At 44.1% G+C, this 72,089-nt stretch overlaps 1 protein-coding gene across 1 annotated transcript; it reads left to right on the top strand.

Annotated features, from left to right (window-relative positions):
- Positions 1–25,536: 25,536 nt before the first annotated feature.
- LOC136842297 (apolipoprotein A-IV-like) lies at positions 25,537–26,157 on the top strand. Its single transcript, XM_067109556.1, has one exon. The coding sequence runs from the start codon at positions 25,537–25,539 to the stop codon at positions 26,155–26,157; it is 621 nt and encodes a 206-aa protein (XP_066965657.1).
- Positions 26,158–72,089: the final 45,932 nt, after the last annotated feature.

Raw genomic sequence — 72,089 nt, 5'->3', positions numbered from 1 at the left:
TCCGTCAGTAGCCTGGCTGTTGTCCTTCCGGAGGGGTGGGATAGGTTGTGGATGACGTCGGAGACCAGCTGACATCTGGAGGCGGGCACCAGGGGGTGGGGGGTGTCTGGTGCTAATGTCGCTCAGTAATGTTGATCCTCCTGAGCTGAAGGGCATGTCCTTCCACTTCAGCGACGTGATGGCTGTACGGTAGCCAGGGGGCTCGGGGTCAGCAGCCTGTTCACGGGCGAGGTCCTCGTAGTCGATCCCGAGCTGTACTGAGTCGATCTCGATCCTCGAGAGGCATCAGCTACTGGGTTCTGCTTGCTGGGGAGGTATTTGATGGTGCAGGTGAATTCCGCAATGGCCACGAGGTGCCGCTGTTGCCTAGAGGACCATGTGCCCCCCAACTTCATGAAGGCGTGGACCAGCGGCCGGTGGTTGGTCCAGATTGTGAAGGGCGTTCCCTCCAGGAGGAACTTGAAGTGCCGTACCGCCTGGTATACTGCGAAGAGTTCCCGATCGAAGGTGCTGTAGCGGGACTCGGTGGGGCTTAGCCTCCTGCTGAAGAAGGTGAAGGGCTGAGGGGTCCCCCGATGACTTGCTCCAGGACAGCTCAGCAGGCGACGTCGCTGACGTCCGTCGTTAGCTGGAGGGGAGCGTTGGGGTTCTGGTGGGCCAAAGATGTTGCTTTGGCGAGGGCGGCCTTCATCAGGAGGAAGGCTTTCTGCTGGCTGGGGCCCCACACTAAGGATTTTGGATGTCCCTTGAGGACCTCTGTCAGGGGGGCCATGGTGTGAGCAATCCCTGGGATGAATCTTCTGTAGTAGTTGACCATCCCGAGGAATTCTTGTACGCCCCTGATGGAGGTAGGGGTGGGGAACTTTTCGACGGCTTCGACCTTCGACGACATCGGGCGGACACCCTCGGGGGATATCTCGTGGCCCAGGAATTCCACCATCTTGATGCCGAAGGTACATTTGTCGAACCTGACGACAAGGCCACTTTCCTGCAGGCGCTGCAGGACCTTCCGGATGTGTCGCAGGTGTTCCTCCCGGGATCTGGAAAAGATTAGGATATTGTTGATGTAGCAGATGCAGAAGTCCAGGTCCCCCAGGATGCTGTCCATCAACCTCTGGAAGTTCGCGTCCACGTTCCTCAGGCCGAAGGTGGGGAAGGCGAAGACGTAGGACGCGAAGGGCGTGACAATGGCGGTTTTGGGGATGTCCTCCGGCGCTACTGGTACCTGAAAATATGACTTTAAAGATCCATTTTTGAGAATATTTTGGCCCCGTGGAAAGAGGCTGTCAGGTCCTGCATGTTTGGCAGGGGGTAGTGGTCAGGCTCTGTTGCAAGGTTCAGCCACCTGTAGTCGCCGCAGGGCCTCCAGGTGCTGTCCGCTTTCTGCACCATGTGAAGGGGGAAGGCCCACAGGCTGGGAGCCTTCCTACATATGCCCATCCTCTCCATTTCACCAAAGGCCTTTTTGGCCTCCTGAGGGCGCTGTGTGGGAAGCCGTCGGAACTTTGCGTGCGTCGGGGTGCCCTTCGTTTTGATGTAATGGTATATCTCGTGTTTGGCAGGAGCCCAGGCATCTGGCGGAGTTTGGGCTTGAAGACCTCTGGGAACTCCTTCAGGAGGGAACCGTACTGGTGGGGCATGACAGAACAGATGGCGGGCTCCTTGGGGCCTGGCGACAAGGGCAGGGGCTGGAAGGAGTCGGTGTCCAGCAGGTGTTTGTGGCTGACGTCGACTGCCAGTCCGAAGTGGGCGAGGAAGTCCACCCCTAGGAGTGGGGTCTTGACGTTGGTGATGATGAGTTGCCAGCTGTACCTCAGGCCAAGGATGGAGATCAACAGGAGCTTGGTGCCGTAGGAGAGGATGGGGGACCCGTTTGCGGCCGTCAGGGAGGCAGCTGGGTCTGGCTGGCATCTGCGGTCCTCTCCTGAAGGCGGAAACACTGAACGCATGGCTTCAGTGTCGACCAACATCATCCTGCCAGAGATGGTGTCGCAGATGTATAACACTACTGTTGACACCAGGGCTTCGTTCCAGTCCTTCCCAAGGGCGTCAGCAAAGGGTCCACGTGGTTTGGAGACAAAGGCCGCCCACCAAAGGCGTGCTCGTGGGTCGTAGATCAGTGGAGTGATGAAGGGGCGCCCTTGAGATGATATAGGGCTGCAGTATTGGCGTTCTGCTTGCTCTAGGGTTGCACTTCACCATTTTGTAGTGATACTGGCCACGTGGTTGGGTTACAAAGCAAGGGGCGGTGGTCCACTTGGTGGTGGGGGGCGGGGAGACGTCTTAACTTGTGACCTCCTCTAGTCAGGCTTGACCCCAGGTCGCTGGTCCTGTACCAAGAAAGAGTGCCAAGCCAGTTACTACCCTAGGTAAGGATTATATGCTAGGGAGTGTCCTTAATTACCCTCTGGAATTTCCCATCTTCCCCCATCCCTCGACTACTGCACTTACATAGGTCAAAATAGACAGAGGCCTATCTACTGGCCAAGCAAAACAGAAAGGAGGGTGTTTTATTAGCTTATTTTGGCCCTATTCTTTTACAGCTCCCCCTGCAAGATGATATACGCACCTTCAATCGGGTGCGAATGTCGATAAAAGCAAAAATGACCGAAGAAAATGCTCGATTTTACTCTAGATTCTGCTTTGTCATGACTGTTAATTTACTTTACTTGTCAATTCTGGTGCATTATTCATAACTGACATAATGAAAGGTTACTCTAGGTGCACAGTACAATTTAGATCATACAATAAGAAAAGTTCCCTTACTTGGAAAAACTAGTTACTGCTGAAATACTTCATAAATGATGATTCTGCATGAGCTTTACTAGCTTTACTTTACTGAGGGTAATAAGGCACTCGACATAATATAGATGATACAATAAACAAAGAACAATTCAAAGGCACAAAAAGATCAAATAGAAAATAAAAGACAGGATGTAAAAGGAAAAAGGTAAAATAACCGACTGCTCACTGTTATGCAGGAAATAAATGCATGCTGTTAATTATGCCTCGACGAGGCGGTATAAATGATAATACAGCGTTGGTTTTAAATGATATCCCCTTCACTAGAAAATGTAATGACAATACTCAATTCATATTTTCAATTGACGGACAATTATTGTCTACAAACTCAATGCGTATCTAATAGCTCAAGAAATCACTAACTTGACAGGTGACAGGAATTTGACAGCTGGGTAAGCGAGCGAGGCAAAGAGATTATTCGCGGGTTTTAATTTGCTAAACTTAAACAGCACTAAATTTTTTACTTCCACGGCCCACAACTCGGGCACAGGCTATAAATAGATACTCGCTCAATGTATGAATGGGAAACAAACAAATGAAAGGGGACTGGACAGGAATAGACTTCTCAAAAAAAAAAAAAAAAAAGAAAACTAAACAGAATGACACAAGTGAAGGGCGTGACTGCTTACTGAAGGTCAGGACACGCCTCTGGAATTACAAAGGTGACGTTAAAACTTGCAAGGGCAGGAGTCTTATGACTCGAGATTTGTTAATCAACTAGATAAAAGAAAAATGAAATAAAAGAGTAAATGACATGCGCAGAAGAGCCAATGATAATAGAGTGAGGTATTTATTGTTTATGCATAAATTTATCGTCCGTTGCCTATAGACGACGGCTAGGACTATCCCTCAGCCCAAGGGCTGGGAAAGGGAACCCAAAGGGTGCAACCCCTTCAGGAAGAGCTGACATGCATGCCCTGTGCTAAGGTACGGGCACAAGGGCGTGGCACTCTGTATCTCTTCCTGCTTCATAGGAAAATGATTAATGCATTTCAAGGGGAATGATATCCCATATTTTAACTGCCTCTTGTGGTGGTAATTAAAGAAAAGCTGAAAGGAACGATCAACAGAGAAGGATGAGGGATAGGAGTTCCAGAGGAAAGGAAGAAGATACTGGAGGGCCTTGAAATCCTCTTCTGGATGAAAGGTGCCAAGACTTTCGAAAGATGAGGTGGCACCATGCCAAGTTGGCATCCGTGCCCGAAGAGCTCTGGAGCTCTTTGTGGACTACCTGGAATCGCCCACACCCGTGGTAATTCCACCGCAAACCTCTCCTCCTTGGACCTTTGTCCTCGGCCGGGGAATCGGAGGGCCCGAGGCCGAAGGGCAGCAAGGGGTGCTATCTGGGTCAGCTGCTGTGACAGCTGACACAGGAATTTTGTTCACCAGCTCAGATATTAATCGTTGCAGCTCACAGAGTTCATCAGCCTAGTGAGGCGGGGCAGAATCATGACATGCGGGGGTATCTGTGGCGGGTGACGAGAGAGAGAGGAAATGGTCGGAGGGGGTGTGGTGGGCTCGTAGGCAGTGGTGACCAGCTCAGGACCGGGTTGCGAATTCATGCCTTTGGGTGAACCTCCGCTGGGGTCAGGTGAACCCGTCTCTCTTGCTACTGACACTGGCAGCGGAACCAGGCCGGGCGAAGAGACGGGATTTGGAGTTGGATCCCTTGGAGGGGGATCAGGGGCATGCTCTGGCACTGGCACTGGTAGTGATGTGGTAGTGGTCTCGTCTGTCTGTCTGGACGGAGAATGGCACTGCTCAGTGTGCCCAAGTGGCACTGGCAGAGGAGTTGATTGGAGAGATTCTCCTGAAGAGAGATCTGGCTGGGGCCTCGGCACTGGCACTGAGGCAGTACCGGGCACTGGACTTGGATCTGGAGGATTATTTGGGGAATTTGGGCCCCGGAATTGTCGTGACTTGGAGGGGGATGTAAAGTCCTGGCCCAGGAGGATGTCATAGCCTCCTGGAATGTACTTTGCTACAGTGAGATTTAGAGCTCTGGCTTTGTGGGGTCTAGCGACCCTTAGTTGGACCGTAGGGAGGATCATCTTGTAGCGATTCACTCCCTCGATCGTTACTAAATTCCTTCTATTTATAACTGCCCCATACGGAACTCTGTCTTCCTGTATGAGGGAAATCTGAGTGCCCGAGTCATCGAACGCCGTGACTCGACGCAATGGGTACTTACTTCTGGGAGGGGCTACATAGATGGGACCTTCGGCAGGAGGGCCCAGGGACTTGGGATTAGTCACCGCTAAGGCGACGGTGTTAGGATTTGTTTGGTTATGGGGGCATTTCACCCAGGATGAAATATGCCCATATACATTACAGGTGGTGCAGTAATTCCTGCTGTAATCCTTTTGCACTACCCCTGGGGAGGGCACAGGCGTGGTATGTGATAAGGGGTGGGGAGAGTGCTTGGCATTTACGGTGGGCTTATTCCGGCACTGTTTGGTGGAATGCCCTATCCTATTACAGTACCCACATACTGGGGGGTTTCGAGGATTGCTCATTCTTCTGCTGAGGGGCACCTGAGAGGCATGAGGGAGGATGAATCTTCTTCAGGGAGCTTTCCTGGGGGTGATGGGTATCCCAGGAATCAGCCTTCTCTAAAATGTGCGTGGCGAGGGCCGGAGGGGCGTAGAGCAGGAAGTGCTCTATCTTCATTTGTTCAATGGCCTCGTTGAGGGTCGTAATCCCCATGGACTCGAACCATTTGGCATGGGCATGCTTGGACTGGTAGGCCCAGTCTGCCCAGGTCTGGTTTACTTCCTTAACTTGCCCTTGCCAGCGCCTCCTCTAACGTTCAGGGTGATTTCGTATGCCTTGAGATAGTCTGGTGGATGACGTCCCAATTTTCTTGCTCCTCCGGCGGTAGGGCTTTGTAAGCAATGCGGGCCTTCCCTCCAAGGAACTTGCCCAACACCAGGGAGAGTTTGGCGGCACTCGGGGGCAGGCCCTTAGGACTGTCTCAGCAGTGTCGAGCCATACCTCGGGCTTTGCCTCCGTCCATTTTGGCATGCAGGCGAGTGCCTGGCTAAAGGCACTCATCCTCTGGGTGGCGGGTGAAGGCGAAGGGCCACATTGTTGCAGCAGCTCAAGTTCATGGGCACGCTGCTTGTCCTTCTCTTCCCTTTCCGCGGCCTCTCTTTTCTCCTGAGCAAGTCTCTCTGTTTCCCTTTCTTTCCTCTCTGCTTCTTCTCTTTTCTCTTGAGCGAGTCTCTCGGCCTCGTTTCCTTTTCTCTCTGCTTCTTCTCTTTTCTCTTGAGCCAGTTTCTCTGCTTCTTCTCTTTTCTCTTGAGCAAGTCTCTTGGCCTCCCTTTCTTTTCTGGCTGCCTCCTCTTTTCTCTCTTGGGCCTCCCTTTCTGTCTCCCTTTCTTTCTTTATCTCATCCATCCTCTCCTGTACCCAGTCTTTTAGTACTCCCCCGGAAAGGCTGAGTTCCTTCCCGGAGGTCATGAAGAATTTGAAATCTTCGCTCTGCTGAGTTCTTGCCATTACTGGGGACGAGGATTGGCAGATGATTGCTCTCCCAAGGTACTGACAAAGTGGGTTGATTGGGAACGAGGATTGGCAAATGATTGGTCTCCCAAGGTACCGACAAAGCGGGTTGGGGATGAGGATTGGCAAATGATTGGTCTCCCAAGGTATCGACAAATCGGGTTGATTGGGGACGATGATTGGCAAATGATTGGTCTCCCAAGGTACCGACAAAGCAGGTTGATTTCGGACGAGGATTGGCAAATGATTGTGTAAAGAACAATGAAATAGGGAAGCATAAGAATAGAATCTTAAAAAGAGAGAAGTGGACAAAGATAAATTATACAGTGATCGATCAAGTAAGAATAGAGAGAGAGAGAGAGAGAGAGAGAGAGAGAGAGAGAGAGAGAGAGAGAGAGAGAGAGAGAGAGAAACAATTAAGCCTTGGTTGTTATGCATTACCGAGGCTAGACATATCAAGCAAGCTAAAGGCAGGAAACTGTCTTTACATGAACCAAAAACAATTAGCGAGTGTATTGGGCCCAGGGCCACAAAACCGATCATAAAATCTTGAACCTGTGCCCTTGCGACTGAGCTGATCGAGCATAACCTATGACCTCGTAGGGAGTCAACGTTCCAGCCATATCTATAATTCCGCCTTCAATAGGAGGCGTTTACATGAATTTCCGTGAAAAGGGGCTGGACAAAGAGAAGTATTTCACCATTTCTCCAATTAGACATTCTAGGGAGGAGCCATTAACTACTCCTACAGAGGTCATTTCCAATCAAATCTTCTAAGGAGAGATTTTGACAACACCCACAACTGTCCTTCCCAATCAAGCTGTTCGAGGGGAGGCCTTACAGATAATATCTTCCAATGAAGTAACTTCAAGGGAGGAGATGGGAAGATAGCAAAGAGAAGCAGGGGTTCCAGAGAAGAACGAAGCTAGAGAAGAGAGGATTGAGTCGCTAGTCACCAATACGAGAAGACGCAGTACTTCCCCCCAGCTTCCGTGGTCCCAACCAGACTCTGACACCAGGCTACTTAACCAGACAGAAACTAAACTTCGACTAGCAACAGTGGTTTTCAAGAGAGTAAGACTGTAACCGTAATTGTACTTGTGTATGTAATTAACTTTCATCATTAAAGTAAGAAGCTACCCATTTCGTCTCCACTACGCCTTTCTGAGAGATGTAATTATATTTAATATAAATCCCTTCTAACTAATAGACTCGTGAGCTACTGACTTCGAGAAGAGACGCTGTGGATGAAAACGTCGCCGACTTAGAAGAAAGACGCAGGTAAGAGGGGAACAATAATAAGTCACATGAGTTATGAAAAGAAACTTGTGCGCAACATGGTAAGTATTCGATATGGAGCATTCTCAAATTTTTCACACAACCTGGCTGTGTTGAGGAATTAATTTTGGATGAAGATTTCTTAGAGAAGTCCGTGTCCTTGCTTGAAGTCGTCATCAGTGCAGCATGGCTAGAGGGTCCAGGGGAGGGGAAGTCAGGAGGGCGATCAGGATATTTGTTATTGCTACTTTTTGTCAATTTATTTTTCGAGAAATCATCAACATTTGGAGAAATTTCAATCTCCAAGGTGGGTGCAGAGGTCGTCATCTGTGCCAGAACAGCACCATCAGAGGGTCCAGGGGTACTCGAATCCTTATAAATGCCAAACATAAAGATTTGAGAGGGGTAAAAAAAAAATAATGAACCTGAAAACCTTAAAAAGATATCATCAGCCTTTCGTGGGGATTATTCTTTCACCAATGGCACAAGTGAAAACTGACTCCCAAATGTCTGCGTCCCTACCCTACCCCACAGGGGATGGCACAACACAATTATAGCGGCCCAAGTGTAAGCCAAACCTGCTTGCTAGGACCTAAGGTATTACGAGAATACTATCATCCCCACTCTAATCGTGTTATGGGCAAACCGGATAGAATGACGAGAGTTCTATCCCCAGAACCGGACCCCCTTGGAATCTGTGGTCCAGCCCTAAAGAATAGTTCTGCCTGATATCTCTCAGGTCTGAACATTATCGGGTAGCTGATGGTCCTACCACAGTTCCCACTATTTAGCTTCGGATATAAACACAATCCCAGTTATGACATCTTTTCCTGTTTATCAGGTCCAATAAATTTTAGCAAATGTGGAAAATTCCACAAAAATTAATTCAAAGAAATATATAATGGTCTATGGGACTCGGGCTCAAACCTGGGAACAGACTCCTGGGGTTCAAGAGCTCCCTCACAACGTCAAGGTGGTCCCAAATCGAGGGGGGAATGCTTGTTATTGCTTCTCTTTACAGCAATAATATCAGTAACTTCGTTTCATGATCAGGCAGAAAAGTCTGCAATATTATCCTCTGGTATTTGACAACCCGGAAATGCAAACACGCTTCGATCAACCTTCATTTACAAGGAGGGATCGACGCTGAGAATTTTAAAATTCTTGACTTATTCTTATATGGTTCACGTTATTCAAATTCATGGACCTTCATAGCGATAAGTGGTTTTTATCGCTAATTCTGAACTCTTCATTACTTCTTACATTTTATTTATCCCTTCAGAATGTAATACTATAAACTGAGTATAATTTACAGTAAAATTGAGAATCATAAGAAAATAAATACTAAGCTCACATGCTGACTGTTTTCTTCTTCTAGATATCAGTGCACAAACTAATATATATATATATATATATATATATATATATATATATATATATATATATATATATATATATATATATATATATATATATATATATATATATATATATATATATATATACAGTGAACCCCCCGTATTCGCAGGGGATGCGTCCCACACACCCCCGCGAATAGGTCAAATCCGCGAATGCTTAAAACCCCTCTAAAAACACTTAGAACTGCCCATTTTGATAGCTTAAACCAAGAAAAACCCTGTAAAAATGCTTATACCTGAGTATTGTAATAATTTTATCACAAAAAGTGCATTTATTCATGAAAATTATATGAAAATACAGTAATTAGTGAATATTTTTCAGTGAAAAATACCGTGAATGGGCGAATTTTCCGCGACTGATGGCTAGATATGTTCACAGAGAAACCCAAAAATGCGTGAGTCAACGGACCATGAGAACGCGAATACAGAGGGTTTATATATATATATATATATATATATATATATATATATATATATATATATATATATATATATATATATATATATATATATATATATATATAATATATGTAAGGTGAACCACGGATTCACACAACATTGGCTGTTCACAGTTTCATTTTTATACCGAAATTTATTTCACTCGTCCAAAATAAGGAATAACTTATGTACGTGCATGCCTTCTTCACTTCATACCTGACAAGATCGGGAAAGTATTAAGTCTCAGCAAAGCATCCATCTGTTCTTATTGGAACAATCGGAAAGATTAAGGTTCATGATTCTTAGTGTTAATCAAAGCAACATGATGCCTATTCCCTGTTTTGTGACAAACACAGATGAGCTGACGAGCGAGCAATATCTTCAGACAAGGATCTTTATGGATGAAGAAAATGCCCGATTCATTGCCAGTAGCTCCTTCGAGAGCGAAATCTGCATCCTTTCTAAAAAGAGCCGAGCCAGATTTGGAGGCTGAATCAAACCTCATGCTTCACTTTATGACAATGTTCACTTTTCTTCCAACATTCAAAGTTTTGAAGTGAGTAAACTCACAACAGCAAAATTACTACTGGATCAAAATATTTGATTTTTCAATCATCCAGTCTTCGCATAAAACGAAGGAAAAAATAACAGTAAACATGAATTTTGTTAAAATTTTTGCATGATTTTATTTTATTTGTTTTATGAAAAAGTATTATCTTGTTCTGAGAAGAAGTATTATCTGAAATATATTTTCAACTTATTACCGGCTCTTAAATGCCACTTGCAATAAACAGTGGCTCACGAGTCTCCAAGTAAAATGATCAAGTTGTCGACAAAGGCAGTAATAAGCATTTGACGGATATGAAATGAACTGTGAAATATAGCAATGTATGTGATTTGGGCCATATAGACCAGAGCTGGTCCCTAGACGTTATCCAGCGCCATCATGGTAATGAAACAATGAACGAATTCTCATTAAAAACGACATATATTAAAACCTCACTTTTCATTCACGCACTTGTATATTTAAAAATTAATTAAAAACAAATTATTTACATGCTAAGCATACCAATTTCTATCCAAAAGGCCACAATGACTCAAGTAAAACATCTTCATCCACAATCTCCGCAAGAAATTTCTGGCGAAGCATTTAAGAATGTGCTTAACCGATAGTAACCTCTTACAGTGAGTGAGGCTGGTACGCATGACCTTCAAAAGGATTAAAACCACTCCAACTTTTCGGTCGCTATGAAAATTATGGTCCAAGAGCTAATATTATCACTAGTGTTTATATATATATATATATATATATATATATATATATATATATATATATATATATATATATATATATATATATATATATAAAATGTAAATGGATGTGTGTGTGTGTGTTCCACATACACTCTGAAACGCACTGAGCAATTTCAACCAAACTTGGTAAACATATGACTTACTATCTCGAAAAGAACACTGTGGGGGTACGACATCACTAGCACCAAAAACACCGAAGGGGGTGGGGGATGAAGGGCTTTCCTGAAACAGGGCTGGTTCTGCCAGTGAAATGGGGCTGATTATGCCCGTAGACTCAGTAACTTAACGAATTTATCATACCTAATTTCAGTATGCATAAGACTAACTAACTGGAAAAGAAGACTGTGGGGGGTAAGACATCAATGGCACCAAAGGGGGTGGGTGTTGGGAAGGGGGTGACAAAGAGAGAATGAGAGGGAGAGGAAATGAGAGAGAGAGTAGAGGGGGTGTTAGGGAGAAGAAAGAAGGAAAAAAAAGAGAGAGAGAGAGAGAGAGAGAGAGAGAGAGAGAGAGAGAGAGAGAGAGAGAGAGAGAGTGTTAAGGAGGAGAAAGAGGGAAAAAGTGTGTGTGTGAGAGAGAGAGAGTAGAAGGGATGTTAGGGAGGAGAGAGAGAGAGAGAGAGAGAGAGAGAGAGAGAGAGAGAGAGAGAGAGAGAGTTTATCACTTGATATTCAGGGTTTTCCCGGGCAGTTGTCAACTAGTTTCTTATAATTGGCACTTAGTGACTTATAAATTAACTTATTTTTTCTAGCCATTGTTTAAACTGATTTCTTTCGCTTCCCTCTCCACTACCTCATTACCACTAATTCTAGCGAGGGGGAACACAACGAATAAAGTTTTGCACTGCCTGATATGTTAGAGCCACATATTAGCTTACAGAACAAAAGGGTGGAAACTACTAAAAATGACAGAGAAACTAGGGCACTCTATCTACCTATCTATCTATCTATCTATCTATCTATATATATATATAATATATATTGTTAAGGATATACATTCCTCCCTCCTATTTAGCTGCTATCTAGCTAACTTATAGAGAGAATTATAATTTCAATTAGCTTATAGTCGGCGCCAATATGGCGGAACTCAGTTGTTTTTCACTCATAGGGACAGAGAACGCATGCTTCCACGGCCTACAGGAAATGCCCAAGCAGGGTAGACAATGGGTCTCCCTCTTAAAACCCCCCTGCTACCAGAACATACCTAGATTTCCCCCCCCCTTAAAGATCATACGATGCTAGAAAAATACCCAAACCCCTGTCTCCCCCCATCGCCTGAGATGGGGTAGCAATTAGTGTTCAGAAAGCCCAATAGGTGTATCGAGATTAGGGGATGCGGTAGGATTTTATTCTGTAAGGCCTTAGTCCTAAGGTCTCCTTTTCTCTATGATTTTGCTGGCGTATGACTCCTTGCAGGTACGCTGGCCAGAACCAAGATACCCCCCACAACGCCATGTTGGGAAAAACAGAAGACACTCCTTGGTCTGATCTCTTCTGCACCAGACGTGCTATATTTCTCTGCTCCGCTGGTGTGGCGATCATCGACGGACAGTCAATCCGATTGTGAGTAGTCAAATAGCCAGCCCTGTCCCTTGTACTTAACTCCTTAATTTCCATTTCTTTTAAACTTTTAACCTCTTCCTCCACGAAACAATCTTCCCTTTGTCAGAATCTTGCCTGTATCCCCTGCCTTGCCATTTACGCACTTTGAACTCGAGTAAAGATCCCGAAATAACAATCACTTATCCCTCCACCAGTGCAATCTAAGGGCTATTTAAGTTAAGGTGTAACAGCGTAAGTTAACTTTGGGCGCATATAATTACGTGTTCATTGTTAACGCACATGCTGCTCGTATCCTCAGCTCATATTTACGTGCTTCCATTAGAAGCACCTTCTAGGCTACGTTATGTGTTGTATTTAAGAACGTGTTGGGTAATCTTCTGTAGGAAGACTCCATTTCCCTTAGGTTGAGCAGGGCTAACTCAGAACCTCTTTTTCCAGGGGAGACACGTGGCACGATCGCAATTCCATGCTCCAGTACCTCACCTGCCTCCCAAATTCAATTAATTCCTGGTCGTAGTTTGGAGAAGTTTCCGTTGTGGCCAACTGTTCCTATGAAGTATTCCTCCATCCTGGAACACCATCATTTGCATTACTATTTCACGTAATCAGGGCAGACTGAATGAGATTATTATCATTGAACTGATTATTGCAGATTGGCCCCATTTTTATCCACTTGCTTGTTGCCAATTCATTTCATTATTGTTACTGTGTCCTATTTTGAATCTGCCCCTCAGAGATTATGGTGTATTGTGTCTAATTGTTGCTTTGCTAATGTTGATTTCTAAGTTTCTATGAATAAATCCCTGTAAATTGGCAAAAGAATTCTAAATTCCAATATGGCGACCTTCCACCTTAAATTATAACTCCAGGAAAATTCTGAGGTAAGTCTTCAATTAAATTCCCTTTTGTTTACAAACTGGACTCCCTTGGTTTCGTGGCAGCATCAATTATAATTTTGTGTTTAAATTCTTATCAACCCAAGTCCAGTCTGTAACAATATATATATATATATATATATATATATATATATATATATATATATATATATATATATATATATATATATATATATATATATATATATATATATATATATATATATATATATATATATATATATATATATATATATATATATATATATATATATATATATATATATATATATATATATATATATATATATATATATATATATATATATATATATATATATATATATATATATATATATATATATATATTGATTACTTATAGATGCATGGTGGTCAGTCAGATGTTAATCACCGTTTCTAAACTATGCAAACAGTTCGAATCCTGCTGGGGAGGAAGCATTTATCAATTATAATTCACACATATTCTTTAATTTACAAAGTACAATTTATCAAGTACCAGCTTTCGAAGACAGTCTTCTTCTTCAGGTACCGATGTACCGAAGAGATAACAGCTACACTCGGGTATGTATGTGCTCCTCCCAACATCTATTACTTTTCTTTTTCTAATCCTTGATCTTCAGCTCCCCCTGCCCTTCCCTGCAGTCTTCTTCATCTCCATGGTTGTATGCTTAATCCTTTGTTGTTTATCCCCTTATTGTCCATCTGTTTGTTATGGTTTTTTTTTTTTAAACTCTGGTGTTTAGTTTTAGAAGTGATCTTATCCTCAAAGTTATTCCCTGCATTGCTTTCCATCGTTTTTTCATAGCAGTTGATGAGGGCGTTCTCTACGATCACCCTTGATGTTTTATTCTTGTTGTTGTATATGAAATCTGTTTTTTCCCAATAGATCTTGTGGTCATATTTCCAGCAGTGATTGGCCAGCGCCGAAGCTTGGTTGTGGTCGTGAATGTGTAAAGTCATCTGTAAAGTCATTCGTAAAGTCTCATCTGTAAAGTCATTTGTAAAGTCTCTGCTGAGCAAGTTTTCTGTGGAGACGTCCCATTTTCTTTGCCTCTACAATTAGTCACGCCTAACGCGCCAGGTCACGTAAATTTAATCATTTAAACTATGTATATATTTGTTTACCTGTTATCAATTGTGTATCGTATGTTTCTTCTTTCACAGGCATCAAGATTGTATCCAATTTCACTTCTGTCTATTTTCACATTGTAAAGTGTACTCGATCGCTGTATTTATTGTTATTTATTATCGACCTCAGGTCGCTGAGGCTCCCATTGTATTCCGCGGCTCGACGCCAGTCTGCTGCTATATAAACCGCCTGGATCATGAATAAATTAGCAGTTCTCTTTTACCTGCTCGTTTTTTGCACCTCTTAAAGTGGTGACCCTGGAGTTTTTCCCGAAGCCGTTAGCGGACCCATAAGGTGATTCAGTCTTGGCTTCAGGAACTTACTCATGCCCTTAGCGGACTAATTACAGCGCAGAATCAGCGTTTGGGCGCGTGCTGACACTCGTCGGCAAAATTGTAAAGCCATGTTGTACAGTCTCTGCTGATCATGTTGTTTGTAAAGTCCTCGCTAAGCAAGTTTTCTTTGATGACGGCCCATTTTCTTTGTACCTACGATTCGTCACGCAATCGGGCCAGGTCACATAAAAATTCAATTGTTTAAACTGTGTATGCAATCATTTATCTGCTTATCAACTGTGTACCGTGTATTTCTTCTTTTGCAGGTGTCAAGATCATACTCAACTCGTCATTAGTGGACTCACATGGCGCGCTTCCAAGTGCGTTTTGACGCGAGTACCCTGCTCCAGTTAAGAGGGCAAAGAGCAAGCATGGACGCAGACATCCCTTCCCTCGTTCAGTTAATCACCGCTAACCTCACGGATTCAGATGTCTACCTCCCTCCCATATCACCCGTGCCCGGCCCCACGCCAAGACTCTCACGCTCCTCCACACCCCTGCCCGAGCCCCGCACTCTCCCCTGCCCGGCGCCCTGCCTGGCAGGACAATCACGGGTCGCCCTGTCCATAAAACTGCCACCGTTCACGCAGGGGAATCCATCGGTATGGCTGTACAGGATCGAGAGCCAGTTCAGGCTGGTGGAACTCAACGACGAGGTGCTGCAGGCAGACACAGTACTCAGTGCCCTGCTGGAGGAAATTTACAGAAAGCTCATCCCGTGGGTGTCCGCCGGACGCCCCCTCACCTACCACCTCCTGAAGAAGTCCCTACTCGAGGCATGCTCCCTGCCGGTTGCCGAGTGGGCCGCCTGCGCCCTCGACCTCGCCGTCAGCCCGCGGCAGGATCAGAGCGTCATGGAGTCATGGGGCATAATTCAAGACCTCCTCACCCTCCCATACACCGACGGCACTGGAAAACAGAACGAAATAAGCCTGTCGTGGGAGGTCCTCCTTCGTCAGTTCCTCCCGGCGGTCCGGACACAAATCCCTGAGCCCTACGCCATGCCCCTCAATGACCTGCCTGCCGCCCTGTTCATCCACCCGTTCAAAAAACGGGGGAGGCGGCGGCCAGCAGGACAGGCCGCCATGGCAGCAGAAGAAGCCAGGGGCCCAGAACCAGTAGGCTTCTACGTCCGCGACACCGTCTCCGGCAGGATGATGCTGGTCGACACGGGGGCCATTAGATCAATCTTCCCGGCATCCAGAGAGGACCTCAAGCAGGAACCGGACCCGGCTGCCTTCCTGACGGCCGCCAACGGGTCCCCCATCCTCTCCTACAGCACCAGGCCCCTGTCGATCTCCATCCTTGGCCGGAGATATTCCTGGGACTTCGTTGTCACAGACGTAAGGGCCCTGCTCCTGGGTGCGGATTTCCTTGCCCACTTCGGGCTGGCAGTCGACGTCGGTCGGAAGTGCCTCCTCGACACCGACTCCTGCCAGTCCCTCCCGTTGGCAACAGGACCCAAGGCGCCCACCATCTGCTCCGCCACCCTCCACCAGTACTCACAGCTGCTGACGGAGTTCCCAGACGTTTTCAGGTCCGAGCTCCGCCAAGTCCCCGGGGCCTCAGCCAAACATGGCATCTACCATCACATAAAGACAAAGGGGCCCCCTGCACATGCGAGGTTCCGGAGGCTTCTCCCGCGGTGCCTTCAGGAGGCCAAGAACGCATTCGCCAAAATGGAGCAGATGGGAATCTGCAAGAAGGCCTCCAGCCTGTGGGCTTCCCCCCTCCACATGGTGCAGAAAATGGATGGCTCCTGGAGACCCTGCGGCAACTATAGGAGACTTAACCTCGCGACGGAACCTGACCATTACCCCCTGCCGAACATGCAGGACCTCACGGCTTCCTTCCACAGGGCCAAAATATTCACTAAGTTGGATCTCTTGAAATCCTATTTTCAGGTACCAGTCGCACCAGAGGACATACCAAAGACCACCATCATCACGCCTTTCGGGTCCTACGTGTTCGCCTTCTCCACCTTTGGCCTGAGGAACGCCGGGGCGACTTTCCAGCGGCTCATGGACAGCATCTTGGGGGACCTGAAGTTCTGCGTCTGCTATGTAAATGATATCCTTATATTTTCCAGGTCCCATAGTGAGCAAAAGAAACACATCCGGGCAGTCCTGCAACGTCTACAGGAGAACGGCCTCATCGTATGTTTCGACAAGTGCACCTTCAGCGTCCAAAAAGCCGGCTTCCTGGGCCATGAGGTATCCCCGGAGGGTGTCTGCCCGCTCACATCCAAAGTCACAGCTGTCACCAGGTTCCCCATCCCCACCTCTGTCAAGGCCGTCCAGGAGTTCCTCGGGGTGGTGAACTACTACAGGAGGTTCATCCCCGGGGTCGCGCACATCACGGCTCCCCTGATGGAAACTCTGAAAGGCCAACCAAAGTCCTTGTTGTGGGGACCCAGCCAGCAACAGGCCTTCTCCCTGATGAAGGCCGCCCTCGCCAAGGCAACCGCCTTGGCCCACCAGGATCCCAACGCCCCCCTCCAGCTGACAACAGACGCCAGCAACGTCGCCTGTGGTGCTGTCTTGGAGCAGGTCATCGGCGGCGGCCCCCAGCCCATCGCCTTCTTCAGCAAGAAGTTCGACACCGCAGAGACCCGCTACAGCACCTTTGACAGGGAACCCTGCGCAGTGTACCATGCAGTCTGTCACTTCAAGTTCCTCCTGCAGGGCACGCCCTTCACAATCTACACGGACCACCAGCCGCTAGTACATGCCTTCACCAAGCAGGGGGACGCACGGTCTTCCAGGCAGCAACGGCATCTCTCGGCCATTGCCGAGTTCACCTGCTCCATCAAGTACCTCCCCAGCAGGAAGAACCCTGTGGCAGACGCCCTCTACAGAGTCGAGCTAAACGCGGTGCAGCTCGGGATCAACTACGAAGACCTCACCAGGGAACAGGCCGCCGACCCAGAGACCCCAGCCTACCGCACCGCCATCACGTCTCTGAAGTGGCGGGACATGCCCCTTGCTCCCGGGGGCCCAAGTCTCCTCTGCGACATCAGTACCAGCCAGCCCCGCCCCCTGGTACCAGCCTCCCGCCGCCGCCAGGTATTCGACGTCATCCACGGCCTCTCACACCCCTCCGGCAGGATGACAGCCAAACTACTGTCAGGGAAATTTGTCTGACACGGAGTGCAGAAGCACGCGAGGACCTGGGCGAGGCAGCACCTGTAGTGTCAAACCAACAAGGTGGGACGTCACACCGAGTCCGGGGTAGGCGAGTTCCCGCAGCCAGAGCGACGCTTCGGCCACATTCACATCGACGTCATCGGGCCCCTTCCCCCATCAGGCAGGTCCAGATATCTCCTGACGGTGGTAGACCGCTCAATGCGGTGGCCCGAAGCCACGCCAATGCAAGAAGCCACCGCCAGCACATGTGCCGAGGCCCTACTCTCCAGTTGGGTCAGCCGCTTCGGCGTCCCAGACCACATCACAACCGACAGGGGTTCCGCCTTCCTGTCCAAATTGTGGTCTGCCCTGGCTCGGCTGCTGGGGACAACGCATCACACCACCACGGCCTACAACCCAGTGGCCAATGGCTTGGTTGAGCGGTTTCACAGGTCCCTGAAGGCGTCCCTTATGGCCCGCTGCAATGCCGAGGACTGGAAGCACCAGCTGCCATGGGTCCTCCTTGGGTTGAGAACCGCCCCCAGGGCCGATGGCGCCCAGTCTGCGGCTGAGAAATCCTACGGCGAGTCCCTCGTGGTCCCGGGCAAGCTTGTGACAGAGGATCGCCACAACCATCAGTCCAGAGGCTTCGCGACATAGTTGGCAAGTTCGCCCCCTGCAGGCGGACATACACAGACAGGTCGCCCACCCTCACACCGCTCGGGCTGGTCTCCACCACCCATGTCTTCGTCAGGGATGACGCCGTCCATCCGCCACTGACCAGGCCCTACAGGGGACCCTTCCGCATGCTGGAGCGGAACAATAAGGCGTTCCTGCTTGCACTTCATGAGAGGAATGATTGGGCGTCAATAGACCAGGTCAAGCCCGCCCTCCTGGAGTAGGACACAGACATCACCGCATCGCACCCTCCACCTGGTCAGCCTTCGCCGCAGCCGGGCCCTCGTAAGGGGCGAGCACGTGGCCGCCCCCAAAAAAGCCCACCCACACCCGCAGTCAGGCACACCCATACAAAGGGCGTTCCCCCGCTGTCCTCACGCAGCTATGGCACCCTTCAGCGCCCCAGCAGATACGCCGACTAATCAGACATCACCCACATCTTTGGGGGGGGGGAAGTATTTGTAAAGTTATTTGTAAAGTCATATGTAAAGTCTCATCTGTAAAGTCATTTGTAAAGTCTCTGCTGAGCAAGTTTTCTGTGGAGACGTCCCATTTTCTTTGCCTCTACAATTAGTCACGCATAACGTGCCAGGTCACGTAAATTCAATTATTTAAACTATGTATATATTTGTTTACCTGTTATCAATTGTGTATCGTATGTTTCTTCTTTCACAGGCATCAAGATTGTATTCAATTTCACTTCTGTCTATTTTCACATTGTAAAGTGTACTCGATCGCTGTATTTATTGTTATTTATTATCGACCTCAGGTCGCTGAGGCTCCCATTGTATTCCGCGGCTCGATGCCAGTCTGCCGCTATATAAACCACCTGGATCATGAAGTGTGCGATGGTGGCTCCTGAGGATTTTGTTCCCGAAGAGGAGTGGGAGACTCGTGTGTAGTCCCCGGTTTTTCTAGACGAGGGTGCTCTTCTGTGGCAGCTGAGAAGCTGTGGTCGGCATGTAAGTATTCGATAGTCGTCCTCTTGGTTCTTGGACTCTCTCTCTCTGTGTGCGTCTCGAGAGTGGATCTTTTGAGATTCCTGTGGTTATTAATACATGACGAGGTTATTATGGTCTTTAATATGACGAGGTTATTATGGTCTTTAATATGACGAGGTTATTATGGTCTTTAATATGACGAGATTATTATGGTCTTTAATAATGACGAGGTTATTATGGTCTTTAATGATGACGAGGTTATTATGGTCTTTAATATGACTAGGTTATTATGGTCTTTAATTTGACGAGGTTATTATGGTCTTTAATATGACGAGGTTATTATGGTCTTTAATTTGACGAGGTTATAATGGTCTTTAATATGACGAGGTTATTATGGTCTTTAATATGACGAGGTTATTATGGTCTTTAATTTGACGAGGTTATTATGGTCTTTAATATGACTAGGTTATTATGATCTTTAATTTGACGAGGTTATTATGGTCTTCAATATGGCTGGGTTATTATGGTCTTTAATTTGACGAGGTTATTATGGTCTTTAATACGACTAGGTTATTATGGTCTTTAATTTGACGAGGTTATTATGGTCTTTAATGTGACGAGGTTATTATGGTCTTTAATATGACGAGGTTATCATGGTCTTTAATATAACGAGATTATTTCTGTATATGAGAACGAATCTTTTATGGTTCTTATAGTCATAATGGCTGTCATGTCGAGAAATGTATTGTTATTATTGTTATATGTTGGAGTGAGTATGACCCCTGGTTATTTATGATTGTTATTGTTGATGAAGCAAGTGCGCCTCATTATTATTATGCAATATTATGGTTGTCTATTATTATTTTCTGTTTTACTGCTGCTGTGAATTTTTGTTATTTAAAGGTTATCGAGCCATTTCTGTTGTGCTATTTAAAGTTATTGATTATTTTTGATGTTTTGCTGTGCTGTCTGAAATTTTGTCTCATATGTACATTTTTTTGTATTACAGTAATGGTAATAAATTAGTTTTAAGGTAATTTGAGTATGTTCTTTGGCCCCTTCTCCTTGAGATTGTCCCAGTCCTTCAGACCTCTCCTAGAACCCAATACTTAAGAAATAGGGGTTCGTTACACCATTAACATTCCAATTGCATCAAAGAGAAAGCATTAGTTCTGCAGACCAATTAAGAAATTTCATTAAAATGTTTTCCATAGCAGATTTAAAACAACGAATTGATATTCCTATTATTTTGACAATACTCCACCCAGCAATATTGTCAAATAACCTATTAAACGACCTTATTTCCTATCTTTCGGCTCCTACCTGTCTTAATGATCTTTCAGTTTGTTGTTGCTCTAGAGTATCAAGCTTTGCCTCAATCGTGTTTTTCAGTATTTTTCATAAGAGCCATTCCATTTTCACGAAAGTTCGTCATAATCTGAAACAACGCTGTTAAACGGCATAACCTATAAATGGAAAGAGGAAAAGCATGTCAGTGGACTCCAGTAACTATTAACCAATTTAAATTAGCAGTGACTTAGAAAACAGAAGACTTTGAAGCTCCATACTTCAGAAGGACAAAGATATGAAGAGCTTAAAATTGTTTATTCTCAAAGTACAGTATTTTCACACATTAACTCGGGTCACATAAATACGAATGCATGCCAGAAAATGTGCAGTTACGAGGGACATGGCCAACTGCGACTAAATTGGAAGGGCCGGGTTACTAAGATCTGCACTCTCCCAAAGAATTTAGAGCATCCTTTCTCAAACAGAGTAAGACTCCAAATAAAGATTAACGCAGTAGACAAGAAGCTGCTCTGAGAAAAATGTACCTTTTGTGAGCACAACAATACTCTTATGAGGAAGACCTCCCTACACCGGTGATTAGAGCACACCAAAAATGTAAGGACTATCAAAAATATCTTGTAAACAAAACAATGTTCCATCTGTCACATCTAAGACAAATTTGCATTAATAACTCCTAACAACACTGGTATAACTGAAAACAAGCTTCAGTTAAAGGCAGATAAGGAAAATTGCTGAAGAGCACAATCCTCAGCACATCCATCACTGGTGAAAAAGCAAAGAAAGGCATGAAGTGCATGGAGCCAAGGAACGCCAGTGAAACAGGAAATATTCAAAGGTGATAACAAACCCGAAGGACACTAATGAAATAGGCTAAGAGGCAAAGGAATGAACAGACCCACAGGAAATCATAGAAGTAGACTAAAAAGCAGAGTTAACAGATCCAAAGGCCCCAGAGAAATATGGAAAAAGGCAAAGGAGAGGAATGACCCAATGGACATCAGTAAAATAGGGTTAAAAGGCAAAGGAGTGAACCTGAAGGACATAAGTGAAACTGGGAAAAACACAAAGGCCTGAACAAACCCGAAGTACATCAATGAAATGTGGAAAAAGACAAAGGAGACAACGCATCAGAAGAACATCAGTGAATCAGTCAAAGAGGCAAAGGAGTGAACAAACCCAGAAACGAGTGAAATAGGTTTGTAAAGTCACCAAATCGGCGCCAGGATAGTGTTTCGGCGGCGCCATTAATTAAGTCTCCGCTGAGCTTGTTTTCTTTGGTGACTTCCCGTTTTCTTCAAGCTCAATTAGTCACGCCTAAAACGTGCCAGGTCACGCATTTTAATCATTTTTACTTTATGGTATTTATACGAATGTCACACATTGTGTATCACATGTTTCTTCATTCACAGGCATCAAGACTGTATCTATATTGTAGCTCTGTATGTTTTGTATTGTAATTTGTACTCGTTCACTGCATATTATTGTTTATTGTTTCGACCTCAGGTCACAGTCAATTCCATTGTCTCTCACGGCCCGGCGTCAGTCGGCCGCAATATAAGCTGCCTGGATCTGTAATAAAGTAGCAGTAACTTTTACCTGCTCGTTTCTTTGACACCTTACAGTGGTGACCCCCGGAGTATCCCGGAGCCATTAGCGGACTCACACGGCGACTCAGTCTTGGCTCCAGGATTTCTCCAAAACACTCTTAGCGGCCTAAACACGGCGCTGTAACCAGCGTTTGAGCGTGCTGACTCTCGTCGGCGTACCCCACCAGCGTCACTAGCGGAACCACACGGCGCACGAAAGTGCGTACTGACGCGAAAATACCCCACTCCAGTAAGGGGTCAAAGGAGCGAGCATGGACGCGGATATCCCCTCCTTCATGCAGTTAAACGCGGACCCCGCGGACTCCGAGGTTTACCTACCTCCCATCACAGCCGCGCCCGCCCCGCATCGAGGCCCTCCCGCAATTCCACACCAGCGCCCGAACACACGACGGCGGGCAACACAATCGCGGGCCGCCCTCACCGTAAAGCTGCCCCGTTTCGCGCAGGGGAACCCATCGATGTGGCTGCGCAGGGTGGAGAGCCACTTCAGAATCGCGGACCTCACGGACGAAATCCTACAGGCCGACACAGTGCTCAACGCCCTTCCGGAGGGGACGTACAAAAACTCATCTCGCGAGTACCAAACACACACCCTCACATACAGCACCACAAAAAGTTCCTCCTCGAAGCTTGCTCCTGCCCATCGCCGAGCGGGCCGCCCGTGCTATCGACCTTGCCAATAATCCACGCCACGACCTCAATCCAAGAGACGCTTGGGCATGGTCGTAGATCTCCTGTCAATACCAGACTTGGGCGGCACAAACAAGCGGCAGGAGATAAGCTTCATACGGGAAATCTACCTTCGCCAACTCCTCCCGGAAGTACGCAACCAGATCGCTCACCCCTACACCATGCCTGTCGAGGACCTCATAGAGGCGGCACAACACCTCACAGACTCCGTCAAGGCTTTACAGCGGCTAAAACCGGCCACACAGCCGGTCAGCTCCGTCCAGCCTGAAGAGGACGTAGAGCAGCCCGTCAACGCCATCGCCAACAGACGTCCACCGAACCACAGCAGACGGAGGTCCCCGGGCTTCTGTCGCTACCACAAGTGGTTCGGAAAGGACGCCCGAAACTGCCTGCCGCCCTGCTCGTTCAACCGTTCAAAAAACGGGGGTGGCGGCGGCCAGCAGGACAGGCCGCCATGGCAGCCGAAGAACCCAGGGCCTCAAAAACAGTAGGTTTTTACGTCCGCGACACCATACGAATGTCACACATTGTGTATCACATGTTTCTTCATTCACAGGCATCAAGACTGTATCTATATTGTAGCTCTGTATGTTTTGTATTGTAATTTGTACTCGTTCACTGCATATTATTGTTTATTGTTTCGACCTCAGGTCACAGTCAATTCCATTGTCTCTCACGGGTTACTCCTGGGACGTCAGTCGGCCGCAATATAAGCTGCCTGGATCTGTAATAAAGTAGCAGTAACTTTTACCTGCTCGTTTCTTTGACACCTTACAGGTTAAAAGGCAAATAAGCGAACAGACCTAAAAACACTGGTGAATAGGTTAAAAGGCAAAGGCGTAAACAGACCCACAGGCCGCCAGTGAAACAGGATGAAAGGAAAATGACCGAACTGAACAAAAGGACACCAGTAATAGCCAATACAAGGCAAAGGAGTAAACAGACCCAAATGACACAAGCGAAACTAGCTAAAAGGCAAATGAGTGAGCAGTAACAGCCTTCACACAAACCATGAGGCACTAAAGAATTAATATTTCAACTAAAGAAAATCGTTACAGTACCTGAATAATATTGAAATATTTATATTAAGATACAAAAAGAGACAAATGCTACACGCATTAACAGAGTAGTGTACACAAATAACCGAACCTAATAAAATAAACAGAAAAGCTTTACGGAAATAGATCCGTAGAATGTTTAAAGACCTCAAAACATTCCTTTATATACTACCAGATAGACAGAAATGCGTGTGTGTGAGTAACTATGAGGGTTACTAAGAAAAGTGAGTTTGATTAGAAGTGAGAAAAATACATAAGGAGAAAAACGATGAAAAATGGCCTAGATCAAAGAAGAGAATTTTACTGGGTATTTGGGAGCGCGCGAGCGTGAGATTCAAAACTATCCTCAGCGTCAGCAAAGAGCGTTTGTGGTTCTAGACGATGGGGTGACGGAATAAATCCAGTGTGTAGTAGGAATAGAAGGTAATAATTTTAGAGATGAAAAACCAGTCTGGAGGTGAAGTTGCAAGATAGATGAGAAAATAGACATGATGTTGGCTATAGCAGTAAAAAGGAATATAATATTATGAAACAAAAGCGGTCATTTAACAAAAAAAAAAAAAAATTGAAAAAAACGTGAACAAAGACTTGAAAGAAATAGGTTGTTCTATATGGAAGAATATTAAAGGAACAGGTTGTTCTGCATGGAAGTAATTAAAGGAACAGGTTTGTTCTACACGGAAGTAAATTAAAGGAACAGGTTGTTCTACATGGAAGTAATTAAAGGAAAAGGTTGCTCTACATGGAAGTATATTAAAGGAACAGGTTGTTCTGCATGGAAGTAATTAAAGGAACAGGTTGTTCTACATCGAAGTAATTAAAGGAACAGGTTGTTCTACATGGAAGTAAATTAAAGGAACAAGTTGTTCTACATGGAAGTAAATTAAAGGAACAGGTTGTTCTGCATGGAAGTAATTAAAGGAACAGGTTGTTCTACATCGAAGTAATTAAAGGAACAGGTTGTTCTACATGGAAATAAATTAAAGGAACAGGTTGTCCTGCATGGAAGTAATTAAAGGAAAAGATTGTTCTACATGGAAGTAAATTAAAGGAACAAGTTGTTCTACATGGAAGTAAATTAAAGGAATAGGTTGTTCTACATGGAAGTAAATTAAAGGAACAAGTTGTTCTACATGGAAGTAAATTAAAGGAACAGGTTGTTCTACATGAAAGTAAATTAAAGGAACAGATTGTTCTACATGGAAAAAAATTAAAGGAATAAGTTGTTCTAAATAGAAGTAAATTAAGGGAACAAGTTGTTCTACATGGAAGTAAATTAAAGGAACAGGCTGTTCTACATAGAAGTAAAATAAGAAAAATAAGTTGTTCTATATAGAAGTAAATTAAAGGAACAGGTTGTTCTGCATGGAAGTAAATTAAAGGAACAGGTTGTTCTACATGGAAGTAAATTAAGAGAAACAGGTTGTACTACATGGAATTAAATTAAAGAATGCATGGAAGTAAATTAAAGAAACAGGCTGCTCTACATGGAAGTAAGTTAAAGGTACAGGATGTTCTACATGGAAGTAAATTAAAGGAACAGGTTGTTTTACATGGAAGTAATTTAAAGGTACAGGATGTTCTAAATGGAAGTAAATTAAGGGAACAGATTGTTCTACATGGAAGTAAATTAAATGAACAGGTTGTTCTGCATGGAAATAAACTAAAGGAACAGGTTGTTCTACATGGAAGTAAATTAAAGGAACAGGATGTTCTACATGGAAGTAAATTAAAGGAACAGTTTGTTCTGCATGGAAGTAAATTAAAGGAACGGATTGTTCTACATGGTAGTAAATTAAAGGAACAGGTTGTTTTACATGGAAGTAAATTAAAGGAACAGGTTGTTCTACATGGAAGTAAATTAAAGGAACAGGATGTTCTACATGGAAGTAAATTAAAAGAACAGCTTCTTCCGCATGGAAGTAAATTAAAGGAACGGATTGTTCTACATGGAAGTAAATTAAAGGAACAGGTTGTTCTACATGGAAGTAAATTAAAGGAACAGGTTGTTCTACATGGAAGTAAATTAAAGGAACAGGTTGTTCTACGTGAAAGTAAATTAAAGGAATAAGTTGTTCTAAACAGAAGTAAATTAAGGGAATAAGATATTCTACACAGAAGTAAATTAAAGGAACAGGCTGTTCTACATGGAAGAAAATAAGAAAAATAGGTTGTTCTACATGGAAGTAAATTAAAGGAATAGGTTGTTCTACATGGCAGTAAATTAAAGGAACAGGTTGTTCTGCTGAACAAACCTAAAGGAACAGTTTGTCCTGCATGGAAGTAAATTAAAGGAACGGATTGTTCTACATGGATCTCTGCAAGGCTCAGGTTGTTCTGCTTGGTAAATTAAAGGAACAGATTGTTCTACATGGCTCAGTAAATTAAAGAGAACAGGTTGTTCTACATGAAAGTCAATTAAAGGAACAGATTGTTCTACATGGAAGTAAATTAAAGGAATAAGTTGTTCAAATAGAAGTAAATTAAGCCCTACATGGGTAAATTAAAGGAACAGGCTGTTCTACATGGAAGTAAAATAAGAAAAATAGGTTGTTCTACATGGAAGTAAATTAAAGGAACAGGTTGTTCTACATAGAAGTAAATTAAAGCCCAGGTTGTTTTACATGGAGAGTAAATTAAAGTCGCGAATATGTTATTCTGCAAGGAAGCAAATTAAAATAACAGCCCTCACCAAATTAAAGCCGCCTCCCATCATTGTTCTACCTGGACCGTAAATTAAAGCCTCACAGGTTGTTCTACATTGAATTAAATTAAAGGAATAGGTTGTTCCACATGGAGCGTCCCACCAAGTAACAGGTTAATCAGGCGCGTCCCTCAATTAAAGGAATAGGTTTGTAAAGTCACCAATTCGGCGCCAGGATGGTGTTTCGGCGGCGCCATTAATTAAGTCTCCGCTGAGCTTGTTTTCTTTGGTGACTTCCCGTTTTCTTCAAGCTAAATTAGTCACGCCTAAAACGTGCCAGGTCACGCATTTTAATCATTTTTACTTTATGGTATTTATACGAATGTCACACATTGTGTATCACATGTTTCTTCATTCACAGGCATCAAGACTGTATCTATATTGTGTCTCTGTATGTTTCGTATTGTAATTCGTACTCGTTCACTGCATATTATTGTTTATTGTTTCGACCTCAGGTCACAGTCAATTCCATTGTCTCTCACGGCCCGGCGTCAGTCGGCCGCAATATAAGCCGCCTGGATCTGTAATAAATCAGCAGTAACCTTTACCTGCTCGTTTCTTTGACACCTTACAGTGGTGACCCCGGAGTATCCCGGAGCCATTAAGCGGACTCACACGGCGACTCAGTCTTGGCTCCAGGATTTCTCCAAAAAACGCTCTTAAACACGGCTGTAACCAGCGTTTGAGCGTGCTGACTCGTTCGTACCCCACCAGCGTCACTAGCGGAACCACACGGCGCACGCAAAGTGCGTACCGACGCAATCCCACTCCAGTAAGGGGTCAAAACGAGCGAGCATGGACGCCGGAGATCCCCTCCTTCATGCAGTTAAACGCGGACCCCGCGGACTCCGAGGTTACCTACCTCCCATCGCAGCCGCGCCCCCCCGCATCGAGGCCCTCCCGCACTCCACACCAGCGCCCGAACACACGACGGCCGGGCAACACACGCGGTTAAAGCTGCCGCCAATGTTTACGCCAGGGCAACCCATCGAGGTGGCTGCGCGCAGGGTGGAGAGCCACTTCAGAATCGCGGACCTCACGGATGAAATCCTACAGGCCGACACAGTGCTCAACGCCCTTCCGGAGGACGTGTACAACAAAACTCATCTCGCGGGTACCAAACACTCACCCTCAAATACAGCACCACAAAAAGTTCCTCCTCGAATCGCCGAGCCGGCCGCCCGTGCTATCGACCTTGCCAATAATCCACGCCCGACCTCAATCCAAGAGACGCTTGGGGCATGGTCGAGATCTCCTGTCAACACCAGTCTCGTGGCACAAACAAGCGGCAGGAGATAAGCCAGACGTGGAAATTTTCCTTCGCCAACTCTCCCGGAAGTACGCACCAGATCGCTCACCCCTACACCATGCCCGTCGAGGACCTCATAGAGGCGGCACAACACCTCACAGACTCCGTCAAGGCTTTACAGCGGCTAAAACCGGCCACTCAGCCGGTCAGCTCCGTCCAGCCTGAAGAGGACGAGCAGCCCGTCAACGCCATCGCCAACAGACGTCCACCGAACCACAGTAGACGGTGGTCCCGGGCTTCTGTCGCTATCACAAGTGGTTCGGAAAGGACGCCCGAAACTGCCTGCCGCCCTGCTCGTTCAACCGTTCAAAAACGGGGTGGCGGCCAGCAGGACAGGTCGCCATGGCAGCCGAAGAACCCAGGGCCTCAAAAACAGTGGTTTTCGTCCGCGACACCGTCTCCGGCAGGATGATGCTGGTCGACACAGGGCCTTTCAAGTCGGTCTTCCCAGCATCCAGAGAGGACCGCAACCAGACACCAGACCGGCCACTGCATTTCCTGAAACGGAAATTCCATCCTCTCCAACGGCACCAGGCTCCTGTCGATCTCCATCCTTGGCCAGAGTTACTCCTGGGACTTCATCGTCGCGGGTTAGGAACCCCACTCCTGGGGGCCGATTTTCTGGCGATTTAGTCGAATAGGTTAAACAAGCGCCTCCTTGATACCGACCCTGCCGGTCTCTCCGTTAACGTTTATACACCTTCTGTCGGAGTTCCCTGATGTGTTTAAGCCCGAGCTGAAAAATGTCCCTGGGGCCCCAGCCAAACACGGCATATACCACCATATAGTGACTTCATGCGGTTCAAACCCCCTCAGCGCCTTCAGGAGGCGAAAAAGCATTCGCGAGGAGATGGAACGGATGGGCATCTGCAGGAAAGCCTCCAGTCCATGGGCCTCCCCCTCCACATGGTGCAGAAACCGGACGGCTCCTGGAGACCCTGAGGCGACTACAGAAAAGTCAACATTGCAACATAAGAGCCCGACCACTACCCTCTGCCCAATATGCAAGACCTCGGCCTCCTTTCACGGGGCCAAAATATTCACTAAATTGGACCTTCTGTCTTATTTTCAGGTACCTGTTGCGCCAGAAAACATGGGAGGTGAAGAAAGACAGCCATCATCACGCCCTTTTAGGTCCTATGTGTTAAGGCCTTCTCCACCTTCTGGCTGAGGAACGCCAAAAAATTCCAGCGGCTCATGGACAGCATCCTGGGGACCTAAAATTCTTAATGCTACATCGAAGACATTCTCATATTTTCCAGGTCTCATGGCGAACACCAGAACAGCACATCAAAGCAGTCCTCAGCGCCTCCAATGAAAACGGCCTGTCCGTTTTGACAAGTGTAGCCAGAAAGCAGAGTTCCTGGGTCACGAGGTTCTCTCCGACAGGCGTCCGCCCTCATTACATCGAAAAGTGGCAGCCGTCAAAGTTCCCGACACCCACCTCCATCAAGGCCGTCCAGGAGTTCCTTGGGATGGTAATATCTAAACTTCTACAGGTGCTGTCCCGGGACACGTTGTCCTGAAAAGTCCAAAGGTCAACCGAAGTCCCTGTCTTGGGGACCCAGCCAGCAGCAGGCCTTTTCCCATGAAACAAAAGGCCGCCTCACTCAAAGGCAACCGCCTTGGCACACCAGATCCCAAAGGCTCCCCTCCAGCTGACGACAGACGCCAGTAACGTTGCCTCAAGTTGTTCTGGAGCAAATCATCAAAAACCCCCAGCCCATCGCCTTCTTCAGCAAGAAGTTCAATCCCGCAGAGTCCCGATACAGCACCTTTGACGCGATGTACCATGGAAGTAAATTGTAACCTGGAGGGACGCCATGGACAATCTTCACAGACCACCAGCCACTGGTTCACGCTTTCACGAAGCAAGGGGCGCATGGTCTTCCAGACAGCTCCACCTCAGCCATGGCCAATTTACCTGTTCAGGTACCTCCCCGGCAAGAAAAATCCGTAGCAGACGCCTCTCAGAGTCGAATTGAGCAAAAGATTATATAAAGCTTGGTGTAGATTACCAGGACCTTGCCAGAGAACAGGCCGCTGACCCAGAAACCCCAGCATACCGCACCTACATCACATCCCTCAAGTGGCGGGACGTGACCTAAATTCGCCCGGAGGCCCCAGCCTGCTCTGTGACATCAGCACAGGCCAGCCCCGCCCTTTGGTTCCAGCCTCACGCCGCCGCCAGGTATTTGACATGAATTCCACGGCCTCTCATGGACCTCCGGCAGGACCACGGCCAAACTGCTTTCAAAAAGTTCGTCTGGAACGGGGTGCAAAAGGACGCCACAGCCTGGGCAAAACAGTGCCTGCAGTGCCAGACCAGTAAAGTGGGTCGTCACACCAGTCGGGGGTTAAAGGCGAGTTCCCACAGCCAGGGCGCCGCCCGAAGCCACATCCACATCGACGTCGTCGGGCCCCTTCCCCATCAGGCAGATCCAGATACCTCCTCACGGTGGTAGACCGTTCAACGAGGTGGCCCGGCCACGCCCCATGCAAGAAGCCACCGCCAGCGGCGTGCGCCGAGGCCCTGCTCTCCAGTTGGGTTAGCCCCACGGCGTCCCGGGACCACATCACAACCGACAGGGGCCCTTTCCTCTCCGAGCTGTGGTCTGCCCTGGCTCAACTGCTGGGAACCACGCACCACACCACCACAGCGTACAACCCAGCGGCCAACGGCCTGGTTGAACAGTTCCACAGGGAAGTCCTTAAAGTCATCCCTCATGGCCCGCTGCACTGCAGGACTGGAAACATCAGCTGCCGTGGGTCCTCCTCGGGTTGAGGACCGCCCCAGAGCCGACGGCACCCCATCCGCAGCTGAACAAACCTATGGGGAACCCCTCGTGGTGCCGGGAGAGCTCGTGACGGATGATCGCCACTCCCCATCTCTGCAGAGGCTCCAGCGACGTGGCGGCAAGTTAATTTGCAACAGGCGCTCATTGCATTACAGAGCAACCACCTTCAGGCCACAGCTGTCATCCGCCACCCACGTCTTCGTCAGAGTCGACGCCGTCCGTCCACCACTAACTAAAGCCTACAGGGGACCCTTCCGCGTGCTGGAACGGAACAGCAAGGCGTTCGGCTGGCACTTCAGGCAGGAACGACTGGTTTCCATGGAGACCCGGCTAAAGCCCGCACGTTCCTGTCGGAGAGTCCCGCAGCGTCGTTCAGCACCCCCTTCAAGGAAAACGCACTCCAGCAAGCCCTCACCATCCAACAGGTTGTTCCCAGGAAGGACCGCCAAACAGCAGCCTCTTCAGGCGGAGGCCCCTCAGTTATCCTCAATGAACAGGCACCCTTCAGCGTCCCACCAGGTACAGGGATTAATCAGGCGGTCCCTCGTCTTGGGAAGTATTTTGTAAAGTCACCACCTTCGGCGCCAGGATAGTGTTTCGCCGAAGTCTCCGCTGAGCTTGTTTTCTTTGGTGACTTCCGTTTTCTTCAAGCTCAATTAGTCACGCCTAAAACGTGCCAGGTCACGCATTTTAATCATTTTTACTTTATGGTGTTTATACAAATGTCACACATTGTGTATCACATGTTTCTTCATTCACAGGCATCAAGACTGTATCTATATTGTAGCTCTGTATGTTTTGTATTGTAATTTGTACTCGTTCACTGCATATTATTGTTTATTGTTTCGACCTCAGGTCACAGTCAATTCCATTGTCTCTCACGGCCCGGCGTCAGTCGGCCGCAATATAAGCTGCCTGGATCTGTAATAAAGTAGCAGTAACTTTTACCTGCTCGTTTCTTTGACACCTTACAGTGGTGACCCCGAGTATCCCGGAGCCATTAGCGGACTCACACGGCGACTCAGTCTTGGCTCCAGGATTTCTCCAAAACGCTCTTAGCGGCCTAAACACGGCGCTGTAACCAGCGTTTGACTCTCGTCGGGCGTACCCACCAGCGCCACTAGCGGAACCACACGGCGCACGAAAGTGCGTATTGACGCGAGTACCCCACTCCAGTAAGGGGTCAAAGGAGCGAGCATGGACGCGGATATCCCCTCCTTCATGCAGTTAAACGCGACCCCGCGGGACTCCGAGGTTTACCTACCTCCCATCACAGCCGCGCCCGCCCCGCGCATCGAGGCCCTCCCGCAACTCCACACCAGCGCCCAACACACGACGGCCGGGCAACACAATCGCACAGTAAAGCTGCCGCCCGTTTACGCGGGGAACCCATCGATGTGGCTGCGCAGGGTGGAGAGCCACTTCAGAATCGCGGACCTCACGGACGAAATCCTACAGGCCGACACAGTGCTCAACGCCCTTCCGGAGGACGTGTACAGAAAACTCATCTCGCGAGTACCCGAAACACACACCCCATACAGCACCACAAAAAGTTCCTCCTCGAAGAGCTTGCTCCTGCCCATCGCCGAGCCGGGCCGCCAACGACCTTGCCAATAATCCACGCCACGACCTCAATCCAAGAGACGCGGGGGCATGGTCGTAGATCTCCTGTCAATACCAGTCTTGGGTGGCACAAACAAGCGGCAGGAGATAAGCTTCATACGGGAAATCTTCCTTCGCCAACTCTCCCGGAAGTACGCAACCAGATCGCTCACCCCTACACCATGCCTGTCAAGGACCTCATAGAGGCGGCACAACACCTCACAGACTCCGTCAAGGCTTCACAGCGGCTAAAACCGGCCACACAGCCGGTCAGCTCCGTCCAGCCTGAAGAGGACGTAGAGCAGCCCGTCAACGCCATCGCCAACAGACGTCCACCGAACCACAGCAGACGGAGGTCCCGGGCTTCTGTCGCTACCACAAGTGGTTCGGAAAGGACGCCCGAAACTGCCTGCCGCCCTGCTCGTTCAACCGTTCAAAAAAGCGGGGTGGCGGCCAGCAGGACAGGCCGCCATGGCAGCCGAAGAACCCAGGGCCTCAAAACAGTAGGTTTTTGCGTCCGCGACACCGTCTCGGCAGGATGATGCTGGTCGACACAGGGAGCCTTTAAATCGGTCTTCCCAGCATCCAGAGAGGACCGCAACCAGACACCAGACCCGGCCGCTTTCTGACGGCCGCCAACGGAACCCCATCCTCTCCTACGGCACCAGGCTCCTGTCGATCTCCATCCTTGGCCAGAGTTACTCCTGGGACTTCATCGTCGCGGACGTAGGAACCCCACTCCTGGGGGCCGATTTTCTGGCGCACTTCGGCCTGCTAGTCGACGTGGGGCGCAAGCGCCTCCTCGATACCGACTCCTGCCGGTCTCTTCCGTTAACGGCGGGACCCAGACCCACCATCAGCGCCGTCGCCCCACCAGTATGCACACCTTCTGTCGGATTTCCCTGAGGTATTTAAGCCCGAGCCGCCAAGTCCCGGGGCCCCAGCCAAGCACGGCATATACCACCATATAGTGACTAAAGGGCCCCCGACACATGCGAAGTTCCGCAGGCTTCCCCTCAGCGCCTTCAGGAGGCGAAAAAGCATTCGCGGGAGATGGAACAGATGGGCATCTGCAGGAAAGCCTCCAGTCCATGGGCCTCCCCCCTCACATGGTGCAGAAACCGGACGGCTCCTGGAGACCCTGCGGCGACTACAGGCGGCTCAACATTGCAACGGAGCCCGACCACTACCCTCTACCCAATATGCAAGACCTCACGGCCTCCTTTCACGGGGCCAAAATATTCACTAAATTGGACCTTCTTAAATCTTATTTCCAGGTACCTGTTGCGCCAGAGGACATACCAAAGACAGCCATCATCACGCCCTTCAGGTCCTATGTGTTCGCCTTCTCCACCTTCTGGCTGAGGAACGCCGGGCCACCTTCCAGCGGCTCATGGACAGCATCCTGGGGACCTAAAATTCTGCGTCTGCTACGCCGACGACATTCTCATATTTTCCAGGTCTCACAGCGAACACCAGAGGCACATCAAAGCAGTCCTCCAGCGCCTCCAAGAAAACGGCCTCGTCGTCCGTTTCGACAAGTGTACCTTCGGCGTCCAGAAAGCGGAATTCCTGGGTCACGAGGTGTCTCCGACAGGCGTCCGCCCTCTTACATCGAAAGTGGCAGCCGTAGCCAAGTTCCCGACACCCACCTCCATCAAGGCCGTCCAGGAGTTCCTTGGGATGGTAAACTTCTACAGGCGGTTCATCCCGGGATCGCGCACACCCACGGCCCCCTGACGGAAGTCCTAAAGGTCAACCGAAGTCCCTGTCTTGGGGACCCAGCCAGCAGCAGGCCTTTTCCCTGACGAAGGCAGCCCTCACCAAGGCAACCGCCTTGGCACACCAGGATCCCAAGGCTCCCCTCCAGCTGACGACAGACGCCAGTAACGTTGCCTGCGGTGCTGTTCTGGAGCAAATCATCAACGGCGCCCCAGCCCATCGCCTTCTTCAGCAAGAAGTTCAGTCCCGCAGAGTCCCGCTACAGCACCTTCGACAGGGAACTCTGCGCGATGTACCGCGCAGTTCGGCACTTCAAGTTCCTCCTGGAGGGGACGCCCTTCACAATCTTCACAGACCACCAGCCACTGGTTCACGCCTTCACGAAGCAGGGGACGCATGGTCTTCCAGACAGCAGCGCCACCTCTCAGCCATAGCCGAATTTACCTGTTCCGTCAGGTACCTCCCGGCAAGAAAAATCCCGTAGCAGACGCCCTCTCCAGAGTCGAGTTGAACGCAGTGCAGCTTGGTGTAGATTACCAGGACCTTGCCAGAGAACAGGCCGCTGACCCAGAAACCCCAGCATACCGCACCGCCATCACATCCCTCAAGTGGCGGGACGTGACCCTCGCCCCCGAGGCCCCAGCCTGCTCTGTGACATCAGCACAGGCCAGCCCTGCCCTTTGGTTCCAGCCTCACGCCGCCGCCAGGTATTCGACATCATTCACGGCCTCTCACACCCTCCGGCAGGACCACGGCCAAACTGCTTTCAAAAAGTTCGTCTGGCACGGGTGCAAAAGGACGCCACAGCCTGGGCAAAACAGTGCCTGCAGTGCCAGACCAGTAAAGTGGGTCATCACACGCAGTCGGGGTAGGCGAGTTCCCACAGCCAGGGCGCCGCCGCCACATCCACATCGACGTCGTCGGGCCCCTTCCCCATCAGGCGGATCCAGATACCTCCTCACGGTGGTAGACCGTTCGACGAGGTGGCCCGGCCACACCCATGCAAGAAGCCACCGCCAGCGCCGTGCGCTGAGGCCCTGCTCTCCAGTTGGGTTAGCCGCCCGGCCCCGGACCACATCACAACCGACAGGGCCCTGCTTTCCTCTCCGAGTTGTGGTCTGCCCTGGCTCAACTGCTGGGAACCATGCACCACACCACCACAGCGTACAACCCAGCGGCCAACGGCCTGGTTGAACGGTTCCACAGGTCCCAAAGTCATCCCTCATGGCCCGCTGCACCTGCCGAGGACTGGAAACATCAGCTGCCGTGGGTCCTCCTCGGGTTGAGGACCGCCCCAGAGCCGACGGCACCCCATCCGCAGCTGAACAAACCTATGGGGAACCCCTCATGGTGCCGGGAGAGCTCGTGACGGATGATCGCCACTCCCCATCTCTGCAGAGGCTCCGCGACGTGGCCGGCAAGTTCGCCCCTTGCAGGCGCTCATACATCGACAAAGCAACCACCTTCATGCCGCCACAGCTGTCATCCGCCACCCACGTCTTCGTCAGAGTCGACGCCGTCCGTCCACCACTAACTAAGCCCTACAGGGGACCCTTCCGCGTGCTGGAGCGTGGAGCGGAACAGCAAGGCGTTCCAGCTGGCACTCCCAGGCAAGAACGACTGGGTTTCCATAGACCGGCTAAAGCCCGCCTTCCTGTCGGAGAGTCCCGGCAGCGACGCAGCACCCCTTCCGCCCAAACGCACTCCAGCACGCCCTCACCCCCGCAGGCGCGGCCGCCCCAGGAAGGAACCGCCCAAACAGCAGCCTCACAGGCGGGAGGCCCCTCAGTTATCTTCAAGGAGCCGCGGCACCCTTCAGCGTCCCAGCAGATACAGGGATTAATCAGACGCGTCCCTCGTCTTGGGGGGGGAGTATTTGTAAAGTCACCAATTAAGCCGCCAGGATAGTGTTTCGGCGCCATTAATTAAGTCTCCGCTGAGCTTGTTTTCTTTGGTGACTTCCCGTTTTCTTCAAGCTCAATTAGTCACGCCTAAAACGTGCCAGGTCACGCATTTTAATCATTTTTACTTTATGGTGTTTATACGAATGTCACACATTGTGTATCACATGTTTCTTCATTCACAGGCATCAAGACTGTATCTATATTGTAGCTCTGTATGTTTTGTATTGTAATTTGTACTCGTTCACTGCATATTATTGTTTATTGTTTCGACCTCAGGTCACAGTCAATTCCATTGTCTCTCACGGCCCGGCGTCAGTCGGCCGCAATATAAGCTGCCTGGATCTGTAATAAAGTAGCAGTAACTTTTACCTGCTCGTTTCTTTGACACCTTACAAATTAAAGGAACAGGTTGTTCTACATGAAAGTAAATTAAAGTAACAGATTGTCCTACATGGAAGTAAATTAAAGGAATAAGTTGTTCTAAATAGAAGTAAATTAAGGAATACGTTGTTCTACATGGAAGTAAATTGAAGGAACAGCCTGTTCTACATGGAAGTAAAATAAGAAAAATAGGTTGTTCTACATGGAAGTAAATTAAAGGAACAAGTTGTTCTACATGGAAGTAAATTAAAGGAAAAGGTTGTTCTACACGGAATTAAATTAAAGGAATAGGTTGTTGTTCTACTTGGAAGTGAATTAAAGGAATAGGTTGTTCTACATTGAAGGAAATTAAAGGAATAGGTTGTTCTACATGGAGGTATACTGAAGGAACAGGTTGTTCTGCATGGAAGTAAATTAAAGGAATAGGTTGTTCTACAGGGAAGTAAATTAAAGGAACAGGTTGTTCTACATAGAAGTAAATTAAAGGAACAAGTTGTTCTACATGGAAGTAAATTAAAGGAACAGGTTGTTCTTTATGGAAGTAAATTAAAGGAATAGGTTGTTGTTCTACATGGAAGTAAATTAAAGGAAATGTTGTTCTACAAGGAAGTAAATTAAAGGAACAGATTGTTATGCCTGGAAGTATATTAAATGAACAGCTTCTTCTACATGGAAATAATTAAATGAACAGGTTGTTCTGCATGGAAGTAAATTAAAGGAACAGTTTGTTCTACATGGAAGTAAATTAAAGGAAGTTATTCTACATGGAAGAAAATTAAAGGAACAGGTTGTTTTTACATGGAAGTAAATTAAAGGAATGTGTTATTCTGCATGGAAGAAAATTAAACGAACAGGTTGTTCTACATGGAAGTAAAGTAAAGGAACAGATTGTTCTACATGGTAGGAAATTAAAGTTACAGGTTGTTCTACATGGAAGTAAACTGAAGGAACAGGTTGCTCTACATGGAAGTAAATTAAAGAAATAGGTTGTTTTACATGAAAGTAAATTAAAGGAAAAAGTCGTTCTACACGGAGGTAAATTAAAGGAATAGGTTGTTCTACATGGAAGAAAATTAAAGGAATAGGTGATTGTTCTACATGGAAGTAAAGTAAAGGAATGGGTTGTTCTACATGGAAGTAAATTAAACGAACAGGTTGTTCTACATGGAAATAAATTAAAGGAATAGGTTGTTCTACATGGAAGAAAATTAAAAGAACAGGTTGTTCTACATGAAAGTAAATTAAAGGAACAGTTTGTTCTACATGGAAGTAAATTAAGAGGAACAGGTTGTACTACATGGAAGTAAATAAAGGAAGGCATGGAAATAAATTAAAGGGACAGGTTGTTCTGCATGGAAGTAAATTAAAGGTACAGGATGTTCTGCATTGGAGTAAATTAAAGGAACAGGTTGTTCTAAATGGAAGCCAATTAAAGGAACAGAATGTTCTGCATGGAAGTAAATTAAAGGAACAGGTTGTTCTGTGTGCAAGTAAATTAAAGGAACATGTTCTGCATGGAAGTAAATTAAAGGAACGGATTGTTCTACGTGGAAGTAAATTAAAGGAACAGGTTGCTCTGCTTGGAAGTAATTAAAGGAATAGGTTGTTCTTCATTGAAGAAAATTAAAGGAACAGGTTGCTCTGAATGGAAGTAAATTAAAGGTACAGTATGTTCTATATGGAAGTAAATTAATGGAACAGGTTGTCCTACATGGAAGTTATTTAAAGGAACAGGTTGTTCTACATGGAAATAAATTAAAGGAACAGTTTTTTCTACATGGAAGTAAACTAAAGGAACAGGATGTTCTACATGGAAATAAATTAAAGGAACAGGTTGTTCTACATGGAAGTAAATTAAAGGAACAGGTTGTTCTACATGTAAGTAAATTAAAGGAACAGGTTGTTCTACATGGCAGTAAATTAAAGGAACAAGTTGTTTTACCTGGAAGTAAATTAAAGGAACAAGTTGTTATACCTGGAAGTAAATTAAAGTAACAGATTGTTCTACACGGAAATAAAATAAAGAACAGTTGTTCTACATGTAAGTAAATTAAAGGAATAGGTTGTTCTACATAGAATTAAATTAAAGAAACAGGTTGTTCTACATGGAAGTAAATTGAAGGAATAGGTTGTTCTACATGGAACTAAATTGAAGGAATAGGTTGTTCTACATGGAAGTAAATTAAAGGAACAGGTTGTTCTGCATGGAAGTAAATTAAAGGGACAGGTTTTTCTACTTGGAAGTAAATTAAAAGAACAGGTTGTTCTACATGGAAGTAAATTAAAGGAATAGGTTGTTGTTCTACATGGAATTAAATTAAAGGAACAGGTTGTTCTATATAGAAGTAAATTCAAGGAACAGTTTGTTCTACATGGAAGTAAATTAAAGGAACAGGTTGTTCTATAAGGAAGTAAATTAAGGAAAAGGTTGTTCTATGTGGAAGTAAATTAAAGGAACAGGTTCTTCTACATGGAAGTAAATTAAAAGAACAGGTTGTTGTACATGGAAGTAAATTAAAGGAACAGGTTGTTCTACACACAATTAAATTAAAGGAACAGGTTGTTCTACATGGAATAAAATTAAAGGAATAGATTGTTCCACAGGGAAATAAATTGAAGGAACAGGTTGTTTTACATGGAAGTAAATTAAAGAAACAGGTTGTTCTACATGGAAGTAAAATAAAGGAAAATGTTGTTCTGCATAGAAGTGAATTAAAGGAACAGGTTGCTCTACATAGAAGTAAAATTTAAAGATAGGTTGCTCTACAGTACATGGACGTAAATTAAAGGAATAGGTTGTTCTACATGGAAGTAAATTAAAGGAATAGGTTGTTCTACATGGAAGTAAATTAAAAGTATAGGATGTTCTACATGGAAATAAATTAAAGGAACAGGTTGTACTACATGGAAGTACATTTAAGGAACAGGTTGTTCTACATGGAAGCAAAATAAAGGAACAGGTTGTTCTACATGGAAGTAAATTAAAGGAATAGGTTGTTCTACATGGAAGTAAATTAAAAGAATAGGTTGTTCTACATGGAAATAAATTAAAGAACAGGTTGTTCTACATGGTGGTTCCTCGGCCTTCACGGCTGTTACGTGTCTCCAGGTGTTGGCAGTGGTTCGCCTTGTCTTGGTCCTATCGGTGGTGCGGCAGGTCCAATGATCGGCCAGCCGTCCCCCAACTGCTGCTTGCTCGCCCTTCCCGGCCGTTGCGTGTATCCAGGTGCCATCAGCGGCTCGTCTTGGCTTGGTCCTATCGGTGGTGTGGCAGGTCTGGTGAGCGGCCACCAGTTCCCCAACTGCTGGTTGCTTGCCCTTCCCGGCCGTTGCATGTCTCCAGGTGTCGGCAGCAGCTCGTATTGGCTTGGTCCTATCGGTGATGTGGCAGGTCCAGTGACTGGCCACCAGTCCCCCAACTGCTGGTCACTCGCCCTTCCCGGCCGTTGTGTGTCTCCAAGTGTCATCTGCGGCGGGTCTTGGCTTGCTCCTATCAGTGGTGTGGCAGGTCCGGTGAGTGGCCACCAGTCCCCCAACTGGTGGTCGCTCGCCCTTTCCGTCTGTTGTGTGTCTCCAGGTGTTGTCGGCGGCTCGTCTTGCCCTGGTCCTATTGGTGGTGTGGCAGGTCCGGTGAGAGGCCACCAGTCCCCCAACCGCTGGTCGCTCGCCCTTCCTTGTCGTTGCGTGTCTCCAGGTGTCTTTAGCGGCTCGTCTTGGCTTGGCCCTATCGGTGGTGTGAGCGACCAGCGGTTGGGGGCCGCTTGCCGCTCGCCCTTTCCGGCCATTGCGTGTGTCTCCAGGTGGTGGCGTCGGCTCCTCTTAGCTTGGTCCTATCGGTGGTGTGGCAGGTCCAGAGAGCGGCCAGCGGCCCACCAACTGCTGGTTACTCGCCCTTTCTGGCCATTGCGTGTGTTCCAGGTGGTTGCGACGGCTCCTCTTGGCTTGGTCCTATCGGTGGTGCAGCAGGTCCGGAGAGCGGCCAGCAGCCCCCCAACCGGTGGTCGCTCCGCCTAGCTGGCTGTTGCATGTGTCTCCAGGTGGCGACAGTGGCTCCTCTTAGCTTGGTCCTATCGGTGGTGTGGCAGGTCCAGAGAGCGGCCAGCGGCCCACCAACTGCTGGTTACTCGCCCTTCCCGGCCATTGCTTGTGTTTCCAGGTGTTTGCGACAGCTCCTCTTGGCTTGGTCCTATCGGTGGTGTGGCAGGTCTGGAGAACGGCCAGCGGCCCGCAACCTCTGGTCGCCCGCCCTTCACAGCCATTGCGTGTGTCTCCAGGTGGTGGCGGCGGCAGCTTGTCTTTGCTTGGTCCTATCAGTGGTGTGGCAGGTCCGGTGAGCGGCCAGCATTCCCCCAACCACTGGACGCTCGCCTTTCCTGGCCGTTGCGTATGTCTGCAGGTGTCATTGGCGGCTCATCTTGGCTTGGTCCTATCGGTGGTGTGGCAGGTATGGAGAGCGGCTAGCGGTTCCCCAACTGCTGGTCACTCACTCTTCCCGGCCATTGCGTGTCTCCAGGTGGTGTCAGCAGCTCATCTTGGCTTGGTCCTATCGGTGGTGTGGCAGGTATGGAGAGTGGCCAGCGGTTCCCCAACCGCTGATCCCTCGCCCTTCCCGGCCGTTGCGTGTATCTCCAGGAGTCGGCGGCGGCTTGTCTTGGCTTGGTCCTATCAGTGGTGTGGCAGGTCCGGAGAGCAGCAAACGTTCCCCCAACCACTGATCGCTCGCCCTTCCTGGCCATTGCGTGTGTCTCCAAGTGAAAGTGGCGGCTTGTCTTGGCTTGGTCCTATCGGTGGTGTGGCAGGTTCGGAGAGTTCTTCCCAGCCGTTGTGTGTATCTCCAGGAGTTGGCAGCGGCTCATCTTGGCTTGGTACTATCTGTGGTGTGGCAGGTCTGGAGAGCAGCCAGCGGTCCCCCAACCACTGGTCACTCGTCCTTCCGGCCGTTGGGTGTCTCCAGGTGGTGTCGGTGCCTCATTTTGGCTTGGTCCTATCGGTGGTGTGGCAGGCCCATAGAGTGGCCAGTGGTTCCCCAACTGCTGGTTACTCGCCCTTCCCAGCCATTGCATTTGTGGCCAGGTGGTGTCGGTGGCGGCTCGTCTTGCCTTAGTCCTATCGGTGGTGGTGTGGCAGGTCCGGAGAGCGGCCAGCAGTCCCCCAACCGCTGGTTACTTGCCCTTCCCAGCTGTTGTGTGCGTCTCCAGGAGTCGGAGGCGGCTCGTTTTGGCTTGGTCCTATTGGTGGTGTGGCAGGTCCGGAGAGCGGCCAGCCGTCCTCCAACTGGTGGTTCCTCGCCCTTCACGGCTGTTGCGTGTCTCCAGGTGTTGGCGGTGGTTCGTCTTGGCTTGGTCCTATCGGTGGTGCGGCTCGCCCTTCCCGGCCGTTGCGTGTATCCAGGTGCCATCAGCGGCTCGTCTTGGCTTGGTCCTATCGGTGGTGTGGCAGGTCTGGTGAGCGGCCACCAGTTCCCCAACTGCTGGTTGCTTGCCCTTCCCGGCTGTTGCATGTCTCCAGGTGTCGGCAGCAGCTCGTATTGGCTTGGTCCTATCGGTGATGTGGCAGGTCCAGTGACTGGCCACCAGTCCCCCAACTGCTGGTCGCTCGCCCTTCCCGGCCGTTGTGTGTCTCCAGGTGTCATCTGCAGTGGGTCTTGGCTTGCTCCTATCAGTGGTGTAGCAGGTCCGGTGAGTGGCCACCAGTCTCCAGGTGTCGTCGGCGGCTTGTCTTGCCCTGGTCATATTGGTTGTGTGGCAGGTCCGATGAGAGGCCACCAGTCCCCCAACCGCTGGTCGCTCGCCCTTCCTGGTCGTTGCGTGTCTCCAGGTGTCGTCAGTGGCTTGTCTTGGCTTGGCCCTATCTGTGGTGTGGCAGGTCCGATGAGTGGCCACCAGTCCCTCAACTGCTGGTCGCTCGCCCTTCCCACCCGTTGCGTGTCTCCAGGTGTCATCGGCGGCTCGTCTTGGGTTCGTCCTATTGGTGGTGTGGCATGTCCAGTGAGGGGCAGCAGTCCCCCAACTGCTGGTCGTTCGCCCTTCCCTGGCTGTTGCATGTCTCCAGGATGTTGGTGGCGGCTCGTATTGACTTGGCCCTATCGGTGGTGTGGCAGGTCTGATGAGTGGCCAGCAGTCCACCAACTGCTGGTCGCTCGCCCTTCCCGGCTGTTGCGTCTCCAGGTGTTGTCAGTGGCTCGTCTTGGCTTGGTCCTATCGGTGGTGTGGCAGGTCCGGTGAGCGGCCACCAGTCCCCCAACTGCTGGTCGCTCGCCCTTCCCCTCCGTTGCGGGTCTCCAGGTGTCGGTGGCAGTTCGTCTGGGCCTGGTCCTATCGGTGGTGTGGCAGACCCGGTTAGCGGCCAGCATTCCCCCAACTGCTGGTCACTCGCCCTTCCTGGCCGTTGCATGTCTCCAGGTGTCAGCGGCAGCTCATCTTGGCTTGGTCCTGTTGGTGTTGTGGCAGGTCCAGTGAGCGGCCACCAGTCCCCCAACTGCTGGTCGCTTGCCCTTCCTGGCCGTTGCGTGTCTCAGTTGTCGGCAGTGGCTCCTCTTGACTTGGTCCTATCTGTGGTGTGGCAGGTCCGGTGAGTGGCCAGCAGTCCCCCAACTGCTGGTCGCTTGCCCTTCCCGGCCGTTGTGTGTCTTTGGGTGTCGTCGGCGGCTCGTCTTGGCTTGGTCCTATCAGTGGCATGGCAGGTCTGGTGAGCAGCCACCAGTCCCCCAACTGCTGGTCGCTTGCCCTTCCCACCTGTTGCGAGTATCCAGGTGTCAGCGGCGGCTCGTCTTGGCTTGGTCCTATCGGTGGTGTGGCAGGTCCAGTGAGCGGCCAGCAGTCCCCCAACTGCTGGTCGCTCGCCCTTCCCGGCCGTTGCATGTCTCCAGGTGTCGGCGGCGGCTCGTCTTGGCTTGGTCCTATCTGTGGTGTGGCAGGTCCGGTAAGTGGCCAGCAGTCCCCCAACTGCTGGTCGCTCGCCCTTCCTGACCATTGCGTGTCTCCAGGTGTCCATGGCGGCTCGTCTTGGCTTGGTCCTATTGGTGGTGTGGCAGGTCCGGTGAGCGGCCAGTATTCCCCCAACTGCTGGTCGCTCGCCCTTCCTGGCCATTGCATGTCTCCAGGTGTCGGCGGCAGCTCGTCTTGGCTTGGTCCTATCGATGGTGTGGCAGGTCCGGTGAGCGGCCACGAGTCCCCCAACTGCTGGTTACTCGCCCTTCCTACCCGTTGCGTGTCTCCAGGTGTCGGCAGCGGCTAGTCTTGTCTTGGTCCTATTGGTGGTGTGGCAAGTCCGGTGAGTGGCCAGCAGTCCCCCAACTGCTGGTCGCTTGCCCTTCCTGGCCATTGCGTGTCTCCAGGTGTTGGCAGTGGCTTGTCTTGGCTTGGTTCTATCTGTGGTGTGGCAGGTCCAGTGAGTGGCCAGCAGTCCCCCAACTGTTGTTCGCTCGCCCTTCCCGGCTGTTGCGTGTCTTCAGGTGATTATGGTGGCGTGGGTTCGTTTCCCGCGACCGGGCATCAAAGTCTCTTCAATTTCTTGCGTTTGGATCTTACGGCTTTGTAGTGACAAGCATATCCAAAAAAGCGCGAAGAATTCAAGAAGTTAAGAGGGCATTGTTGCTATTACAATTACATATGTATCTGGTAAAAGTGACCAGCAGATTCTACATATATATATATATATGTATATATATATATATATATATATATATATATATATATATATATATATATATATATATATATATATATATATATATATATATATATATATATATATATATATATATATATGTATGTATGTACGTATCTATATGTGTTTTATATATATACCCAGTTTATCAAGTAATGGACTGCGCAGGATTACACTTCGAAGGGATAACATATTATTATCATATTGTGGTCGACAAAAGACGAGTGCAATTTTATTACAGCCCCTCGCCATCCCATTTTATCGAGAGAGAGAGAGAGAGAGAGAGAGAGAGAGAGAGAGAGAGAGAGAGAGAGAGAGAGAGAGAGAGAGAGATTGTAAAAACTTGTCGACCCAGTCACATAGATAGGATTAGGGTATGAATCGGAAGGAAAGAAAAATAACAAGAAATAGGGGCATTGACAGAAGAAGGCATTGGGCCATTCGTGAGATTTGCCGAAAGGGCCCTTGCAGGGCCTGAAGGAACATGGCACCCCCCCCTTCCCACCTCCTTCCCCCTCCCGAATTTTATGCCTCCATAAAGACACATTAATAAATTCCTCCCCAATTGCCTTTCTCTGTCTGTTCTTTGTTCGATAGACATGAGAGAGAGAGAGAGAGAGAGAGAGAGAGTGAAGGACAGCATAAAGTCTTGAAAGAGGAGGACAACATAAAGTCTTGAGAGAGAGAGAGAGAGAGGAGGACAGCATAAAGTCTTGAGAGAGAGAGAAGAGGACAGTATAAAGTCTGAGAGAGAGAAAAAGAGAGAGAGAGAGAGGAGGACAGTATAAAGTCTTTTGAGAGAGAGAGAGAGAGAGAGAGAGAGAGAGAGAGAGAGAGAGAGAGAGAGAGAGAGAGAGAGAGGACAGTATAAAGTCTTGAGAGAGAGAGAAAGAGAGAGAGACAGGATAGCATAAAGTCTTGAGAGAGAAAGAGAGAGAGAGAGGACAGCATGAAGTCTTGAGAGAGAGGAGGACAGTATAAAGTCTTGAGAGAGAGAGAGAGAGAGAGAGAGAGAGAGAGAGAGAGAGAGAGAGAGAGAGAGAGAGAGAGAGGGAGAGAGAGGAGGACAGTATAAAGTCTTGAGAGAGAGAGAAAGAGAGAGAGACCGGATAGCATAAAGTCTTGAGAGAGAAAGAGAGAGAGAGAGAGGACAGCATGAAGTCTTGAGAGAGAGGAGGACAGTATAAAGTCTTGAGAGAGAGAGAGAGAGAGAGAGAGAGAGAGAGAGAGAGAGAGAGAGAGAGAGGATAGCATAAAGTCTTGAGAGAGAAAGAGAGGACAGCATGAAGTCTTGAGAGAGAGAGAGAGAGAGAGAGAGAGAGAGAGAGAGAGAGAGAGAGAGAGAGAGAGAGAGAGAGGACAGCATAAAGTCTTGGGAGAGAGAGAGGACAGCATAAAGTCTTGAGAGAGAGAGAGAGAGAGAGAGAGAGAGAGAGAGAGAGAGAGAGAGAGAGAGAGAGAGAGAGAGAGGACAGCATAAAGTCTTGAGAGAGAGAGAGAGAGAGAGGACAGCATAAAGTCTTGAGAGAGAGAGAGAGAGAGAGAGAGAGAGAGAGAGAGAGAGAGAGAGAGAGAGAGAGTCAAATCAAATCAAATAAAAAACTTTATTTCCATTTTACAATGGTTATTCTACACATGCCATATTTTAGAAACATATATAACGTCCATTGACTTATAAGATACCAGATACGTATAATTTATATCATAGAATCAGACGCGCATGACCACGCCCTATTACAGAGCATTCTTGTAGTTAAAATAATTTTTTAAAAAGCTAAAAAAAAAAAACATAAAAATCAACAGTTTAAGAATAAGTAGTCATCATAATTTGAACTTAGAATCTAAACAATATTTATTATTTATTTTCAAGAAAATATAATTTTAATTTCTTTTTGAGAACCTTGACTGAAGGAGCAGTTCTAATATTAATTGGGATGTTGTTCCAAACCCTCGGACCCTTAAGCGATGTTGCTTTAGCTCCCAAGTCAGACTCAGTAGTTGCAAGAGTGGCTGTTGGCAACGTTAGGAAGTTTGAACATGTAACGCCACATTTAAAGGAATTGGAATGGTTGAAAATAAGAGACCAGTATACTCTTGACATGTGCACTATGGTATATAAAGCTTTGAATAATAAAATTCCAGATTGGTTATACAGTTTCCCACCAGTATCTTTATTCAGTAATGTCACTACACGCCAAAGGGATGATTTGTATGTTGCAAGACATTAAACTAGTATTGGCTCACGGCAAATCAGAATCCGAGGTCCAGTGTTGTATAATGAACAGCCACGTGAAATAAAAGAAGCTGGCTCTGTGTCTATTTTCAAGTCAAAACTAAGAAGTTTACTTTTAACAGAGTATTAATTGTTCTTTTAATTATTAGTACCTTGTTCTTAGATTTTAATCAGGCTTATTTTTATATCTTTACTAACTGATACTACATTGTAGTTTTTAAATTCAGGTATCCTAATTCAAAATGGGTTCTGAGTCTGTATTGTTAAGACTTATTTATTGAAAATTTTAGTATTTTTATATACTTGTTTATTGATAATTTATGACTATTAGATTTCTATTTGAAGCTCATTTTACCTATGATTGTCTACTTTTACATAGTTTCAAATAGTTTCCTATGGTATTTATATTAATGCTATTTTTACTGATTTTGATATTCTTAACCTATACCAAGTTTTATGTAAGATTTAAATTCAAATTGTTTTATACTGATATGGCTACTTATGTAGAATACCCAATGTACAATTGGAAATAAAGGATTATTATTATTATTATTATTATTGTCTTACAAAGAGGTCGTTCGACTGACGAGTAGGTCTTACTTGTACATCGCTCACAGTGGGGAATTCAAAAAGCCAGTCGGGAACTAAATGATTGCAAATTTTATAAGTAAAAAAAACAAAGATCAAAAGTTATTTTGGTTTCCATATTCATCCACTCTCTTTCAAAATTGGTGTAGCATGATCATACTTTCTAGCCCCGCCATACGCTATTTTAGCTGCGAAATTTTGGTCTCTCTGAACCCGGTCTATTTGTTCTTTTGTTGTCATTCCCCAGATTCTGCTGCAGTAGTTGATTATGCCCAAGGCCTACGACTCTATTATTGTTATGCGAGATGTCTTATCTAGCCTATCTTTTATGCGGTTGAGAAAGAATAATACACCATTTACTTTTCTTATTATGTGGCTGATGTGGTGATCGAATAACATATATTGATCCATAAATACGCCAACGTTCTTTACCGTTTGTGATGGCCTGATAGGTGTCTCATCAAAATGTATTGTTATATTTGTAGGTAATTTAGATATTAACTGGCGGGATCCTATGAATATACACAGGGTTTTTTCTGGTTAACATTTAAGCCATTCACTTGAAAATACTTTTTTGCTTCTCTTAGAGCAACTTCAGCTTGGTTTAGTAAATCTCCGAATTCTCTGATATTGCCAGATATTATTATCTGAGAATCATCTGCGTATTGAATTAAATAGTATTTACTCAGTACTTTCGCCATATCATTAATATAAGTCAAAAACAGTATAGGCCCTAAGATTGAGCCCTGTGGCACGCCATAACCTACGCTCATTGGAGATGACAAAACTGAATCAATTCTTACTGACTGAACTCGGTCCGTTAAGTAGTCGTTAAACCAGAACTCGTCAATATGCAGTTGTTTACATTTGTGTATGAGTATTGGGTGTGATACACTATCAAAGGCCTTAGCAAGGTCGAGAAGTAGGTGAAGTGATATCTTCTGGTTGTCGGTGTTTTCATATATGAATTCATTAACTTTTATAAGCGCAGATTCTGTTGATAACTGTGCTCTAAAACCGTGTTGGCTATTTGACAACAATTTATTACTCTCCAAAAAAGAAAATAAGCTGGCTGGCAATGATTTTTTCTAAGAGCTTTGATAGAATTGGGAGCAATGACATGGGACGGTAATTCCCTACTTGTCAACATCACCACTCTTAAATAAAGAAATGACTTGAGTGTTTCCAAAGTTTTGGGAAGAGATCGGTGACAATGGACGTATTAATGATAATTGTAACATAAAAGACCAGAACAGGAAGAGCATCTTTTAAATACTTATATGGAATGCCATCTGAACCGTACGAATTTGTTTCATGTAACTCTATGAATGCTAAAACGACGATTACAGTCCGTTAGTCCGAAGGCCCGATAGTCCGAAGGTCCGATAGTCGTAGGTCTAAGCCGGCATTCCGAGGCAAGCGCCCCCACCCCGCCTGATTAATCCCCCGCGTCCATGGCTATTACGGCAAAATTGTAACCAGTAAACACCCTAGGGTACGTTATGTTGGTATTTTTATGGGTGTTTACTGGTTACAATTTTTGCCGTATTAGCTATGGAGGGGTGGGGGGCTGATTACAGTCCGTCGGACTATCGGGCCTTCTGACTTTCGGACCTTCGGACTATAGGGCCTGCTGACTTTCGGACTATCGGACCTTCGGACTATAGGGCGGTCACCAAAACGACTGTATGAACGTCTACAGGTTGAGGTCGAAAATCGGGAATATTTGGTAAAGATTGATAATTACTATTTACTCTCTCTTCATATGCTGTTCATTCCCTATATCTTCTTGTGATTTTCGAAAAGCTGTCTCTCCCACAGTGGCAAAATACTGATTAAAATCCTCCGCCACCCTGAGGGGGTCATCGAAAGTTCGATTATTGTCATTTTTTCTGAAACCAGGAATCATGTTTTCAAACACCTGCCACGTAGCTCTACGGTTGCCTTTATTCTTATTGAACTCGTTTCTAAAATGGTTCTTCTTAGCTGTGCGTAGGCTTGCTCCACTTGCTTCTAAGTCTGTTTGAATTTTTTATCCAGTGATTGGTTAGCCCTCTCGTTTTTTAGTTTAAATTGTAATTCCTTTTTTTCCGCTAGACACTTTTTTAATTTATCATCGATCCAAGGGGCAAAAGGACGAGTTATTTCAGCTTGTACAATTGGGGCGCACTGATCAAAAGAACTGTTGAATACATCTGTGAGGATGCCAACTTGAATGTTTACATTATCAGTGTTAAGTATGTCGTTCAAAGTAGAAACGCTACCCATTAGCATATCGCAAAATATATTAACGTCATAATTTTTACGGCTTCTGAAAGTTCTTATTTCCGGTTTTGGTTTTGGCTTTCTGACATTAACGGTAAGAGATATTATTTCGTGATCTGCTATAGGGCTCGGCAATACATCTGTTTTTACTATCATTTCCATTTTGTTTGTGATGGCAACATCCAACAAGGTAGAGGACTTCTCAGTTATTCTGGTTGGTTTGTCAATGACTGGCTTCAGGTTCAAGCTCTTAATAATTCGAGAAACATGATTTCCTTTCTCAAAAAGGTTATCATTTAAATCACCCAAAATAAAAATAGGCTTGTTTTTCGAACACATATTTTTAAAAACGTTCGTTAAGTATGTAAAGGATGCCGCGGGTGCCTTGGGGTGTCGGTATATACAGCCAATTATGAGAGAAGGAAATTTTCTGTGTTGAACTTGCAACCACGCATCCTCAATACCCTCAGAATCTGCCGTGTCAGTATCATCTATTTTTGAGAATTTCAGGTTTTCGGGAATGTGCAGTATATACATACTCCTGAACCCAGTCCAGCATCACATCTGACAACATTATAGTTAAGAATTTTAATAAATTTATCATCGAGTGAAGAGTCCAACCATGTCTCACATATACATAAGATGTCAATGTCTTCTTCCTGTAACATAAACTCTATGGTTTCGAAATGGCAAAGCAACGACTGAGAGAGAGAGAGAGAGAGAGAGAGAGAGAGAGAGAGAGAGAGAGAGAGAGAGATTTCTTCTAAGATAAAAGTTTTCTCTTTTCTCCCGCATTGCAGAACATTATAATATCGGTTAAATATTCGGCCGCTTGTAGGAGTTTTCTTTCTAATATATATATATATATATATATATATATATATATATATATATATATATATATATATATATATATATATATATGTATAATAAATAATTTATATATAAATACATACATATATATATATATATATATATATATATATATTATATATATATATATAAATTTGATGCCCAAAGAAAATTTTTACTTAGTTAACCTCTCAAATTTAAACAGATATCTATGTTAGATTATTACGTCTATCTTTGTGTGTGTAATTTCAATGCGTGTGTGCGTCTGAGAGAGAGAGAGAGAGAGAGAGAGAGAGAAGCCTGGCTTGACTCCTTATGGTAGCATCCTCATGGCGTGTGTGGGAAGGCACCGATAAATCAGCGTTAATTGATCTGTAAACCATTGAAATATATTCCACCATATGCAGAATATTCTCTCTCTCTCTCTCTCTCTCTCTCTCTCTCTCGTGTATTTACTCCATCGTGTAATATTTTCAATCTCGATATTTGTGTCCAGCCAAACTCTCTCAGATCAGTCCACGCAGGCGGTGGAATTGTTCATCTGTGAATGACTTTTAACACTGTTCCATTTTTCTAATGACTTTGGCCGCTGGGACTGTCACCACAAACTCTTCTTCTCTTTTGATTCTTCCATGATTTAAGTATTTTTCCCGTGTTTTTCTCTTACAAAGTGTCACTTTATTGAATGCTGTCTAGAAAATTGAATGCAACTACGCTTCGCATTTGCGTTTTAGCAAGAATTCACAATTATGCAGACTTATTACTACAGTGGATATATGAGTGCATTATAAAATAATAATTATGAATAATGACGTGTCTAAAATCTACAATTGTTACACTAATAATAATAATATTTGTTATTGGACATCATCATACTCTCATTATTAACTTTCTGGTCATTATAATACAGACATTACTACAGTGGATATGAGCACATTATAAAATAATAATTATAAATAATGAGGTGTGTAAAACCTACAATTGTTACACTAATAATAATAATATTTGTTATTGGACATCATCATACTGTCATTATTAACTTTCTGGTCATTATACTACAGACATTACTACAGTGGATATGAGCACATTATAAAATAATAACTATAAATAATGAGGTGTCTAAAATCTATAATTGTTACACTAACAATAACATTTGTTATTGGACATCATCATACTGTCATTATTAACTTTCTGGTCATTATAGTACAGACATTACTACAGTGGATATGAGCACATTATAAAATAATTATAGATAATGAGGTGTCTAAAATCTACAATTGTTACACTAATATAATAATAATATTTGTTATTGGACATCATACTGTCATTATTAACTTTCTGGTCATTATAATACAGGCATTACTACAGTGGCTATGCGCGCATTAAAAAAAAACTATCAATGCCTCCATATGTTTTCTAATTATTATCCCAAAACATGCCAAAAAAACTCAAAATATAAGTCAATTTTAATTTCAAATCGTGTTTATGAATTGAAATATAGTACAGCGCATACTTATTAAAACAATTTAACAGCAGTGAAACAAAAATATATTCATCCATATACTCATGTGGGCAGTGAAGTATAATAGTATACAAATAGACAACATATAGTTTATAGTTGGCAAAAATTTCAGGGGTAGGGGGCAGGGGCTCTATACATTATGCATAGGGGCGGGGGAAGGCAAAAGAGTTTAAGAATCACTGAACTAAGCAATTATCGTAATGCTTTTGTAGAGAATTATCACATAATCATTATTCACTGACTGATTCACACTCTCTCTCTATCTCTCTCTCTGTTATATTCACTGTCGTTTCCTCCGCAGATTTCTAATGTGCTGGGCCACAATGTTAGCTCTTCGTTGGGTGAGTCGGTAGAGCTGTGGACTGGCACTCGCTAGGCCGGAGTTCGATTCCCCAGCCGGCTGATGAAGAGTTAGAGGAATTTATTTCTGGTGATAGAAATTCATTTCTCGCTATAATGTGGTTCGGATTCCACAATAAGCTGTAGGTCCCGTTGCTAAGTAATCAATTGGTTCTTAGCCACGTAAAATAAGTCTAATCCTTCGGGCCAGCCCTAGGAAAGCTGTTAATCAGCTCAGTGGTCTGGTAAAACTAAGGTATACTTTTTTTGGGGGCCACAATGAACACTTATACGTCAAGTTTTTAGAGTGCCCACACTGTCATAGGCGTCATGGTTACTACAGAGGCTCCCTCCTGCTTCTCACGCCCTACTGATACCCCCTCTTGATGACGACGATGCCCACCTCAGCTTCCCGAATGGCAGGAGCTGCCCTGGCTTACGTTATCAGTGCAATTAGGCCTAGTATGTGTGCGTTTAGTGTGGTTACGTGCTCGATAGATAGATAGAAATGATAAGTTTAGAAGGACAGAATGCAAATGAAAAGAAACATATATTTACTACTACCATATTTATTAGTATCCGAGACAAGAGATTACTTAAATTCAAGCATTATATTAAGTCCTGTCCACACTAGTGGGCACTGCCCGACGGGCAAACACTGTTCCCATAACCCGTTCCACTATACAAGGTGGGAAGGTGAGTGTCGGCCACAAACGGAATTGAGTGGGTGACAGTAAATATGTGAGCAAACCATGGTGAGACTACCCACTTCCCTTGCCTACTCAGCAAACTATACTGACCGATCACTGTCACCGACCGAGTATGGAGCCAGAACAATGCGATTGTCTGGTAACACTGCTTCAGAAGCTAGAGATAATATAAACAGCTGTAAGTGCCTGAGTAAATTTAGGCGTTGTCCCCTACGTTGCCAAATGTACTTCTCTCGAGTTTTTAAAGGCCTACCCTTCCCATTTACCCCTTTTAATCCGTGCTTCTGTCAAAGAGTTTTAACCTCCTTGGCGTTTGTTAATGTCTCCTGAGCAGTATACTTCTGGGTGTTCCCTATTGCCTCGCTCGACACTCCTTCGAAAATATTTCCATTCTTCCAGGTCTCTGTTTTCATATAGGCCTAATTGAATCTCTTTTGGACCTTCCTTGTGATTATCTCACGCTACTGGACTTCCGCACTTTTAATTTACTTGTTTTTGTGTCAATTTACTGTGTATATATACAGTATGTGTCTATATATAATATATATATATATATATATATATATATATATATATATATATATAGAATATATATATATATATATATATATATATATATATATATAGAGAGAGAGAGAGAGAGAGAGAGAGAGAGAGAGAGAGAGAGAGAGAGAGAGTATTGGCATTTGAAAAAGGATTGTGTGTGTAGACAGATAAGAGAGCGCAGCATAAATATACATAGGTTACACAAATGCTGCATTTAATTTATCATCTATTCATAATATGGTCCTTCGTTTCTTTCCAGTAAGAGTATTCATAACATTTTCTATTCATATATCTTCTTTTCCTTACAGACTTAGCTCCAGCTTTGCCATTTACTCGGAATATTTCATTTTTTTTTCTTTGTTTTTGTATCAGTTTTTATCGTTATAACATACAAGATACCTTTACATGAATGCCCATACCCGATGAAAAATATCTATTGTGTTTTAACGCGTCTTTGATTATATCAAGCGTTGGTACTTCCTTACATGAGTCTAAAACAGTTCTAAAAACGCTCTTGTCAATTTTGACCTCTGTCACGGTTCTCGGTTGATGCTTCTCCCGTTCCAGAAATTTGCTGTGCCGCATCTCTCTTCCTATCTTTGCAAATCCTGCTGATTTCTCTCCGGTTTCATTGTTGCTTCTGAGGCGCGTTGCAGTGTTTTTCTGATATCCGCAATGGGTCCACGGTTTGCCTTTTCTTTAGAAAAGTACTTAACGACCCTATGAACGATTTCTCGGCCTGTGATGAAGATTAATGCGGGAATGAGGACCTCCTTCCATCGTTCCATGTTGTTTGTAAGGCGACAGACTCCTTAATGAGTCAGTGAGTGTTTTGACTGAGCTTCCTTTGTGGAGGCACGGGCGGTTTGACATCTTTATGCCCTGAGGTCAGCTTAACAGAGAGAGGAACTGGCAGCGCTGGAAATTTTTCTGTCGTTTAAGAATAAATGTGTTGTTTTTATTGTTGTTAAATGCTAGAAAATTACGAGGGCCTTTAATAATTGGCAAAAATTGATTAGCAACCAATTATGTTTGTGTTGTATAACTTATGCTGCCTTCATATACCATACAACGTTTATTTGATGTGGCAGCGCCGGTTCCCATGCCCTGCCCTTTTTTCGCCATGAAGGGAGCATGGAGTTGGACAGGCCATTAGCCTGCGTCCACACAGACTGTACTCTGTGAACAGAAAACCTAAGTAAAGTTAGATTTCACAGATGCCCGTTTTCTATTTTGTATTTCGTATTTTGTATTTTACAGTGGCAGTGATGGTCCTCACAGACAAATTATAAATCGTCTGCTGAATAGATAAGGGATTTGTATAATTAACAAATTGATACAGCAAAATGTATGTCAATTCCTTTGGGCTTGAAACAAGTTCAAACTTCTTGGGAATGGTTTATACCTAGACCGTGGGTCTGCAACGCTGACATACAGTAACGCTTGACACTAGTCGGTCTATTATTCTTATTATTATTATTGCAAACAATGCTTCACAGTCCTCTCCAGAGCCCCAGGTTAATCTGTAACCTAGACTCTATAATTTCTTCTGAACTAGAGTTTTTAAGGATTAATCTGTTGGTTTTATACATTTTCGTGTGTTCTGTCTTTTACAGGGTCTTTTGTCATCATGTATGGTATTTAAAGCACTTGGTGGGTATGTGATGAAGTAATTTTTTTTTTTTACAAGAGATAGAATATCCTAGCACTATCCAAGGAATATCCTAGTCAATATCCAAGGAATAACTTAGGCAATATCCTAGGAATATCCAAGGAATATCCTGTACAATATCCTAGGAAATATCCAAGTAATATCCTAGGAATATCCAAGTAATATTCCAGGCAATGTTCTAGGAATATCCAAGTAATGTCCTAGGACTATCCTTGGCAATATCCGAGAAATATCTTAGGCAATATCCCAGGGATATCCTAGACAGTATCCGTGTAATATCGTCGGCAATATCGAAGAAATATCCTAGGCAATATCCAAGGAATATCCTAGGCAATATCCAAGGAATGTCCTAGGCAATATCCAAGAAATATCGTCGGCAAAATCCAAGGAATATCCTAGACAGTAGCTGAGTAATATCGTCAGCAATATCCAAGAAATATCCTAGGCAATATCCAAGGAATATCATGGGCAATATCCAAGGAATATAATGGGCAGTATCCAAGGTATATCCTAGGCACTATCCAAGTAATATCGTAGACAGTATCCGAGTAATATCGTCGGCAATATCCGAGAAATATCCTAGGCAATATCCAAAGGGAATATCCAAGGAATATCATGGGCAATATCCAAGGAATATCCTAGACAGTAATGAGTTATATCGTCGGCAATATCCAAGAAATATCCTAGGCAATATCCAAGGAATATCATGGGCAGTATCCAAGGTATATCCTAGGCACCATCCAAGTAATATCGTAGACAGTATCCGAGTAATATCGTTGGCAATATCCGAGAAATATCCTAGGCAATATCCAAGGAACATCATGGGCAGTATGCAAGATATATCCTAGGCATACAGTGCAGCAATCTCACCATTTACATATTTCAAAAACAAACCTTTTTATATCAGCAAGATACTCCAGAAGCATTCTTAGAATTTAGCATAGCTTACCAAATAGCAATTATTGTAAATAATTTTCCTCAAACTGTTTTAATTGCTTGGCCCATTTGTTCCAACAAACCGGCTATTATACGTTTCAGTTTACCCTTTAACCCTTTGATTACGGCCGAGATGAGACCTCACACTTACCACAATCCGGAGGGTTTTCAGACGGTAGTCACCCGTAGCATGCTACCAGACGCACGAAATCGTAAACAATCATTGTAATAGCGTTTGTATTTGTTGTTTTGCTGCAAATTAACCTGTTTTATTTATATGATAATATTGTGATAGTAGCGATCCGTGATATAGATATTATGTAATTAATGTAACAACACAAATAAATAAACATAGGATAAGTACTATATATCCATTTCAGAGTTTCATTTCGTTTCATACCATGCTCATTGATTAATATTATGTCAGGGTCTTCTTCTATATATATTGTATAATTCAAATTTCTTGTTTTCCAGATTTGACGTTGTGCTGGAATTATTTTAATTCTTCGTAGAGTTGGGTCCATTCGAGTTACAGTGGTTCAGTAATTTGTTCTTTTCTTCACTTTTCCGTTTTCTGGTGTTATTACACAAGTGGTACTTTTTGATGCTGGAAGTTGATCCCTGTGGATTTTGTAAGATGGGAGAGTTGAGAAACCTGAGAAGCTTGGTAGTGAGGCTTGTATTTCTTCTGTTAATTGATGCTGCGTTTCTTGCACCATTTATGCGTCCTGAGGGATGGATTGCGAGTTCGAGTCCGCACTGGGCTCAATTCCGGAGTGTAAAGTTTTCATCTGATGAGTCGTCTTCGAGCTTCGTTGTGTTTTTTCATATTGTGTGCAGTCTTGTATATCTTGTTGTATATCCTGAGTTGCTTGAAATCTTCTGCTTTGCTTGTATGGTTTTCTTGTCTTTTATTCCTTTCCATGAAGCTTGCTATCATGTTTATTGTTTCCTTTTTATAGAAGTGTATTGTAGGTAAATTGTTATCTGCTAATATGCTGTTTATTACTGAGGGGTAGAATCCTTCTTGGCGCAGCCCCAGTTTTATTGCTAAATTTGTTATTATCGTGATTCTTGTCTCTTCTTGTAAAACTCAAGATTATATCATCAAAATTGGGAAGACCTAATAAAAAACACAGAAATACAGTACAATAACCTAAAACAATTGGAACCCGTTGCAAGACTACGATGGAAGCAAAACTAATACTTCGCCATAAAGCATGGGAATAGAGAAAATATATGATGACAAAGAGAAGGAAGTACTGCACAAGCCCTACTGGCAGGAAATATTCCAGATAACGCGGGAGGATAACCAAAATTTCGACAACCAACATGAGACAATAGTCAATGAATTCACTGAACAACATAGAAACAGAACAAATCCGCATCATGCAGCTGACATTAGCAGACTCAGAAGACTGCCCATTAACAAGGAAATAGAGTTATGGGAAATCAAAATAATAATTAAAAATTTCAACACAAAGCACCAGGAAAGGAGTGGAATTAACAAGGTCATAATTCAAAATTTACCAGACAGCCAAATTCTGAAAAATTAAGAGAAATATACACTGGGCTTTCTCTCAATGGGATATTTCCAATTATATTCAAGAATGCAATAATGATTTTGATACCAACCAGGAAAAGATACTAGTCAGGTAGAGAATTATAGACCAATATCATTACTAGAAATGCCTGGCAAAATATTTGAAAAAAAATAATTAACAACAGATTAGTATTGTTCCTAGAAGGTAATCAGCTACACAATAATAATCAATATGGATTTAGAAAAGGAAGAGGGACCCAGATTGCAATAGCAACAATATATGAGAGTATTGCACTATCACAAAGAAGAAGGTACCTATGTAACCTAGTGTGTAGAGATACAACCAAGGCATTTGACAAAGTATGGATACAAGGACTTCAATACAAAATATTACATCTCAACCTTTCAGACATTTTTGAGAAAATACTATGCAACTTCATCAAAGATCGAACAGCAGCAGTCAAGTCACAAAATTACATAGGGAATCCATTCCCGTTACTAAGTGGAGTCCCAGAAGGATCTGTACTCAGTCCAACACTATTCATATTATATACATCAGATATGACTTCACCACCAGAGTACTGTACTGATGTCTGCTGTGCAGATGATATAACTCAAATAGTTATACACCCAGAAAAATGCACTCGAAGAAGGGATCAAACTTTGAAAAGACAAGTAGCACAAAAAACAATGAACCAAATTAAAAGAATCAATCAATTTGAAAAGAAGTGGAAGATAAAGACAAATAAATCTAAATTCCAACTAGTATCAGTGTCTGCTTACAAACCTGCACAAATAATGTTAGACCAACAACCGATGAATTTTACTAAAAGCACAAGAATACTAGGAATGCAATTCGGACAAAGAGGAATTTCAAGACGTGAGAGAAAGGCTAAAAATAGCAAGAACACAAAATACAAAGCTAAAATGGTTTAGGAATATGAATACAAATATCAAATCTACTTCTACAAAAGCCTAATCAGACCAATAATGGAATATCCACCAATACCCACGTGTTTAGCATTGACTTCCAATATAAGTACATAACAAAAATTCCAAAATAAGATACTAAGGTCCGCAGTGAGAAACAATCAAGAAGATGGCGATCTGAATATAGAACAAATACACAAAAAATACAAAATAGAACCAATTAATCAAAGATTATACAGACTGGCAACCAACATATGGAGCAAACTAGATCAATGCAACAGTGAATTAACAGAAGAATCCATAGCAGAAGAGAGGAACCACCCAAACAACACACACCACGGATGGTGGAGAAGAGTATCTTCATATATCCATTGTGATGAACCTCAACCATTATATTATTAAGAAATGCCTTGTGAAATAGTAATATTTAGAATTTACTACGTAGTTATCATGCAAAATCATGATGACAGTTAACATAAGGTTAAAATGAGGAAATTGGAACTTATTTTGTATTTTATTTTATGTTTTAATTATGATTATACTAATAAGAAATAAAAGTCAAAATATGCAATATGTACAATTCACCATGTTATTATAATATAAAATTATTATTGTATTATGTTAATATTAGAAAAGCTGTACCCTTACCTAAATAAAATTGTGGATAAACCACACTTGACATTACTCTTACACTTTCTAAACTATTCCCTACCATAGTTAGCTAGCTAACTGCCCTCACTCTTCTTTCACCCATCTTACCTATCAGCTGCTTTAAAAAAAAAAAAAAAGTAAAAGCTCATGAAGTCAGGGCAATCTCTACCTTATTAGCTTTCAGGTACATATGTCCTTCATTTCCATTCTGCAGTCGGCCTACTGAAAGTGCGAACCAATCTTCGCATCCCACTATTTGAAAGAAGGTGAAGCAGTGTTTGAAAATTGTAGTACCGTGGGACCATTATCAGTGGCTGGCATGGTACTGGAGGAGGAAGCATAGGAATCTTTTTCTCCTACTATCCCTTCACCTTGCAGTAGGATGTCGAATTTTTGGGAGCCGGGCGGGTACGGTATACCTGTAGTACCCACCAGTCTCTGTGGGTGGGTTGTGGTGTTTTCAGTGTAGGTGAAAGCATTATCTGGTTGTTTTATTCTGGTACTATGCCCAGGGCAAGGGCACTTATGTATGTCTTGTCAGCAGTCAGGCCTATCCTCCACTGCAAGACTCCCACTTAAGTAGAGGCGACCTATGGCTCAGCTGCCACACCACTACAGGTTAAGCTGAGCAACAACCAGAGGCAGTATTTTACCTGCAGTAGCTCTCTTACCACTTAAGGAAATGACAAGCATTGTATCAATGCTAGCAACTTTTCTATTTCAAAGTCATTACCATTACTTAATGTTTTGGAGTAGGATATATCCATGTATCCCACCTACCATCTTTGTGGATTCAGCTATGTAATTACTTGGTAAGTTACATGAAAATGTTATTTTCATGATAAAATTGTTTCGTATATACTTAACAAGTAATCACAGAATCAGAGCCTGCCTTCCTCCCCTCAGATGGACATAAGGCCACAAACACAATGAGGCTATCTGCTAAGTCATTTCTAGTACTCCTGTTAGTGAGTGGGGCTTGTCACCTGTACTAAACTATCAAAGCGCTACTGCGATTCTTGAATTTAGGCTGCCGTGGTTAGAAACCTATAACTATTTAATTATTTGGTAAGTATATATGAAACTTAATTTTATCATGAAAATAACATTAATTTTATCATGAAAATAACATTTTCAGCACCTTAATTCTGTTCCCAAGTGTCCCAACCTAACATCTGAATATCCTTAGTGGATACTGTAACCTCAATATGACATGTAAATCTTGCTCTAGTCAAAGACATCAGTGCAGCAGTCCTCCCTAGCCTCTCATACTGCTATTCATGGGGCTTTTGATGTGGTGAGAGTTGCAGTTCATTGATTCTTCATTGTTAAGCCACAGCATTATGTCTTCAGTATTATTCACATCAGATAATATCACATTCATCTGCGATTACAAAAAAAAATGAATATGTTAAACATCAACATTGCATCCACTTGGAAGTTATATATAATGCAGAATAAATAATCATCACATTAACAGTAGGTGAATTACATATTCACTATAACCCACAAGTGTGGAAGACCAGTAATCGATGAGAAAGATATGTACATTTGGGATGTAAGAACAGGAAAGAGTATAAGATTACATTGTTGCACTGTAGGCATTTCGAAAGGTGTTAGCAGTGTCCTTTCAGCCTTTATCTACACTCACTTTTAGCCTTTTACTTTACCATCATTCCTGCTTCCTTTCTTTAATTTTGCTGTCCAACCTGTCTGACTATTACTTGTTTGGTTTTCACTCATTTCCACCTTTAGATCCTAGTACTTCATCTTTATTTTCTGGTTCACTTTATGTATCTTGTCAAGCACTCCAACTCCCTATTTTCACGGTCTTAAGCACTGAAAGGCTTAAAGTTCCCCAGTGCTTGGTTTGACAACTTAAATTTCATAGATTCATCACAAATAATGTAAATTTTCTTGATATAATTTATTTGGATACTTACATGCTGTTAAAGTAGACCCCACCCAGCCTCCCCACAACTTATCGAGTTGTCAAGGGGTATTCTAACGAGTTAAAACATTCGAAACACACCTGGCGCAGAACTGGTGCACTAGACAGTCATGCGGGCAGCCACTCAAACTTTTGTTTGAATGCTAACTTGCCTATCGGAGCAGGTTTGAGCTATTCTTTAACTGTAGGTAAGTATCCAAATAATATATTGTATTCTGAAAATTTATATATTATTATTAAGTAGCTAGTTCAATCGTAGCATTGAGTTTTTTAGACTAGGAGTGGCCCAAAAGATTTATTATTAAGAAAGAAAGAAAATGTTATAGGATAAAATTAAAGAAGTTGGATACGTGGGTGGGAAGAGACCTCAGGGTTATAAAGAGTACTGTACTGTATAAAGTAAGGAGCAATGCAAATGGGGCTGAAGGGATGCTTCAAGGAACCTTTAGTGCCATCTAAAGTGGACTGCACATGGCACTCTTTAAGTGCTATACTATATACAAACATCAATTTGGTGTGGTGGATATTTCTGCTGCTGCTTTAGGTAGATAGTAATTTATTTATTTTTTTATTCAGTCTTCTATGTAGGATTAAATGAGGTTAATACATTTCCTTGTGAAGTTTGGGTACCTTTCCTGTAAGGGTAAATTGAAAATGTTCACCGTTTGCCATAGTTATGTGGCCAACCGACCCTTTAAGATTTAGTATTATTAAACTAATAAGATATTCATAGATAAAAGAAGATAATTTTGCATCAGAGTATTTGTTTTTTGCAGTTACCGTATTTGTTAGCACATGAGCAATAGTTTATTTGGGATGAATATTACTGTTACAGATAGCTTCTATTTGGGATGAATATTACTGTTAAAGATAGTTTATATCTTCTTGATAATAAGTGAGGAGATATAAGATATCTAGCGTAGATAAGTATCCAAATAATAAATTTTATTATGAAAATTTATATTATGTTAGAAATGGGACGATTCAAGTGTTTGAGCAAGTTTTTGTTTTAGTGTTGATGGGAGAAATAGAACACACATTTTGATAACTTTTTTTTGTTTTTCAGGTATTCTGGAGGTAATAGTTATAATCCACAACCAACGCCTGATTGGCAGAAGGGCATTGGAAATTTCTTTAAGGCTATACCCAAACCTGCAGATACAACAGATGATATAGGAAATGCTGCAGAAGGATCATCTTCATCGTCATCTTTCGCGAAAAATGGCATCATTGATGATGAGGATGACTAGTTTTAAATTTTGTTCCATTTTATTTTTTATTTTTTTTTTTTTAGATTTTTACTGTCTGTAGATTAATGAAATAGATATTTACTCATAAATTGTATCAGTGATCAGAATATATGAAAAATATTTTTTACATTTTTTTGTGCTTTTTTTTTTTTAATAACCTCATTAATTATTTAAGGTTTGTTGTACAGTGATTTAAGTTCAACTATGAATTTCAAGGGATTTCTCAGTTTTATAAAGATTAGTGTTGAAGCAGAGAGAAGACATTTCTCCAAATTTCCAATTGAGGGACATGAATTAAGCCATCTGAAAACATTTAGTTTGTTTTTACAGTACAGGTATTCATATTCTTTTAAGTGGTACTGTTTATTTTTTATTTATTTATTTATTTTTTTCAGATTTTCCCTTATTCAGTATGCTTTGCTTGTTAGTTCAGTTGCTAAAGCCTTCAAAGTCTTTGCCTAACTCTATTTACCTCTATATGTAAAGAATGTATGTCATCCAAGGAATGTCAGTTTCCACACAGTAAAGGTGGGAAGAGTTAGTTTCATGGGCATCATGAGATTGCTTTAGAGGTGGCAGAATTCTTCCCTTGAGCTTAATAGAATAATGATCAAAATATTATGTAAAGAAATGAGTGAAATTACCTGCAGCAGAGAGGAAGAGCATCAAAAGATGAGTAAATAGTAGCATCATTGATCAAACAAATGGTTTTAGAGTGAATCCTGTCAAGAAGTAAGACAAAAAAATGAAAAACACCCAAAATATGAGAGCAGTACCTCAAACTTGTTTAGATAACTTAATTGAATAAGAAAACTTATGCCATTTAGACAAAAAAACCAAGTTATTTAAGAGGTAATTTGATCGATGTGATTTCCAGGCAAAATAGAAGCAACCTCTTTACCCAAAATACTGATCGAAGTGAGAGGTTCAGTTAATTAAGAATTGGATAATAGAGGAGACATATAACAAGAAAATGTGTCTGGAGTTACTGGATGTGCACCCCTCTCTGATTTGTTCTCAAGATCAGTATTAGTAGCTTAGTGTTAAAAAGTTCAAGACTGAGGCTTAGCAACAGAGGAGGATGAGAGATGAAGATGAGTTACGCATGATCGAATTATGAGCAATAGTGAAGACAGGACAAGGGAAGACTAGAAATTCATTGACGAAGAGTTAAGTAAAAGAACAAAATCTTCAGAAATTCACTAGAGATAAGGAAGTTGATTTTGCACTTGTAACATTTATAAAGGGATGTGATGGAAAATGGGAAATAAATCTAGAGTTGAGGAGCAGTCAGGAGTAGGAAGTTTGCCGAAGTGAATTTTGTACCCGATTATCAGGTGCCTTGAAAATGTCAGCATTTAATTTTCCTTAAGTCCAACAGAGAATATTACTAAACATTAGCTCTGCTTACAGAATCCACATTAGTGATTTAAAAGGAGTATATTGGATTCAAGGTATTTTTAAGAAAGTGAGATGCAAGTCGAATTTTGAATGCATTAGCAGTAGTAAGTCAGGACCATAGAACTTTGCGGGCTTAAAATTTGTTTGAAAAAGATGGCAAAGCACAGGTACTAGTGGGCTTGAATACTTCTGAGGAATGATCCCGGAATAAATTTAGAGCATGATGTCTTACCAATTTTGAAGGTGCGAGAACCCATTGGACTTTATGAGCAGAGGTTATGGCGGAGGACATCGGATCAGATGGAGTTAGAGGAAAAGGAAGAAGTTCATCTGAATCAGAACAGGATTAACTAATAAATATGACCCAAAGAATGTGGCTTTTTCATTAGAGCAAGCTGTGGATCTATTAATACACGAGGAGGATAGACCTGCAGAAGCTGCACATAACACTATTGTTAAAGAACCAGAAATACATTCCACACGGAGATGATATTTGGATGTGAGGTTTCCCTGCAAGTATGTACAAGAAAAGTTTTTCCTTTAAACTAAACTGGGATAGCAATTTTCAGTAGATTAGGAAAGCCCGACAACAGAAAAAGAGACTGCGAGTGACTAGCGCCTACTCCTTCAACCATGTGGCAGAGGAGTTAAAAAAGTGAGAAAGTTATGTAAGAAGTAAGGACCTATGCCTCAGTTTCTCGGTTTAAGACATCATTAACATTAACAGCCACAAGGTCAGTTTTATCTACCAAAGCAACATTCTCCTCCATGTAAAGTTAAGGATAAGGACTCATGTTAGCCTGCTGGGAACTTTCAAAAGTACCATAACTAACATTGTGTGGAGGAATATGTTGAAGGCTGAAGTAATGGAAAATGAGCCAGATCACATGATCCAATCTTTGTTTCATTAACTTCAGTCTTCACCTTGTGCCAATCAGTGCCTTCTGCTCGATGTTAGCTTTGGTACTTTGAAAGTTTCAGCAGGCTGCATAATGAGACATTATCCTCGACTTTCCATGGCAGGGACTGTTCCTTTGGCAGACAATGACTTTTGGGGCTTCCTAATGTCAGTGATGTTTTCAACTCTAACAGAGGCATGTGTCCTCTCTTCAGCTACACTTCTTTGCTTTTTAACCCCTTCACCATACAGTCAGAAGAACAGGTACAAGAATTAAAGATATGCGTCCAGAAAATATGAGGAAAGTACATAAGTACATACCTTTGAAGATCCAGACTTAAATTTGAACATACACATTGTAAATAAAAGACATTTGGTCCATCAGTTAAAACCTACAGTGCTACAGTATATTTAAAAAATGGCCACCTATCTGGTATAAATAAAAATGCAGTTGTGTGACAGTTGTGCAACTGTGCAATATGATGTGGACAAAAATTATGTAATAAATTGTAATAAAAGTAAAAAATCTTGTGATAAAAAACAGTCAGGAATCCAAATCTGAGGAACTTTATGTGAAAACCAAATATGGAGCATATCAGTGTGGGATATGCCAGAAAGCTTTTAAGACGAAAAACTGCAAAGGCAGTAAAATCCCATAATGTGACAAAATATAAACCCTGATCCAACAAGCCCCCATACTGGAGCCACCAGTAAAGCAATTGAGCCATCTCCAGTTTGTGATACTGTTATTAACCCTTAAAACTAATTATCTCAAGGACAAATTACAGTATATGTCTTTACTCACCAAACCTTCCACTGCTGTTATAAACAGCTCTCCTTTAAAGGATGCCCAGTCCGTCGAGATTATCCATGGCAAGAGTGTGCACAGATAACATTGATAAATTTATAAAAAATCAAATGAGAAGGCCTCATCCAGGAGTCCAAAAGTATATACTGTACTGTCATTTTCACTCATACTCCAGTGGAATTGTAGAGGTCTGAGAACTGGAAGTGAGTACTCTCTAACTGAAAGTCTGATTCATGACCATAACCTACTTATGTTGCCAAGAAATGAAACTGGGTAATACAGAATATAAATTAGGATGAAATATGTAATTCACCACCTCCAAATGGACTCGTGTTTGGCGAAGCCACCATCTTGTTGTGCTGGTTCGAAACCATTATCCTTTGAGTATCCCTGCCCAGAAGAGTGGGCAGAAATTAGTGTTAACAGAGTTACTGTTGGGAAAAATTCTCAACATTATGAACAATTGCCATTCCTTTCTTTGCACTATCAACCAAGTTGTTATTGGGAAAAATTCTTGACATTATAAACAATTGCCATTCCTTTCTTTGCACTACCTCCAAATGGAGATAGTGCAAAGAAAGGAGTGGCAATTGTTCATAATGTCGAGAATTTTTCCCAACAACTCGGTCAGTGTTAACTGAGTTATTGTTGTGAAAAATTCTTGACATTATGAACAATTGCCAATACTTTCTTTGCATATGGAAATAGTGCAAAGAAAGGAATGGCAGTTGTTCATAATGTCGAGAATGTTTCCCAACAATAACTCTGTGAACACTGATTTCCGCCTGCTGTTCTGGGCAGGGATACTCAATCAAAGGATAACGGCTCCAAACCAGCACAAGAAGATGGTGGCTTCTCCAAACAAGTCCATTTTCCTAATTTTATTACAAAAATAAACTACCTTAAAAAATACACCCAAACCATATAATATTACATTACTATGAAAAAATATGTGCAAATTTACAATAATTTTATGTTAATTCAAATAATAGCTCAGTATACAATCAAGAATGAACTGAACAAGGAACACAGGATGAATTCTGGAACGTGGGGGCAGCAATCAAGACGCACAAGTTACGTTAATTTTGTTGCAAAATCACTGAAATTGCAGTTTGATCAATCCTACAAATGTGTTACTTCATGATATGTTACATATCAATACAGTACAAGGCTAAGGTGGGCATCAATCAAATTGGATTAAAAATGCTACGATTACCAAAGGCTTTATGGTTGATTCTAGAAGGGCGGTTGCCTGCGACACAAAATACACGTCTACTGTGCACTGCTAGAAGAGTGGGGAGGACGCTTCACCAAAGCGTCCTCTTCAGATATTTCAAGTTTTTAACTACGTTACTGTAAGCAAATTTCTTAGTTATATACCTCAAATTTACTAAATAAGCAACATGTAATGCATTCCTCAACAATAAAAGACGTAATAAAGGGAATAGCAATATCATTTCAAATCAGAACCATCACTTTGGTGTCCACATAAGTCATTATGTCTGCTATTTCTACTGATCTCTAAACCTGACTAGATGAAAGGTTTTGTAGGCAAAATTCCTGCAGAAGATTTTGTCAACATCCTCCCAGCCAAGGAAGGAAGGTTGACAATGACATCTGAGTCAAAACAATGCTCGGGTCTGACTTGCAGCCCAAGTGTGACTGGAGGTCCCACAGTCACAGCTGTCTCGCAGCACAAACATGGTACTGGATACTATTGCAGGCCTTAGTGACATTACAGTGCTTAAGAACAATGATTATGTGAATAAATTGCATAATGGTGCTCCTCTCTCTCGGTAACACATAGAATAATCATCTATCCTAACTATAAGGGTCCCTTGACTTTCTTATAGTTCCATATTGTTCTTCCTCAAGGAATAAATGTTCATTATAAAAATATTATAGTTTGCCTTCACACCCACTGCCCCATTTTCTCTCGGGTTAGAGCCACTTTTCTTTTGGGTCTACCCTGAGTTCTGTATACATTCACTATATAGGCAGTCCCTGATTATCGGCAGGATTCCGTTCTGATGGTGTGATGATAAGCACAAATTGGAGATTTTCGGGGCTTATTGGCGCCAATAAGCGGAAATCAGTGATTTTTTGGCGCCGAAAATTGCCGATTTTCGGCGCTAAATGAGCGCCATAAAACCGGATCGCCGTTAACCGGGGACTGCTTGTATACTGTCTTTCGCTACTATCTTCGCCCACTGTATAAATCATTATCAATTAGTTCATGAATGCCAGTATTCACTTCCATACTTTCACTGTCATTACCACTTTCAGCACTTACAAGTTCAGCATCATTGTTCACTTCATTGACACGATATCAAAGTTAAGGTCTTCATATCTGTCATATACTTTCAACATGATAATGTGCTCAATCGGCATGAGACATTATCCACCTTTACACAGGACTTTCGGAGATCGAACGACATCATCCTCTCCGGAGTAGAGTTGTATTTCCAAGGTGCCAGAATTTATAACGGCTGTCCATCTTCTTCACTAAGACAATATCATTGCATCTTATGGAGTTGGCACACCAGGGCCGAAATCATGACATTGGCATAGAACCAGTAGGTATTCAGAGATCATCAACTAGCTTAAAGTGTTCAGCTCGAATCTTCTTTGTTGTAAATGTATCAGCATACTTTCATTCGGGGCTGCAGCAGGCAGCAACTGGATGGTCCTACCTCGTAGGAGATGTGACAGACTGAGAACCTTATCTTCGTGGGTGTCACCACAAAGTAAGAGGGCGGTTGTTGATGACACACTCCGCCTCTTTAACTAGTGTTCTTGCCTGTTCCTCGTTGAACAAGGCTCTATCGAGTGAGACTGCCAGGGCGCGCTTCGTCACCCTGATTAGTCTAAAAAATTCTGCCATTCCAAGGCGAACGTGACGTTTGGAAATACCATCGTATCCCTCTTTCAAGTACGACCGAGTCACATCCCCATCGCAGAGATCAGCTAACAAGTTGTTTGCAGACATGAAAGTGGCATGGTTATCCGAGTAGATTGTGCCTGGGGCACCGTGACAGGTGGCAAATCTACGAAGACACAGGATAAAGGTATCAGCACTGAGGATAGTCACCAGATCCAGGTAGACAGCACGAGTGCTGAGACATAATTAGGAGGATGAGGATGTATGCCTGACCCTTCTGGATGATGATTGGACCTGCATGGTCAAGTCCTACGTTGTGAAACGGCGTTATCAGAGTCACACAAGGGCTTGGTAGCTGGGGTTGAGGAGGCAGCAACAATGGAGCTCTGAGCGTCCGCTTACACTCTAAACATTGATTGATGATGCTCTTAACCAGCATTCTCACTGCTGGCATCCAACACTCTTGTCTGAAAAGTGAGATAACTGTATTGATGCCACAGTGAAGATGAATTCAGTGTGTATGTTTGAGATACAACATTAAAAGTTTGCCCTTAGGGGGCAACAGGATCAAGTCGTTCATTGTACTACAGTGTACTAGTGTTTTTCAAACAATTTCTAGAATATATTAGATTACTGATTAGAACTAAATCTAATTGTCTGGTAAAATTAACTATTTCATGAGAAGCTTCTCCACCTTTCTCCACATATCTACTCAAAGTGGGCCAATGATGGCATTGTTCTACATATGCTAGCTTGGTTAAGGGATTATCTCTAATCTTCAGGAATGTACATATACAGTATGTTCATGTTGGATATACTCTCCCAAAAGTGAAGTAACGGAGCAGGAGGTGCTGGCTGAAGTTCCTTCTGTAAATCTCATAATGCAGATATTACTATTGACGAAGATGCATCATCTCGGGAGTCATAAGTTGCGGTTATGGGACCTGGGTTATGTAACATGGCTGAGCCTCTTGCCCACAAGGATACCTCATGAAGTTGCTTAATGCCTGCCCCACAGTGGTGGGAAAATACTGCAAGTCGAATCTGCACTCCTGTAGAATAAAGGATACCTCCCATGCCCTGTTGGCTATAAAGGATTGCTTGTTTTCAATTTTACTACCCATGCAATAACTACTTTACTATCTCCCCAGATTGTTACTTTACTAAATTTAAAGGTTTGGCTCAGATACTTGGCCAATCTGGCCCCAACGAGTAAAGCCATTAACTCTAATTGTGGCATCGTTAGTGTGTTTGTTTGGAGGGGCAATTCTAAATTTTGCTGTTAATAGATATGTCTCCCCATTGACTTTTAGCATAAGCTACTCCCCCTAAGCTTTCGTGGAAGCATCACAAAAAACATGCAATTCTGACTCTGAAACTACTCCCCTTTTGAACTTCAACTGATTAATCTCCATAAAATCAGGAAGTGTTTCTCTAGCTTCTGCTACTCTCAGGAGTTAGCACATCGTCCCAACCCACTTTCTCATTCCACAGAACTTGCAAAAAGGTTTTACGTTTGACAAAAATTGGGGATACAAGGACTAAAGGGCCAAAGTTGAACACAATTAAGGACAGGATCTTTCATTTGGTGGGTACCCATTTCTGATTTATCACTCCCTTTTCCTTGAACGGTTTAAGTGACAAAGTGTCGGACTCGGTTCCAAACCATTCCAAGAATTGGAATTTCTATTGGCACTTTAGCATGAACTTCAGAATCAAATTGTGAATTGTTACTAGCCCATCCCCTGAGTGGTATGTGACCGCATTCCAAAATTACCTTGACTTGATCTGAATCTTCCATCGTTTTTTTAAGTGTTTCATATATCTTAATAAAATTGTTAATGTAAAGGTGCTTTATGAGCTTATCTATGCCCTCCTTCTGCAGATGAGTTTGTAAGACTTGCTGCAAGAGGTAGGGGCTTAAGGTTACACCAAATATGACTACAGTACTTTGAACTCAAAGGTGGTAATTTTAGATGGATTTTCTGGCTACAGAAAATGAGTATATTTTGCATCTTTGGGGTCTAGGATAACAGTGAAGTGCCTCAGAAATATTGGCGGTAACAGAATAAGGCTTGGACCTGAATCTTAATAATAAATCCCCCCCTCGACCTGGGACCACCTTGACGTGTTGAAGGGGCTCTTGAACCCCAGGAATCTGTTCCCGGGTATGAGTCCAAGAGTCCCATATATTAATATATATTTCTTTGGATTAATTTTTGTGGAATTTTCCACGTTTGCCAAAATTTATTGGACCAGATAAATTTTCCACGTTTGCCAAAATTTATTGGACCAGATAAATAGGAAAAGGTATAGCTGGGACTGGGTTTATATCCGAAGCTGAATAGTGGGATTTGTAGCAGGACGATCAACTGCCTGATAATGTTTGGACCTGAAAGATGTCAGATTGATAGCTCAAAGGTGGAACTATTCTTTAGGGCTGGACCATGGATTACAGGGGAATCTGGTTCTGGGAACAGGACTCTCGGCATTCTATCCAGTTTGCCCATAATATGAATAGGGTGGGGACGGTTGTATTATTGTAATTCTCTCAGTCCTAGCAAGCAGGTTTGGCTTACACATGGGCCACTCTAATCATGTTGTGCCATCCCCTGTGGGGTAGGGTAGGGGGTTGACATTTGGGAGTCGTTTCTCACTTGTGGTGTCATTGGTGGTAGAATAAACTCCATGGTTTTCAGGTTTTTCTTTTTTTTTTATTACACCTTAATCTTTATGAGTAGTTGCTATAAAGATTTGAGTACCTTTGGGTCCTCTGATCGTAGTGACTCGCCACAGTTGACGACCGCTGGAACCTCCTCTGACAACCTTTCGTTAGTAAAATAAAAAAAGAATCCTAATGTAATTACACTGGAACCTTATGCCCTAGTACAAGACAAATCCAAAAGAAGCAAATATCGTCTTGACCCAACCTTGACTCACTTCAACTCCCTCTTTGGGAGTGGAAGTTGATCAAGGTTTCTAACCATGGAAACAGAACAAATTTCAGCCCTGAAGTTGGAAAACTTATTAAAAAGGCATCCAATGACAGAAAAGTCGTTCATACAAATAGAAATTAAGACATGGCTTATAGAGGCCACAACAAAAAACCAATCGGAAGACTACTTGTCCATAAAAAGTATTCATAATATGAATGTAAAAGTAAAGAAAAATGTCACTATGAACAGCATTCAGGGTGCTATTGTACTTCCTGAAAATAATGACGAACTGGTTGATAAGGATGTGCTGTTGTGCTTTCTTAAAATGGGATATACCAGAGTCCAAGATTGTGGGGTATATATAATACCAAGTAAACAGAATAATAAAGTATTAAGAATTGCCAAAATAAAATTTGAAGGTCAGTATCTACCTCAAAAAATAAAAATTTTAGGCCAAAATAGAGAACTAAGACCTTATGTTCCAAAGCCATTGCAATGTCAAAATTGCAGTAAATATGGGCATACAAAGAAAAACTCAAAATGAACCTATATGCTCTTATTGTGGATCTGACGAACATGTCACACAATAGAAATTTAGTGAGCCAATGTGTGTAAAATGTGGACAAGATCATCATGCAAGGTCCAAAGAATGTTTATACCATATATACAATACAGAATTGAAAATGTTACAAGAAAGAACAGGGATGTCCATAAAAGAGGCTAAATTGGAATTAAAAGTGAGAGGAATTCAAGATCCATCTAAGAAACATCCATATTCTTCAATAACAGGAACCAATAATGAAACAAAAATGCATACAAATAGAAGTAACAGAGCACAGAAAAGTAAATCTCGAGAAGAAATTAATGCTCTAGGGGAAAAACTAAAATGGTAAAGAATAAAGAAACAGGTACAAATGATATGAATAATATTTAATCAAGTTGCTTTGAAATTTTAATGCAAATTGGAGCACAGGAGGGTGCTACTACAGCAGTAAGAGAGGAA

This window comes from Macrobrachium rosenbergii, chromosome 10 (assembly GCF_040412425.1).
Source record: "Macrobrachium rosenbergii isolate ZJJX-2024 chromosome 10, ASM4041242v1, whole genome shotgun sequence".
NCBI classification, from domain to species: domain Eukaryota; kingdom Metazoa; phylum Arthropoda; class Malacostraca; order Decapoda; family Palaemonidae; genus Macrobrachium; species Macrobrachium rosenbergii.
This window is presented reverse-complemented; position numbering and strand designations above follow the sequence as displayed.

Excerpts from the sequence above, each read along its gene's own strand:
- LOC136842297 (XM_067109556.1), top strand. The coding sequence starts at position 25,537 with ATGCATGGAAGTAAATTAAAGAAACAGGCTGCTCTACATGGAAGTAAG.